General features: G+C 39.6%; 2 protein-coding genes across 2 annotated transcripts; both read right to left on the reverse strand.

Annotated features, from left to right (window-relative positions):
- Positions 1-19,139: 19,139 nt before the first annotated feature.
- Positions 19,140-22,993, reverse strand: LOC136773551 (uncharacterized). Its single transcript, XM_066727304.1, has 6 exons — positions 21,933-22,993; positions 21,457-21,848; positions 20,245-21,373; positions 20,044-20,136; positions 19,336-19,466; positions 19,140-19,258 (listed from the first exon to the last, which is right to left on the reverse strand). The coding sequence occupies exons 1-6, from the start codon at positions 22,991-22,993 to the stop codon at positions 19,140-19,142; spliced, it is 2,925 nt and encodes a 974-aa protein (XP_066583401.1).
- Positions 22,994-35,513: 12,520 nt separating this feature from the next.
- LOC136773553 (piggyBac transposable element-derived protein 4-like) lies at positions 35,514-37,208 on the reverse strand. Its single transcript, XM_066727311.1, has one exon. The coding sequence runs from the start codon at positions 37,206-37,208 to the stop codon at positions 35,514-35,516; it is 1,695 nt and encodes a 564-aa protein (XP_066583408.1).
- Between the last annotated feature and the right edge of the window lie 14,492 nt (positions 37,209-51,700).

Genomic DNA, 51,700 nt, shown 5'->3' on the forward strand with positions numbered 1-51,700 from the left:
GCAGGCTCTATGCTTGGCAAATGATACCGCATGTTCCCGCACTCCTCACCACCACCTGGGTGTGGGTGGTGAGGGATGAATGTATGCCCCTCAGCAGGTAGGTCTGCGAGGCTCGGACTTCCGTAAGGAACCCTCCCCTCTCTCCACGACCTAGCATACTGAGCAACCCTGGCTACCGCTACCGTCCATGTGCATGGCCGCAGGGCTGTATAAGATGCATAGAGAATGGGGTCGAAGGACCCAATTGATAACGTAGGGTTGTTGGCCACCCAACTGACCAACTGGCGCCCTGATACCGATAGAAAAGGACGGGCGAAGGTAATGGGAAAACCCGTAGTGTGAGTGGCCCCTCACACTGACGGGAATAACCTTACAGATTCTATTACAGGTGAAAATGATTTAGCTTCTCAAGAAGATATTTCTAAGAATACATTAAATATTAACCATAATGAAGAAACTAATATTCTTCACTCTGAAGGTATTTATGTGTTATTTGCCCTTATACTATATTCTAGTAAATTAATTATCTTGATTTTAGTTTCTTTGTATACAATGAGCTTCACATATATTATTAACTCTTATGTCCTCACATACAAATAAATGCTTTCCATTTTCTACTTTTTCAGAATTGTGCACCAAAGTGCAATGCAATATGCTTGAAGAAGATTTAGCTGCGAAAGAAAATTTATCCCCGGACAATGCAGATATTATATATACTGGTGAACCAGAAGTTGTGGAATGTACAGGTGCTTATAATTGACTTTTATTAATTGTATTTATATATAATCTTTCTTCCATATGGAACTATATTGTGTAAAGTGTGGTATAGATGTAATTAATAATTTAATACTGTAGTAAATGCATTCTACGAAAGATCAGATTGCAAGAGTTTACACATCTTTTCCTTTCAGAGCGGTGCATTCAGTATCATTCTAATACAATTGAAGAAGATTTGGCTGCTCAAAAATCTAAAACTAAGAATGATATTTGGAATAATTTTAATAATATTTGCATTGAAAATACAAATAGTTCACAAGGTAAGAATATAATATTATTATTTAAATGAAACCTGTATCCCTTGCTTAAATATGTTTGTACATATACGCATCAGTGTTTCTAAAACCGATGATTAAATTTTTTCAGTATTTATAAATATTTCGGATTTTAATAAGAATAGTGATAACTTTGATTATTTACTAAATGAACAAAATACTAGGTAATAATAACAGAAATTATTTTTATTTAATTATGACTTTTTGTTAAGATATAATATATTTTCTGTTTATCATGTTTCTTTCTCCTGAAATTTAATTCTCTAGCCTAAGCTCCATACTAGTCACAGATGTAAACTTAGAAAATTTGAAAAGCGCCAGTTTCGAGGTAGAATTATTGGCGCCACAAATTCCTCATTCGAGTCAAGACGAAGTAGGTATATTGTTATTGCTGTCATGTGTATAAAAAATATTGTATTTGTTAGGCAATTAGTTACGATGCTTTTATAATGGATTCTCATGATAATTTTTAATTATGTTAATTTTCATAGCATTTTTATTTAAAGAAAACTTTAATACTATAATTCATTATGTATTACCTAGAATCTAAAATTAATTAAAAATTTTATTATGGTATATAGTTTACAAGTAAATAATTTTTATTTTAGACATACATGAAGATAAATCGAATACAAGTGATGCCAGCTACATACCTGATACTTTCAATTCACATACTTCTAATGAGGATTCATTGGAGTATCCGGAAAATTCAATATGTTTAAATGAAAATAAAAGTAAGAGCTTATCAGTTAATACAACGCTAGATCTTTCTGATTCTTCAATAAATGCTGCTGGAAACAAAGTTCGGAACGATGAGCAGTTGGTTGTTAGTACCGTTGAATCTGGGCTGAAAAAAGATTATTGCATGTACTGTCAAACGCAGCAAACTAAATTAAGCCGGCATTTCACCAGGAAACATGCTGATGTTAAGGAGGTTAAAGAATTCCTTCTCATTCCAAAAGGACGACGAGAAAGAAAAAAATTAATCCAAAATATTCGAAAGAAGAGTCAATTCTATTATAATACGAATTCACAGGCGAATAAAGGGGAACTCTAAGTGATGCGACGGCCTAGCCAAAAATGTAATAAATTGGCGAAAGATTTTGCTGTTTGCCCAGAATGTAGGGGCTCATACGCAAAATCAGCACTTCGATATCATTATCGTGTTTGTAATAAAAAAAGTTCGAAAAATAATAGAAATATTTTGACCAAATCAAGGCAAATTACAAGCCGACTACATGAAGTGGCGTGTGATAATTTACGGAAACGTGTATTCCCTACTCTACGAGACGATGAGATTATAAGAACAATACGATACGATGAATTATGTGTACTTTTCGCAAACAAATTATGTGATAAATACAAAGATCCCCACTTCTTTGACATGATACGTCAAAAATTGAGACAAATTGGACGATTTTTGTATGAAATGAAGAGAAAAGATAGCAGTATTAACGATCTATTCGGAGTTTTACATCCGAAACATTACAAATTATGTATTGAAACAATACAAATTATGGCTGGAATAAATGATTCAGGCAACGGTTTCAAAACTCCGTATTTGGCCACTTCATTGGGTACTCTGTTAAAGCAAATCAGTAGAAGAGCTATAACAATTTATATATTGAGGGATGACAAAGATAAAATAGACCTAACAGAAAGATTTCTAAAATTAATAGTTGAAGACTATTCTTCTTCCATTGCACAAGTAGCGATTGAAACGCAGTTTCAAAATAAAAGACAAAATAAGAAGTTGCTACCACATCGGTCAGATATACAGAAGCTAATTAGGTTTCTATCTGATGGAATGAGTCATTCCTATAATGTATTAAAGAAAACTTCTCTTACGTTGCATGGAGGAATCTAGCAGAGTGTACAATGATATCAATTCAACTGTTTAATAGACGCAGGGCAGGTGAAATTGAACGGTATTTTGTTGATGATTTTAAGAATTATGAGGCAGTCAATGAAAAAACTATTGGCGATTCTTATAAAAAATTATCAGAAGATGAAAAAATAACAGCTATGAAATATGTACGTTTTAATATACGAGGAAAATTAGACCGAACAGTTTCAATATTACTAACTCAAGAAGCCCTGAAAAGTATACAAATCCTTCTAAAATATCGTGATACTGCCAAAGTCCATAAGAAAACCCGTATTTATTTGGCATACCTGGAGTTCTTAAAGGGGACTACAAATATTTGATAGCATATTTTATTATGACCAAATTTTCTGAGAAGTGTGGAGCGTTTAACCCAGACACATTACGTGGTACGAACCTTAGGAAGCATTTAGCTACTACATGTTCTTCGTTACATCTTAGAGATGACGAAATCACTGACTTAGCGACTTTCATGGGACACGCGGAAAATATACATAAACACAATTATAGGCAACCGATTCTCAGTAATGAAATTTTACAGATTTCTAAGATATTGTAAGTTGTTCATGGCGAAAATATAAGCGACGAAAGTGATGATGGAGACGATCCGAAAAATGGTACTTTTTTTAAATTTAATTATATCCTTTTCAAATATCGGCTTCATTATATTTTGTTCTTTTGGTAAATTTAGCAAGCGATGTAGATGATCTGCTTAATAAGAGAATGCGTAGAAACATAGATATATGTATATCAGAAGCTCAAGATTTGTCGGCGAATCATAGCAACCAAAATAATACATTTTCTGAAGACGATGACTTACATGTTGCAAATAATTTATCATCTTCTCTAACGCCAAAGAATTCGATAAACAAAAACGATCAAGTAAGATGATTATTATTAATTTATTCAGTATTTTACGTTTAACATGAAATATGGAACAATAATATACAAGTATTTGGTTTGCAAAATCTATGTTTAAGTAAAGAATATGATAGGCGTTATTCTGTTTAAAGATTCCTTAAAAATGATGAGTAGAAATGTTTAATAACTTACAAATAAATTGCAAAATTAAACAATTAAATTCAAGCAAAAATTGTGGAACAATAAATTTTTGTGATTTTACACTACATTAAAAAATTTATAATCCTTTTTTATACATATAGGATTTAATTTAGTATACTACGTAAAAACATACAATTCTATTGTGGCTCAAATTTTGACACAATTTAATTATGTAATTTTACATATTTTAATTACAGTGTAAGTTATTTTGTCATTTTGTCAGTTTTGAAGGATATTGTTTTGTAAATTTAGTTTTATATTGGCAGGACCTGCGGGAGTAACTGAATCGGAAGGAGCCTCTATTTTCATTTCTCACATATTTTTCCTCGCTCTTATTATTTGTTCTACTCGTGCATTCGCATTGCCTAAGTTAATAATAAATTAATGAAAAATTGTTAATGGGATAAAAGAAATTCATTAAACATATTTACTCACAATTTTTTAAGGAAACTATGATTCACATATTGCTTATTATATACATCATACTTGTATACAGGATTTTTACATTAAAATACCCCAGAGCATGAACATATTGACACAAAATAATTTTTATCCGTAACTATAATATATTTCTAAATCTAAATAGAAAAAATGATCAGATAAATAAATGAGTCTTTATGTCCACTGTCTGGAGCTTATTAAAGTAAACACTCTGTATATGTTATTTCCTTTTATTATTACATTTCTCTAATACTTACCGCATGCAAGTTTGTTTAGTCATATATTATTTCAATCTTTATATTTAGCTTCTCCATATGGAAAATGCTGCCGTAAACGCTGGGATGAAGAAGAAAAAGAAATTGCTTTGAAAGAATTTGGAAGCCACATAAAAACCAGAACTTTGCCATCTTTTAAAGAAATTCAAGATTTAAAAAAAAAATATCCAGATATTTTTACGCGAAATTCTGCAGCAATTAAAACATGGGTTAATAATCAGAAAAAAAAGCGAAAAGATTATTAACATTGAAGTTATTCTTATAAAACAGTTCTTTTAAAAATTAATATATATTATGGTATTTTATACATTTTGATAAAAGTACAATTCAAACAAAATGTTAGTTTTATTTTCATGCATAAATATATTAAGAGATGAGAAAGTTACAATAATATTGTAAGCACAGTGTAAAAAACAAAGCTTCTAATGAATATATTTTATTTTAGTTTAAAACACAAATTCCTTGGCGTTCAATCTACTAAAAGTCCTAATCTAAAGAGACTTAAAAGATTTGCAAGATAAAACACAGAGTTATTTAGAATTAACAGTTAATAATTGTGAGCTGCAGTCAAATGTTCATATTTGCAAATAAACATATACAGTCAAAATTTTAAGCTTTCACAATTTGAAAATATGTATTTCCAAATCAATGCTGATATTACAGGCAGTAAAAAACCAATCCTTTTGATATTATAACAATTATAGCAATTAACATGCTTATACATAAAATGGTCAAGATCAGAACATGTAAAATAGCTTCACTCTTAATAAAAATCGTTGTTTTATAAAGCTAATTATTTGCGAGACTCCAAGACCCATTACATGACTTTGTACCTTGCTTGTACCCAATGAAATCACCAGCAAATAATTTCACTTTATCAACGAATTTCGATTAAAATTGAAGCTTTTTAGACGATACCGACTTCAATCCTTGTATTAAATCCATTGGTTCCGTTAACTGCTTATATATAAAATGTATAACTTTGTAAGTCAATTAAAATGAGAACCATTTTTGAACAGCTTCAGATCATTATATTTTTCATTCTATTCTTCTCTGACGTTAACAATATATTTTCGACTTGCAAAACTATAAAAAAGACTAGATGGAATGATGATACGGTGCGCAAAAGATTATTTTAAATGAAACTATGTTATTCTTTGTGTATGGAAACAGTGTAGGGAGTGAGAGCTGTAGCATTAAAATAAACGTATCATGTGCAATACAAAAACGGGTTTCTCCACCAAATTAATCACCATTCATAAACTTTTTAATTCGTTGATTAACCAATATAAATTGTATGTCAATTAGATACTTCCGTACCACGATTAATTGTTGTGATGTAAGATTAGCATCCTGTAACCGATGAGGTATTTCAGAAAAGGTGTAAAGTCTTGATTTTTTGATACATGTAGGTGTTCGAGATCGGGAGGAGCAACAATGCTGAGAAGTAGATTCCACATTTTTGCTATATCTCCCTGTCTCTATTGCGTTCACAGGGGACGGCTAGACCAACAGCGTGTAGCCGCTCCACCTGTCTCTCTCTATCTCGCACCGCGGCGCGCTTGCGCGTCTACAGGCCCTGGCGCGTCGGGGCCGCGGCACAGCTTGCGCGCCTGACCACTAGGTGGCCAGCGCCACGAGCAGCTCTCTCGCTGGCAAGTTTCGTGCCGCGGAATTATATAGATGGGTCCTTGATAAGGACCCATCGCACCTCAGCCTTGCTCGACCGCTGCCTTAACCGCAGCAACAGCAGCATCTTTTGACGCCTAGACGGCAACTTTGACGCCTCCACGGCAGCGCCTCCACGGCCATTCAAGAGCGCCTCCACTGGCGAACTCATTGGGTACCATACTTTGGTAAGTATCACCCACCACCCACCGCCTACCAAGAGGGGACTACCCCTCTGCGGCAATATCCTCACTCCTAAAGGAGATTTCTCCGGGGACTTCCCGGGAGAAGTTAACCCTCTCCTTCCCCTCCACACTGCCTCCGAGGACTACCTCGGACCCAGTGTTTCGACCCTAAACTTCAGGGCTCTCGACAGAGTCGGGTATTGGGAGGGGTAGAATCACCCTAGGGGTTGGGGTGGCTCGGAGCCACCATAGCTCTTGGAGAAGGAGGCTGAAGGGTAAGGGGACTTCCCCTTCCCTAAAACCACTTCTCCAACTTCGCTCCCTCCCGTGGCTGGGTAATTTACTAGGGAATACCCTAGGGAAAATTGTCCAGTCCGGGAGTTTATAAGTTCGCGCTCCTTTCTGGGGAATTCTAGTCTCTGGGGTTCTTGGGAATCTTCGGTTACCGAAATTCCCTAGAATTTGACGACAACAAATTCCCCAGGAAGTCGATCATTTTAGTCTAGCGGTTCTTTTGTAAATATATTGTAAAATTTTTGTACATTTTATTTATTTAAATAAAAACGCCTTTTACCTCTTATCTTTGGCTTTGAATATTTTATTCTAGAATAAGACCTTCCCTTCTGACCACAGGTTCGGAGCCAACTTGGGACATTGTTTCGCACAGTAGGTATTCCTCAAAGGATTATACTAAAAAGTTCAGCCAATGAGCGTTTTTCTTCAAAATAAAGCTATCCGTCGCTTATTCGTTTCCTAGAGTGATATAGATTGATAAGTCACATAATGAGGCGAGAAAATTTCATGACTCTGGAAAATCGGTTCTGATTTTACGTATAGTACATATCTAAGCGTTTCTATGTACAGATAAATACAGGAACCAATAAATTTAATAATGATAGAAGTCGGAACCATGTAAATTAGCCTCAATCTTAATAAATATTCGTTACTTTATATGGCTACTTGTTAGTGAAAACTGCATGGAACTATCGCATGTCTTAGTACCTTCTTTTTTCGAACAAAATCTCTAGCAATTAATTTACGTTACCAACGAATATTGATTAAAATTGAAGCTTTTTTAGATGGTACTGACTTCAATCGTTGTATTAAATTCATTGGTTCCGTTAACTGCTTATATATAATAATGCTTAACTTCGTAAGTCAATTAAAATGGGAACCGTTTTGGAACAGTTTTAAATCATCACATTTTCCAACCTATTCCATTTTTAAACATTACAAATGTTCTTTAAATCTACCAAATTTTATAGGAGCTATGTTGAAGGAGGAAATTAAATATAGGACGTGAATGAGAAAAATGATCTTTCGCATCTCTGGAAACTCTGTAGCACAAAGCAAACGGCATATTGATGATCACTTTCCCACTAAACAGAAAGTACAGTGACATATCATACGAATGTTTCACGTAAGACACCTCAAAACATAGACACAAACTGACGCGTATATCTCTTCAACAATAAGAGATATTCAATTTTTGCACAGGAACTTTTCGTAACCTATGTTATTTGCTTTCAAAAAGATCATATGAAAAAATTGAACATTTCTTATAGTTGAAGAGATATACGTGTCACTTTGTATCTAAACTCTGGGGTGTTTTACGTGAAACACCCTAGGAGTTTCCATTTAATAGACTAAAAGTAGTCTCTACCTAGCATTTAAATGACGTTTCATGGTAAAACCAAGGGTGTTACATTATGTCCCTTTTGATGACAAACAACTTTTGTTTCAAATATTTTTCTGTATTATTATATGTATTTTTTGAGATAATTCGTTGCGGCATATAAAATGGAGCACCTTGTATATTAGCTTTATTAGTTTGACCTAGAGGTAGACATTGATGATGAAGTCTAAGTCAACTTGACATTTTTTTAAATAGAATAATATATTTTTTATTGCATATACTCACAACTTATTTCAAGAGTCTTCCAATATACTACGTTACTTTGTAATTTAATTCAGTCGCTCTCTAGATATCTTAATTTAATAATGTTATAAGTGTGTGTTTGGTTGATCTAATGGACGTGACACCTATACGTAAACACATATAGTCCTTCATCTTCTTATAATTTAAAAGTTTATATATTTAGAAAAAGACTGGAAGAAAGACATCATTGTTTAGTGTTTTGGATACATTTTGAATTAAGTTACAAGTATGTGCAATAAGAAATAGGGGATTCCGTTTAAAAATTAGAAGTTGCTGATCACTGGGTTAATCAAAGTTATAAAAAGGTCAAAAAGATAATATTATTTATTAGATTTTTAAAGAGCTATTATTATTATTTGAATAGTTTTCCAAAAAATTAATATTTCTCATGATTTTTAACGAGTCCAGAACTTATTAGTATCACGTCTATTGGGTCACTCATTTTTCATTGGAATTTTGAAAATTGATTACATGGCACTCAAATTTATCACTTTATAATAGATACAATAAATATATAAAATTACCTGTAATTTAGTATACATCATGCTAAGAAAATGCAAAAATAATAAAATTACCTCTTTTAATTAATGTATACCAAAAAAAATACAATGTATACGATTTATATTAATTAATTTATGACACAAGAATAGTCCTCATAAATATCTAAGTATAACAAATTTTCAATTTTTGGTATATCTTAATAAATAAGGTATACATTTAAAAAAATTCAAACGAAGTATGTTTACTGGAATTAATGTATACTCATGTATACTAATGTACATAGCACTTTAAGCTGGTCCTTGTATCTATCCTTTGATAAACATATATTGTAACCTATCGCGGATATTCACTAAGGGAAAGGCGAGTGAACGCCAGACAGGCACAATGCACACGGACTTTATGATTTAATACTTTTAAATTTTTTTGGGCGCCAGGCCTATTTTATTATAGACCAGTCCGCGGCCTTCCTGGCTTGAGTTCTCTTAGATTTGAGTCCTGCCCACGCATTTAACAAGTACAATTAAATTAGAGTGATTATTACTTTCAACCTTTACTATTTATTATTCTGCTCCTTTATATCCAAATATACCACTCTATACTAGTAAGAACACTAATGACAATTATGTACATTTTAACCTCTTGCAACTTCCTATTTAGTACAACATATTAGACATTAATATAATTACAATGCAGTTGCAAGGTACATGAGTCTACGCTACTCAAATTGTATAATATTCCTTTAGTTAACTAGCTGATTAAATTTTCAATACAATGTCCCGGATTAGTTGTAGGCTGGTGGAGTGGCCTCATTAGTGCCTCCTCTGGTCCTTCGCAGTATATTCTTCTCTTCGCATTGTCCTTCCTTTCATATGCGGGCACTACGTAACCCACCCAAGGCTGGTTTCTCCGATGAGTACCCACTTCGACTAATGTTCCTTTGGCATATTTCCTACTACTGACTGGCTTGTCAGTTAATACTATTTCTTATACTGGATTGTTTGCACATAACTCTCCAGGACCTGGTGGAAAGAATATTTGGGCTTCGCTTGCCCCAGGTACTTGCCTTGTACCTCTCTTTTCTCTTGCCCGACAGGCTACGTAGCCTACCGCTGATGGGAGAGGGTCCCACTAGGTGATTGTCTTTATATTATGCTAATTAATCTCCTATTAGCCTTCTCAATTACAATTCACCTTCACCGAACTGGATGTCAGCAGCATGAGTTCATATTCTACCACCTATGTGGTTCACATGCTACCCTGAACCCCCAATAAAATTCCTCCGCCATCAGCAACAGTCCTCACTACGCCCCGCCAAGAGAAGAGGCTTTCGCATAGATTACGAAAAGCAAATAAGCCAAAGGAGTAATCCTGGCGCCTATAGGTTAGGTTAATAGATTTTGTTCCCACTTACCTTGGCTTTTCTCCTTGCTGGCTATTTCCTTGTGTTTTATTAACTCGGCGCTTAGCCTTTATTCTACCCTGTTTCTTTCCTTATCCTTTCCACAATCCTTTCCTTTATCCTTCTCTATTTCCTGTCCTTTATTCTCCTTTCGGTCCTTACTGTATCCAGGGTTATCAAAAAGTGCCACGAGGCAACGGGGTTCACCTCGCTCGAGTCCTGAAAAGAAAAAGGGCGCAGGCGCGCCCAGGGCCGGCGCAACAAGTTTTTCGCATCGATCCATTGATCGATTCAGGTCCGGGCCCACGCTCACTTGGGCCACCGCACTACTGGCGGCGCGGAAATCAAAATCTATGTAACCGATCGAAACCGTAGTTTTGTCCGGTTACAATATATATATATATATATATATATCATTCTCATCGATCTTTGATTATTCCATCTATTTCCTGCATACTTCTAAAACAATATGCTATCTAGGAAACAATGATAATATTAATCCATTATATCTGATCTAAATAACCTGAGTAAGCTTAAAGTATATGCTGGTATATAACTGCGTATATAAATATATAAAAATATCTAGATTGAATTTTTAAACATACGTACAAACCAAGTTATGGCAAATTTAAATGATGAAAGAAGATATATTTATTAATACAACCTTCTAACCTCATTAAAATTAGTCACAAAAGATCAATGTATGTTTAATTCTTGTTTCTGCATAACTTTATATATGTAAGCTGTTCGATCTGCCATTCGTTCATCTGCTTTCTGCATTTTGCTAACACAATCTGTAATTTTGAAAACACATACTATAATAATAATATTGATAAACATATTTAATATTAAAACTGAGTAAATAAAAATCAGATATTGAAAAATGTTATTTAACTTTTAATTTGTCTTCAAGATGCATTGAAACTAACCTAAATAATCTGCGTATTAAGGGTTATAGACTATACCACAACTATTTTCCTTGTTTTGGCATCATTTTGTTACCAATTACTTTATTAATTGGAATGTGATGAGCGTTTATAAACGCATGGTTTTCTATTAGTCACTCTATTTCCTGTAACCTATAAAACAAAGAAACCACAAAGTACCATTGCTCAAATATTTAAATATTTGTTCTAACAAACAATACTTATCTAATTGATTTCTGGATCACTGCCATATAATTGATGCATCCAAATTTTAATTATGAATTCACGTGGAAAACTCACTTGCGAATCATACTATCAAAACAAACACTTCGATGGATACTACATATACGTCGCGCCTGTGTTGCGGCCATATTGGAATCAGTTTCACATCTATAGCACCAACACATTCGAAAGAGCAAAAGTAAAGGACAGAAGATAACGCTTAAACGTGTAAGATTGAGAGGTCCGATGGAGACACCAAAATTTTGGTCGGGAAGAGAAGAAACGCTAAATGAGAGAAATGTTTTGAGCTATTAGTGGAACGTAATCGTGAGATCTCAGCATTGCGTGAACCGATTTAAACGTTTGCGGTCTCATACTAAATCTTATTTAACATTATATGACAAAAGTTTCATTAAAATTTTCATTATATGAACCGATCGGAAAATATATTCATCGGAAAAATCGTGAGTCCAAACTTGGCGTAAAAGTAGGTAGTGTCGCGCGGCTCTTTAAATTACTTTCCGCGTAACACTACCGTGTTACTTGATATCAAAAGGCACGGTAGTGTCTCGACGGCAAGTACATAAATGTAGAAAAAGTCATGCCTATACCACCGTCCAGGCACTACTCTCTTATACACCTAGTTAGGGCGTCCCAATTTTCAAACCGATTTTATCCGCAAATAATCTATTGCCATTATTTAAGTAAAGCTTTTTTTAAAATGGTTTTGAAAAAGCTTTCATTTGCGCCTAAGAACATCAAAATCGGTTCACGCAATCCAGAGATCTCATACTCTGTTAGCTATATATATATCGAAAATAAAATTTTCCTTCATAATCTTCTTCTTCTCCAGCCAGAGTGTATGTCTCAGGCTGAAGTTAGTCGCTAAGAAAAATGACGTCATTTTCACAACGCTTCCAAAACATAATATACTCAACGACCAAACTATATATGGTTGTGAACTGTCAATTCGGCGACTATATTGAACTGTGTAAATTGTAATGTGATGTTTATTTTTAGTTAATGCAGTGAGGTTATTCATCGTGTTGCGATATTGCATCTATTAATGTCTACAATCACAAATAATTCAATTAACAGTGACTGAAGGATTCGCGAATTAGATAAGTATAACATTATATTTTATAATACAGGATGTAGTATACTTTGTGGTACTTTGTGGGGGGGGGGGAGGGGGTATTTCTTTTTTAGATTAAATTAAAACAGAACATTTTCATATTCATTGATGAGGATAGAGCTGACTGGATTAAATAAGATTAATATTTACGACTATGTGCCAATGAGAAGCATATTTTCAACATTAATGTGCATCGGTCATTATCAGGAGGATATTAATTGAAAGAAATTGTTAAGGTATTTAATAATCATATGCTAGACTTCCAGGTGTTGAAATCTTTAATAAAATTTATGTTTAACTTTTCCTCTTTTTAAACTGATATGGATAACAATTGTTCGATAGGTTATATCATTTATGCAAACAAATATTTCAGACTTAATTATACTAATGCTTGTTTGAAAAATATGAGGCATTCCGATGAACCTTCATCTACGTAAAGTACAAGTTGACTAGTGTTTGGATTTAAGCTAATTTTACGATAATAAATGTTTACAAAAATGCGAAGACAACCAAATATTACAGAAGTTAGGTCACCAAGCAATAAAGAAAATGGAGATGGGGCAACATAAAATACTGGTAAGTAACTGAGATGCTTCATATTCCTTCAAAAATTTATTTTCTTTGAAGATTAAGATCGTTAAATGATGAATTTAATTTTAGGTTTACTCAGATGTTATCGTTTAGTATTTTACAGTCACTGTGCAAGTGTATTATAGTAAATAGTAATACTTGTGCTTTGACTTAAATACATTTGATACAATTGAATTAAAAATCCAAGGAGGAAGGTTCGCACACATACTGACTATTGGAGTTGAATCAACAATAGGGCTTTTCACTCCTGTATTCTGATACTTGAAACAGGCATAGATGAAAGCATTGAAAAATTGGCAAAGTAAGATAAAGCCAATATCCAGAAAAACATCATCCATTGCTCAGCCATAATTTAAGGATGAGACTCATTGGATGAAATTCTGTAAAATTGAGTTAATAACTGTTGATTTTTTTCCTCTGTTACCTATGCCAGTTTTCTAGGCCAAAGGCAGTATACTGGTAATTGGTATGGATGAAAAAATACACGTTTATTCTCAATTGGGACTCAGTGCAAAAATTAATGGTTTCCACTCCATTTTGCAGCACCAGAAATCCGACCAATTTCAACAGTGTATAGAAATTAGCGAAACGAACATTTGAGGACTCTGGCACAGGAAATGTTATAAGGACGACTCGCCAATGTATCTCCTATGTCACCTTTGTCAAGAATTAGCAGCATAAATGTGACAGTAATTGGTGCTAAAAAGAAACGTGGTATGCAAAACGACAATGTCAACTTTGAATATATGCTTGATTGTAGCTTATTCAAAGCTTTGCGAATTGCTTGTCCAGTCTTGCCCCAGTATCAACTCAAGCAGCTGATGAAACTAGTGAAGTCTGGCAAGGTCAGATAGTGGTAAAAAGTCAAATGTTGATAAACAGAAAATGTAAATTAATTAAAACATACATTTTACTTAATTATTTTTATATGTGGAAACTATGTTTATTGATTATGAAAAATTTGATCAAACTTTTATTATAGTGAAACAGAAAACATTAAAGTAATAACCGGGGCATTAATTATGAAGTTCATTTATGCAGAATGCATTACAAATATCAATAAATTCAAGGTGTTGACTGTGATATTTTTTCAATATTAATATATATTATTTTATTAGATATGCGCTGCTGTTTCAAAAAATGAGAAATGTGGAAATTTTCTATAAATTCTGTAGAAAAATTAAAAGAATTATTTAATTTTTTTTATATTATATTTTTACTAAACGTTATGAAATCCCACAAAAAACAGACTTTGCCTGTAAAAAAAGGCGGCAAGTACATAAACCATCTAGCATAAATAATATAGTAAAATTATCCAATTAAAAAAAGTAGTGAAATTCAAATATTAGGCAAGTATATTTTTTCACCTTAGCAAAAGTTAAATTTTCGAAAAAAAAGGAACAAAAAAGTTACTTGCCGGGCCCGTAATATCTATGCACAGTGAGAAATAGAATCGTATGTGGTTCGGCTAACTTCACTCTGTATATTAAAATGAAATTTGCTATACAATGCTATAGCTGAATCTTACACACGATTCAATTTCCCACTGTCCATGGACATTACGGGCCTGGCAAGTAACTTTTTCGTTCCTTTTTTTTCGAGAATATAACTTTTGCTAAGGTGAAAATATATACTTGCCTAATATTTGGATTTCACTATTCTTTTAATTGGATAATATTACTATATTATTTATGCTGGATGGTTTATGTACTGGCCGCCTTGTTTTACAGGCGAAGTCTGTTTTTTATGGGATATACGTTTTCTACTTACGCGGCGCATAACATGGTACGTGTACAGTTATGAAAATAATGCTCGCATCGACCGCTAGCAATCGGCCGCTAGCTTCAGCTTCGTCGAAAAATTCATTTCCCCTGATAACTTTGTACAGTACGATATAGAAAATTAATTTTAAAATGAAAAGTAGAATTATATTTGTAATACAGGGTGTTTCTCTAACAGCGGATCATAGGAGATTTCGTGTTATTTGACTATAGTATTTTTTACTATAGTCAAATTACTGTTTTCCGTTTAATTTAAGTATTATTCGTAGTCACCAAGATTAATTAAGTAAAATGATATTTATAATGAATAATAGAAGCAATTAAACTAATGTAATCATTAAAACTTAACTATCTACGCTTTTATTAATTATGTTAATGTATAGTAAGTGCTTCAGTGCTATAGTCAAATAACACAATCCTATATTCCGCCGTTAGATAAACACCTTGTATATGAACATTACATATTATTGGTTTATGTAATCGCTCTTGCTCAAACATTCAACGGGTGTAATGCACATTAACGTTAAAGTTACCATTTGGCGGTCAAAAGATACTTTTTAGATGTAAACAAACGTGTATAAAAAATCCACGGTAAGTTTAGTGTTAATACACTACTACTCTAATAATGCCTTCATCACATGAGCGTTATATTTGCTTAAATTATGTTAACGCTCCTGCTCCAACGTAAAGCCTTCATCGCATGAGCGTTATATTTTTATAATTTATATTAACGATCCTGCTCCAACAACAAAATGTCTTCATCGCATGAGCGTTATATTTTTTTAATTTATATTAACGCTCATGCTCCAACATTGGATGAACATATTGCACATCTGTACAATAATGTACCTACAATGTCTTCATCGCATGAGCGCTGTTTATTTACTTATTATATTCTTATTTCTTATTTATATTACTTTTTTTTTTGTTATTTCATATTAAATGTACATTTACATATCTATGTCTGTTTATAATGTGTACCTTTCTGTAATAGATTTAACTAAATCTCTGAAATAATACATTGTCTTTAATTGACATTTAGGTATATTTGGTAATGGTATATAATCAGTTATTTGCATTTTATCAATTTCTGACTTTATAGCCATGTTATCTGGTGGCAAATCATAAATACTTTTCTTTTTAACTTCATTTCTTTGTAACCCATTTGCGTTAAATAATTTAAAATAAATCCATTTTCTTATGAGGTCCATGTAACTATTTGAAAACTCCAATTCTTGCCCATTTAATAATATATATGCCCATAACATCAAGCGTACACCACAATTTAATTTACTTCCTTGATGAAGAATATGTTTTGGAATGCACAAAGTCCATTTATTCCAATGAAATGGAATATCTTTTCTTTTAAACAATTTCTCGATGAAGCTGCTACAATTTTTTATTAAATTACTCGGTGGTTTCCCGTGCATGGAGTCTATATAAACATAATATTTATTGATAAAGTCAATAACTATTAATGTCTAATGACTATTTTGAAAAATTGATATAAGCCATATATTGAAGGTCCAGGCTTTAACTGAAGCAGCCCATTTAATAAATCCACAACTTATTGTGGTGGGATTTAAAATCCATTGTGAAAAATTGGAGTCAAAACAAAAAACATGTTTATTATTAGCTTCAATTATAATTGCATTGGTAAATGCATCTATAATATTGTCTTCTAAAGCACAATTTGGTTTTAGAGTTGCAATACTATTTTTATCAATCTTTATATTGCATACATTTAAATTGTTTTTATAGTCACAATCAGGATAATCCACAATGTCTAACCATGGTTTTGAGTTAGGCAAAAGTTTTTTATTTTCTAGACTTAGTTTTTCGTTTACTTCTACATTCTGGTTTTGCATTTGATCATCATTATTTATATTGCATTCAATGTTCAGTGTTGAATTATTGTTCACGCTTTCAGAAGTTTCTTCTGTTAATGAAATTTGCGCCATTTCGTATTCATCATCTGTTACATCCATTACTTCTTTATCTTCTATCATTGCAATATTTTTTTCATCGTCAAAATATACTGGTTTTGTCCGTTTATATTTACGTTTAAATTTTTTATCTACCCATTTATCTTTTATCAAATCAGGTGCATATTTTCTACTCTTTTATCTCTGTGGTTAATTAATATTTTCATTGTTTATATTTTCCATTTATAATCTTTGACATTTCCTCAATAAATTTAATAATCAGTAGTCTCAATTTTTTATTAAAAATATGTGTTTTAACAATTTTAAACCAGTTTTCAACAGACGCATTACTATTACTTCTTAAGTTAAATTCCTTCAGTATCACAGCTGACCATATAGGAAAATATGGCATTATATATCTTAATAAATATTTGATAAATGAAATGCAATAGAAAGGTTTAACAATTAAACATTGCTTTTCTTTCTTAAAAAATATTTTCGCTTAATTTGTTTATTAGATATATTATTACTGTGCGAAACAGTGTCAGAGTAGGCTCCAGTGCTGTGGTCGGGTGGGAAGGTTTTTCCAAAAATAAATCTCAAAACACCATTTAAAAAGGGAGGGAAGTCTTTATTCAAAATAATAATTATATACAAAGGTTTACAAATGTTCAGAAAAGCTACGAAGCTTAAACTATCGAATTCCTCGGGAATTTGTCCCCGTCAAATTCCAGGGAATTTCTTCCCAAGAATCGTAGGAACTAAAATCCCCCAGGAGGTACGCGGACTTAATTTCTCCGTTACTGGACAATTTCCCTAGGGTATTCCCCAACAAAATCCCCAGCCGCGGAGAGAAGCAAAGGTGGAGAAGAGGTGATAGGGAAGGGGAAGTCCCCTTACCACGAAACCGCCTTCTTCACGAGCTTTAGTGGCTCCGAGCCACTCCAACCTCTAGGGTGAGTCCACCCCTCCCACTACCCGACTTTTTAGAGAGCCCTGGATTTGAGGTTCGGAACACTGGGTCCAAGGTAGTCCTCGGTGACAGTGTGGAGGGGAAGGGGAGGGTTTAATTTCTCCCAGGAAGTCCCCGGAGAAATCTCCCTTAAGAGGGAGGAAATTGCCGCAGAGGGGTAGTCCCCTCTTGGTAGGCGGTGGGTGGTTGGGAGATACATACCAAGTATTCGACCCGATGAGTTCGTCTGGTGGAGGCGCTCCTTTGGCCTGGGAACGGCGCTGCCGAAGAGGCGTCAAAAAAAAAAAGCCGGATGAGAGCGTTGGTGCCGAAAGGCGCAAAAGATAAGGCGAGCGGTGCTGGCTGCGGCGGCTGTAGCTGCTGCTGCTAGCAATTAGGCTGCGATGGGTCCTTATCAAGGACCCATCTAAGTAATTACACGACACTAATCTTGCCAGCGAGAGAGCTGCTGCGGGCACTGGCCACCTAGTGGCCAAGCGCGCAAGTAGTGTCGCTGTCGCGGCCGCGACGCGCCAGGGCCAGAAGACGCGCAAGCGCGCCGCGGAGAGATAGAGACAGAGTGAACAGCTAGACGCTGGCGGTCTAGCCATCACTCTGAACGCAAGAGAGAAAGGGAGATATAGCGGAAAAATGCGGAATCTATTTCTCAACATTTTCCGCTCCCCCCGATCTCGAACAAACTCCCCCCGTTGACGCGATGGCGTCAAAACCAAATCCTACAGTTGTCGCATGACCTACTGAAAGAAGGTGGTTAACTAATTCGGAAGAGTCCCCGAAAAGTTCAACAGAGGATGGTGGTTTGAATAGGAAAGATTTGCGACCTGAACAGCCCCAGGAAGCAAGATTAGGATCTGAAGACCCATATAAACCCAATGGAAATGCCTTGGCAACGCAGCAGGTATAGATGCAACGTGCCACACTGCATTTCCTTCCTATTCGTAGCAACAGGGGCTACCCACTCAATCCTGTAATAATAACGCGCCCCCACATCTATGTGCAAGGCGAGTTATTCAGTCAGTTTTTTTTTTTTTAACAATGTCCCTAGATCTGGGGATCCATGGTGACCTTATGCTACGTGAACGAAATGCGAAGCGGAAGTTCATCAAAATCAGTGAGCATCGACTGCTGCGATGAAGACGTGATGAGTAAGGCAAATGAGCCTGAACCGAATTTGCTGCGTTAAGGTCGATGATTCCTGGTTAAAATAATTGAACCTGGATGATGAACCGAGTAGATGCGTAGGAACAGCAACTCCCAGACAAAACTTTCCATCGGTGCGACTTGCATCTTAGAGGTGCCTGAAGGAGTTGAAGACTAGCCGCTATGATGTCGCAGACGCCGATAAAGTCCCATCAGAGAAACGTGTGCGGTTGACCATTCCAACGTGGAATTCTTACAATAATTAAGATATAGTTGGTCATAACACGTAGGCTGAAATGTTGAGAGCCGCTCGCCGTAACAGGTACCGGAATGAAATTAATTACAGAAGTAGCTAACAGAAACGTCCTGCTGAATAGGAAAACCCGTTTCATCCTTTTGAATTAAAGCGAAGAATCAAGTGGCGTAAGGCTTATGCCGTACATCCCATGAAATGATTTTGCGTAAGACACGCGGAGTAGAAGAGATGACGCAGGCCCCATACCGTACGTCCCATGAAATAATTTTGCGTAAAGCACACGGAGTAGAAGAGATGACGCAGGCCCCATACCGTACGTCCCATGAAATGATTTTGCGTAGGACACGCGAAACCGATGTCCCAACAAACTATGCATCCGCATAGTTTGGGAGTAAATTTCCGCCGATGAGAGTCCTCTTCAGTCTACGGGGTATCTATGAGGAGATTTTCCCTGTTAAGCAAAAAAAATGACCTAATACCAAACATAATCCCCTCGGACCGAAAATAAAAGCCACTACTAAGTGACACGAGGAGTATAAGAACCACTATTTATAAAATTAATCACAGAGGAAGTCCTCCGAAAGAGTATCTAATTGTGTTTAACCAATTAAAAAGACGCGAGGTGACAATCAGGCAACACGATCGGATGTTTAGCTTGTTTCGAAAGATTCGCGTTTCGTAACCGACCTCCCACCCTCAAAATTCCACGGGATTGCAGTGTTGGATAGAGAGGAAGCAGCCATGATCGCATGGGGACCCTTTCCCTTTGCTTCAATGCGGCTAATTCATTAGCGAACTGTGCATGTTGCACCACTTTCACTATTGCTTCGATAGAAAGACGAATTTCCGAAACTGAGAATGCTATCTCCGAGTGCGTACTCCTCTTACAAGCATGATTTATAATTCGAAGAGTCAGTCGGGGGAGTCTCCGATTGATTAAATGCCCACTTGCTCAAGGAGAAGCCCCCTTTCGTTTGTAAGTTGATAGGTTGATCCCTGACCGAACTGAGTTGCTTTAAGTCATGGGCCCCGAAAAGTATATCATCTACATATGTAGAATATAACAAAATATTCTGCGCGAGTGCGAAGTTAGATCCGTCCTTGAAAGCTAATTCGCGCAAAACTCGCGAGGATAGAAAAGGTGCCGGTCCAGTACCGTAGGTCACCGTGTTGAGGTCGAAAGCCTGAAGTTCACCAGAATCAGTCTTCCAAAAAATATTCTGATATTTGCGGTCCTCAGGATGCACAAGAATCTGTCTAAATATTTTAACAATATCCGTCACGCCTACATATCGAAAGGAACGCCAATTAATTAGGATCCGCGTGATGTCCTGTTGGAGCTTGGGTCCAATGAATAAAGTATCATTAAGCGAAACACCAGTGGATGTTTTAGAAGATGCGTTAAACACAACGCGAATCTTTGTCTTCTGGTTCTCGGTCTTAAACACTGCATGATGAGGCAGGAAGACGCGAAAATCAGAGTTCATAGGCACAGGAGACATATGTCCTAACAATAGATGCTTCTGTAAAAATTGAGAATAACTTTCAGCTTGTTCTGGAGAGGTTTCCAATCGCCGAAGTATTCGTGATAAGGTTTTCTTTGCTACCCGAGAGGAAGAACCTAAGCTATGCTTCTCGATGTCGGATCGAAAAGGTAAAGCAACGACAAAACGACCTGAGGGGGTGCGTGATACCGTATCCACAAAATGTTGTTCACCGAGGGAGTTCTCTGTGGACATGGGTTTGACTTCAGAAACTTCTTCCAGTTCCCAGACGTCGCGAAGAGTGTTTTCTAGATCAAAGCAATGATGAACCGTGAGACTATGAGAGCGACCAACCTTGGGTAAGACCCCAGCTACGATCCACCCGAAAATAGTCCGCTGGGAAAGCAACGAATGATCAGTAGAATGCATGTACGGGCCTTTTATCAACGCAGCAAGATAAACTGCACCAAGGAGCACATCAATTGGAGCCTTGGTTGAAGCGAAGTTATCAGCAAGATCAATTTCGCTAAGTGCTGGAAAAGACGACGGAGAATAGTCGGAGGCATATATTGAGTAATCTTTGGTAAGATTAATGCAGTTACATCCAACGAAACACCGTGTCGTGAGAGAGAATGAAGAGTAATCTGTACCTCTTCTCGAACGATTTGAGCCGAATTCACAAAGACGCCATGAATGGTAGCGTTGATACGTTTTCGCGGCACTCGTAACTGCTGAGCTAAGTTTTCTGAGATAAAGGAAGTTTCTGAGCCCGGGTTAACTAAACCGCGGATTATAATACGAGAACCGTCAGGAGCATCAATACTGGCAGAGAACATGACCAATAGAACCGACCGTGTAGCGGTAACGCTGTGATGCGTTGTAGAATTCGAGCTAGAGGGTTCGGGCTCGGAAGCGGAGTTGACCGCGGGGTTAGTCCCCCGTGCCTTGCTTCCCCCGGTGCCAGATTTGTCAAAATGCAGTAACGTATGATGCATTTTACTACATTTCCTGCATCATGACGAAGAAGAACAATTGGAGCAACTATGCCTTAGCCTCAAACAGTTGATGCAGAGGTTCTATGAGAATGCAAACTTTGAACGAGCCTGAGGGGTCAATGCAAGGTAGTCCTTGCACTGATACAAGAGATGGTTACTACCACAGTGAATGCAACCTGTACTATTCACACTAGTGGCGTGTGACTTCAAGGATTTCCTAGATTCCTTTTTGGATGTCTTAGGTTTGTTACCTAAGGATTGCAAGGAGTTAATATGACGTGTTAAGAACTCCGAAAATTGAAGGAAGGTGGGATAATCTTTGCTGTTTCCCAAATACATCTCCCAGGCCAAGCGAAGGGTGTCATCCAATTTATTCTTCAGCGAATCAACAATTATGGGATCCCATTGGTCGACGCCGTAACCCATAGTTTTGAGGGCGCTGAAAGCAACCGTGACAGAGTCCCTAACCTCTTTCAGAACCTTAAAGTTGTCACTCCGTAACGTTTGTATTTGAGAAATCTGATCTAAGAACGTATCCGTGATCATCCGTTTGTCCGTATACCTAGCTACTAGAGTGTCCCATGCTGTTTTATAGTTTTCGAAGGTGATCGCTAAAGATTTAATGACTGTTGCCGCTTCTCCTTGCAAACAGGATTTTAGATAATGGAACTTGTCCCGCCCGGAGACATATGATTTGTCGTGAACAATGGACCTGAACGTCTCATAAAAGTTGTTCCATTCTAGATAATCTCCGGAAAACTTCGGTAAATCGATAATTCGAAGCCTAATGTGATTTATTTCCCCTGAAGGCGCCGTGGGACCTGAATCTGAAGTTGCACACCTAGACCGGAGTTCATCTAAATGTCCTAGAATTAATTCTTCCGCGTCACTATGGGCATCACTGGCGGCTTGATACCAGCTTTCGGTCACGTACTCCATTTTCGCCAATTCGGCCGGTTTAGTGTGAGTAGTGATCTTAACGGGAGTTTTATGCAACACCTTAAGCCACTTCTCCACGGCGGCAAGCCTATCCTCCAAAAAGTGAATGGTGAAGTTGTTGACACCACGCTTCTTGATGTTAACGACCAACCGAACGAATTCATCCCGAATCATGGGTACGTAATTGATCGCTTCCAATAATTCCCCTGGGCTAGTCATTTTGAAATCTAATCCCAGAACAAAACCACACACCAAACACAGTCCGGAACTCTGACTTAGGAACACTGATGCACTTCAAACGTTTTTTGCCGGATATCCGGCTCGAAGGACCAAAAATTTGTGCGAAACAGCGTCCAAGTAGGCTCCAGTCCTGTGGTCAGATGGGAAGGTTTTTTCTCAGAAATAAAAGTTTCAAAGACGATTTGAGAGGACAAAGGAGTATTTATTCAATAAATAATATGTACAAAAATTTACAAAAGAAGGGACCGCTAGACTTAAAATATCGACTTCTTAGGGAATTTGTTCCTGTCAAATTCTAGGGAATTTCTACGGAAGAAGATTGCCAAGAACTCTAGAAACTAAAATTCCCCAGAGGAACGCGGACTTACAAAATCCCAGACTGGACAATTTTCCCTGAGGTATTCCCCAGTAAAATCCCCAGACGCAGGAGGAATTGAAGGTGGAGAAGTGGTTTAGGGAAGGGGAAGTCCCCTTACCTCGCAGCCTCCTTCTCCACGAGGTCTAGTGGCTCCGAGCCACCCTAACCCCTTGGGTGAAGTTGCCCCTCCCTACTACCCGACTCTTTCGAGAGCCCTGGACTGTGGGTGTAGGAGCATTGGGTCCGAGTAAGCACTCGGAGGCAGTGCGGTAAGGGAAGGAGAGGGTGGATTTCTCCCGGGCAGTCCCTGGAGAAGTCTACCTTAGGAGGGTGGAAAGTGCCGCAGAGGGTTAGTCCCCTCTTGGTAGGCGGTGGGTGGTTGGGTGATAATTACCAAAGTAGTCGACCCGTAGAGTTCGCCTGGTGGAGGCGCTGCCGTTGAGGCGTCAAAAATGACGGGGAGGCGAGTTGCCGTGAAGGCCAAAAAATTAGGCAAGCTTTGCTGCTGTTGTTGCTATAGTCGAGCGTGTTTGAGCTGCGATGGGTCCTTATCAAGGACCCATCTAAGTAATTACGCGACACTAATCTTGCCAGCGAGAGAGCTGCTGCGGGCGCTGGCCATATAGTGGCCAAGATCGCAAGTAGTGTCGCTGTCGCGGCCGCGACGTGCCAGGGCCAGAAGACGCGCAAGCGCGCCGCGGAGAGATAGAGACAGTGTGAACAGCTAGACGCTGGCGGTCTAGCCGTCACTCTGAACGCAAGAGAGAAAGGGAGATATAGCGGAAAAATGCGGAATCTATTTCTCAACATTTTCCGCTCCCCCCGATCTCGAACAATTACACTTAAAGTTACTATCATATAACTGTTTGAAATATTGATAAAATGGAGAGCCATGAGTTAGGCTTTTCCAGTTGTTCAATTTATTGATTTTACCACATTCGAGCAATAATTTTTTATGATTTTTATCATCATTTTTCTTTGCGTTTTTTAAAGCAACTTTTTTGAAATCAATATTTCTAATGTCGCTTTGTGCTTTGTTTCACAAATTTTTGCGACCAAATATTTCAATAATATTATTAAATATTAATTTGGCTTCTTTCATGTTTTTCGTATACAAATAGTTTCGTTATAGCTCTTCCTGCTAAAATTCTACAGTGTTTACTTTTGCTTATTCTCTTCATTTTTCTTAAGACTGTATTTAACAGATGCACAGAGCATACATGTAGAATAGTGTACCTTTCTGTAAATTGTTTAGTTTTTCCCTTTATTACGTATCTCAACGCTAATTTTAAATAGCGTGGAAGATCTATTGCATTGAATGTCATTGTGCAAGACTGCATTAAAGCTAAACTGAAATCTGTTTCTTATTTTTTTTTAATTTGTAACGTTATTCCCGTCAGTGTGAGGGGCCACTCAAACTACGGGTTCTCCCATTACCTTCGCCCGTCCTTAACTATCGGTATCAGGGCGCCAGTTGGTCAGTTGGGTGGCCAACAACCCTACGTTATCATTTGAGGCTTTCGACTCCCTTTCTCCATGCATCTTATACGGCCCAGCGGCTATGCATTTGCACGGTAGCGGTAGCAAGGGTCGCTCAGTATGCTAGGTCGTAGAGAGAGGGGAGGGTTCTTTGCGGAAGTCCGAGCCTCGCAGACCTATCAGCTAAGGGGCAGACATCTATCCCTCACCACCCACACACAGGTGGTGGTGAGGAGTGCGAGGACATGCGGTATCATTGCCAAGCATAGAGTTTGCCAGGAGCAGACCACCACGGAGACAGTGTTCTCGCCCAGTCCAGCCATAGCGCAAGAATATGGAATTACGAAGGGCACCGGGACACATTCCAACGGGCTTAGTACGCCCCTGCACAACCCACTATGCATATTGGCCGGTATTCAGTAATGACGTACGTGCAGGCTGGCCTATAGCACACGCCTCACGTATGCGAACTGACCCATGGTTCTCTGAGTGCCGCTTCACGCGCTCACCAGCACGCACAGACACATCAGCACAGTCCCATGGTCGCGTTCCGACTGCCTGCTATGGCAGTCTGCGCACGAAACTTGCACAGCCTGCTTGAAGAGCGTAACCAGCGTTCAAGCCAGACTCGATGTTCTATCTCCCCTCCTCGTGGGGAATTATAGACACAGTCATTCTTTTTAGGACTCCCCAAGGCCGCTTCTTCTTATTTTACGTTGCCTGGGTTGTTTGGTATGGCCCTGCCTTACTTCTCAGGACAACCTGGATATCGTTTCTTGGAGCGCCGGTCTTTTCATCCGGGCCTCTGCCTGTCAACGGGGTCTATCCTTGACGTTAGCTATAATCCACTCGTGAGCCTATCTCACGAGTCGGTAACGTAGGGATTACTAATATCCACTGTTCTGTAGCTTTCATGTTCTTTATTCGGTATCTCGTATACGTAACGGAGAATTTCGTTACAAATGACTACCTTCCTTGCCGTCATCTCCTTAATGGCTTGCTGAAAGGTACCTAAAAAATAGGATATCGATGGTATGTTATGGCTGTCTGCAGTGAAGCTAGATTGCGGACGCTAGCACTCCCCACCAAGCGTCCATCTACCCACCAATACATGAAGCCGTTCAGAGCGTCCATGTGAAACCCTGCTACTCGCTGCACAGACACCATTACCTGGGTGCCTTTATGTTTCGGCCTTCGTCGCGTAACCTCGGTATGTCTCGACTGCGAGGGAGAGCGGTATAGTTTTCTCGGACATCTCTCTCCCTCTCTCGAGTTCGCTTGTACGGTATATCTAGCCTAGCTTGAGTCAAATGAAAGAAGGTAGCGAGAGAACAACAAATATTATTTTGTATATTGATTTGATTTCACGTGTTTGAGATTTGTTAGATTGTAACATATGTGTATGTATATTATTTAAAAGGTAGATTTACTTTAAAAATAATATAAATAATTGTAAGAATTGGAAGGTTTTAATAAATGCTAAAATAATTATATATATTTAAATTACTTAATTTATTATTTCTTATACATCCATTGAAAACCTGAAATTCTAATTAAAAAGTTGGAGAAGGAAGAGAGAAAGATAAAATAATATAAATATATAAGACACGAATATTTTTCATTATTTTTATTAAATATAATTAAAATTAATAATAGGTTGCGGATATCCACCAGTACCACCAGCACTATTATTCGGTGCGCGTGTTGCACCTCTTCCGCCCCTTCTACCTATTCCTCCTCTGCTATTAACTTGGTGCCGATCCAAACTTCTTTCAGCATTCGGAGCAACCCAAAATCTTCGTTCCCGTCCTCCACGTATGCCTCTTTCTGAAATGAAAAATAAGTGAGTTACAGAAATATGCATATTTATATTTGCTATGTATTTAAAATAGAGTCTACTTACGATTTACATTGGGTTGGTCCTGTAATCCCACTGGAAGTCTGGATCGGCCAAGAATAGCAACCTGTTGTTGCCGTTGCTGTTGTCGTTGCTGCTGTTGTTGCTGTTGCTGGGGTGGATGCCTGGCCATCCACTCCCTCACCTCCCGCGCAAACCCCTGCTGCTCCCTGAGGATGGGCCCAATGGTCTCCATGGCTTCCTCCAGCCTCCTTAGGCGAGCTTCGACGCTAAGGGGTTGCCTGTTGTAAGCTGTAAGAAATAAAAATTTATTGTAGATGCCTATTGCAAATGTTATTAATTAATTAATAAGGTTTCTATTTACGTACTTTCCATCGCTTGTCCTTCATTGGCCATTCTGTCAAATATTTTAAGAAATATTAATACAAAGTAGTTCGTTGGCTCTAAGTTATAGTTTTGACAGTTATTGTAGACGTAATCACAATTAAGTAAAGTTTGAAGTTATTTTAATGTAATGAAATATAAACAAATTTTTACACAAAATTGAACAATACATAATGTATGTTGTAGGTAAAATTACTTACATTGAACAAAAATTTGCAAACCCTGTGATGCGTACAAAAGTAAGGACACTGATCGACTGTGACTTTAAACTTGTGACAGGGAACAAGTCAAGTTAAATTTTTTTTCATTCTTCGGTTGCTGTAGCTTCCTTGGAGTTGCCAAGAAAGTGGTAGATAATGTTTGTTATTGTTAAGTAAATTTAATTGAAGAACCAATAATTAATTTACTTGCACATCAGTAAGGATGATTGGTGAAGTGGCAGAAAGCACAACGACAGAATTAGCGTTCGTTGGATCGAATTCTACTTTTCTTTTATTTTTTTTTATTGTTTAATTTCTGCTTTTAATTTGCAGCAATAATGAATAATATTAAGGAATTTATTCAAAATGTTCGTGCAAAAATTGTTTTAGATCGCTTTTCTCTTTCTCTCCATATCAAGAGTTATATTTCTCTCTCTCTCTCTCTCTCTCTCTTGTTTATATAGCTACACGGCTATGGCGTTCTACACAATGTCGTTTATGATGTATATTAGCCAGTATTGCTAATAGTGACAGGTACACTCTGGGAAATCGAATCGTTCCAAAATATAAACACAATTTAAAGGTGTTATAATTAGCTAGTGGACAAGACTTTTCCACATTGTGCAGCCTACCTGGCCTAGCAACGAGTCCCAAGCAATAAACAGAGGGCAATAAACCGACCGAAAATGACTAACCCTTATATACCTGTACTCGAATGATCAATCAAAAATTCTAATTTTAATATTATTAATTAAACATTTTTAAAACTGTTATCAATACATTGCTTTTATTTTTAAAATGAGAATGAGCCCAAACACGAGGCTAATCGGATGATTATTTCTGTATTAGGTGTATCCTGTAATTCATATTCTATTAAACTCTAATGAAACTATATTTTATTTTGTATATCTGTTATTTGGTAAATTCAAATATATATATAAAACAAAATAGCAGAAAGGATCGATTAACAATTATCAGAGTTTATACGATGTCTAAGAAAATAGGAATTTTTTCAACCTTTAAGAAAGGGCGAAAAATAAATTATGTATAAAAATATTATTAAATGATGAATAAATATTTATTTCATTTAAATATATATGTAATTAAAAGATATGTGTAAATACTTTAAATTCGTATCTAAATTATTCAAAAGAAAAGTTTTATAAAAATTAAATAATTTGAGAACTGCAAATAAATCTAATACAGCAATAACCGTCCGATTAGCCTCGTGTTCTCGTGTTTGAGCTCATTCTCATCTTAAAAATAAAAGCAATGTATTGATAACAATTTTAAAAATGTTTAATTAATGATATTAAAATTAGAATTTTTGATTGATCATTCAAGTACAGGTATATAAGGGTTAGTAATTTTCGGTTGGTTTATTGCCCTCTATTTATTGCTTGGGACTCAGTGCTAGGGCAGGTAGGCTGCGCAATGTGGAAAAGTCTTGTCCACCAGCTTACTAAAGCACCTTTAAATTGTGTTTACATTTTGGAACGATTCGATTTCCCAGAGTGTACAACGACCGCCACTAATGGCCTGCAAGATTTTTTTGATGCATTTAGGAACCAAACATCCCCATGGATTTTTCCCCGCCTGGGGAAGTTTCTACATTGAGTGACTGGAAAGAGTAGTGGGGGCATATGACGTATATTCATATATAACTGGTGTTGTGGAGCAATTTGTATATCTAATAAGAATACTAAGCTTTACGTTTCGTTTTCATAGTTTTTGGCCGATTCTTTTGATTGACGAAATATTATTATTGGAGGCAGAAGACGTTCTTCTTTCGTCTAACGATATTTTTTAGCTTTACGCTGCATATTGTTAAATGGTAATCATTTAAATAAAATTCGAGGAGAAGGCAGATATTTTCATACAAGTGGAAGCTAGAAATTTGGCGCAAGCATTAAACCTGGAAGGATATCAAGAACAGTATAAAATCATTCCTGCGTATGTTCAAATAAATATTAGCTTTTTAAAATAACTCCATATGCGAACCTTAATTATTTTATAAAAACTGTTACTTGTACAAATAAAAGGAATATATTATGTGTCTTCGCGTATAAATTATATATACCCATTACGATATATCTTTTATAATTCACAGTATAATATATAAACGTAATCTAAATAAAGAAAAGAAAAGTATTTTGAAAGATTAATTCATTATCCTGTACTCTACTTTCTATATACAAGATTTTCTTCCATCTTCATTTAAAATGCAGGACAGTTATTCAAACCAAATACTGACAGCCAAATCTATTAATATTTACTGGACCTAAAACAGCCAAGAAAATAATTTTAGATATAACCAGCTTGAAAAATTACTATCATTAATTGTCATATTGATACATTTAGATAATATTTAAATAATACCTGAATAACAAATCTTTTTTTAATATTTTCAATTTCGTTTCTGCATGGAGATTCCAAATTCGAAGCAGCAGAATTGACACATAGCCTGGCCTCATTTTTATTCATCAATTGGATGTAGCTCATGAGCTTTGTTAGAAATTTTGACCTACGAAACATAAGAGAAACCATAAAGGATCATGTTTGAATACATTTTATATATGGTTATCAATAATATTATTTATCTAAGAAAATAGGTTGGCTTATTATAGATGTGGAGAGCATGCTGCGTAATCTGAATATGTGTTCCGTTCCTTAGCGTTGCTTAGTTCCTCTGGTTGAAATCAGCATGGCGTATGCACTTTACTCTTGGTAGGACCTTCAGTAGAACCTTCACACCTGGGAAAAAGAGATATTATAATTGGCAGTAATTTTACCAATTAAATATATATGATTATAAATACGCAAGGATCCGCATTTTATTTAAAAAATTAGAATAATATTTTTTATTATGTATTTCTTATTTAAATTCATGAATGTATTTGTTTGATACATTTATATATTAAGTTAATAATGACAAGAATTATATTACATTTTTTCTTAATACGTAATGTAAGTTTTTATAAGTATACAAAATTTATTATACCTGTTTTCTTCGCTAATCCAGAAAAGTCATTAAAAATTGTCTAACTTCACTATAACTGATTAATATTTTCAAACAAATTAAAACTCTTTAACAATTTATACTAACACTCGTGTTTGATTAAAAATCCGCGCTGTCAGACTGACATTTCTACACTTTTCACTACTCTTACAAGTCTCACAGATAGGTCCAGTGGTATAGACTCAACAAAAAATCACCCAGTTGCGTAGAATTATTTTAGACAAAGACGCAGATAGAAATGTATGAGTTAGAGAGAGAGAAGAGCAATGGCGACGTTCGAGATTGGAAAATAAGAAACGAAGGACTGGAAAAACCACTTCGAACGCGGTATAAGGCTCTCTCTTTCTCTTTAAAGCATTTGAAAAAGGATAGCCTATCATACATATCCTCTACTCTTTCCAGTCACTCAATGTCGAAACTAGTCTAGGCGGGGAAAAATCCATGGAGAGGTATGGTTCCTAAACGCATCAAAAAAATCTTGCAGGCCATTAGTGGCGGTCATTGTACAAGGAATAAATACACAGTTCTTTTCCTTCAAAATAGAAGCAAGTGAATTCGTGTAATTAATTGGTGCATTTCTTTTATTGGTGATAGAGATAAGAATTTATCGTGACAAGGGTATATGTCATTGTTTGAGTGATTCATTTTCAAGTGAATTTACACACACAATTTGAAAATTATCTGTGTGATAGTTAAGCGCTTTTTGTGCTTTGGTGGCAGTGACAGGCGCGCTTTCTTTTTACAAAGGATATCCGCTTCTTATTTGGCATCTGAACTGCAAATTGTGAGTACTGCAATATTGTTCATATCGTATTTAAATTATGAGTTCAAAGGATAAGGTCTCAAAAAATAGACCTAAAAAATTTAAAAACGAATGATTTCATGACCATCCTGAGTGGAGAGTTTGGTTGGAGGAAGTACCTCAAATGATGCCGATAAGGTGTTTTGCGTTGCCTGCAATAAAACATTAGCGTCTGGCAAATGGCAAGTCGATAGACATAGTAAAGCCCAAAATCATGTTGAAAACATGAAAAAATTAAATATTTCAGAAGTTCGGGATTATACAATTCCTAGTACTTCTTCTGCAGAGGAAAAGCTTAGCTTTAACGATAGAGTTAAAGTGGCCGAAATTAAATTGGCAACATTTTTTGTAGAGCATAATATTCCTTTTTCTTATAGTGGAGAGTTATTAAATATCTTTCAGGAAATTGGTAAAGAGCCAGGCATTTTGCAATCCATGTTTCTAGGGAGATTAAAATTAACAAATATTATTAATAATGTTGTATGTCCCTATGAAACGAGACGAATAACTGATACTTTGAAGCACCAAAAGTTTTCAGTTTTGGTAGATGAAACGGCAGATATTAGCAATGAAAAAAAGATGACTCTGCTAACTAGATATGTCGACAATAAATCATTGTGTGTTCAAACTGATTTGCTTCAATTAATCAACTTGGACGCAAGTGATTGTTGAGCGGAAAAGATATTTAATGCATTTTCCAATGAACTTATTAAGAAAGAAATACCATTATCAAATATTATTGATCTTGGTTGTGATAACGCTTCGGTGATAATTGGAAGGAATGATTCGTTCAAGACGAAACTTTTAAAGAACTCTCCACTATTGGTTACAATACCATGCATTTGTCACTCATGTGCATTGATAGCCTCAAATGCATCTAAAGCTTTGCCCTCTGCATGCAGCAGCTTCATAAAAAATTTAGTACGCTTTATAAGAGGAAGCCCAAAAAGAACTGCGATTTTTAAAGACTTTCAAATGTCTTTTATGGGAGAAACAAGTAATATATTAAAATATGCTGAAACCCGATGGCTATCGCGTCATCAATGTATCCAACGTATCTTAGAAGAGTGGGATACATTATATAAAATTTTGTTGGAGCAAGTAGCAGAAAAAGTAATTCAAGCAGAGCAGCTACTGGTTGTAATGGACGATATAGAAACAAAAGCATATTTATTGTTTCTCGAACACGTGCTTAATAAAGTTAATTCTTTTAATGCTTTTTTCCAAGCACGCGAAGCCACAATTCATAGGTTATACGAAGCTTCTTTTAAGTTGTTAATGTTCTTTGTACAAAAATTTATTAAGCCTGCTCTTATAAAAAAAGAAATATTTTTACCTAATTTGCGTAATATAAACTTTTCCAGGATTGAAAATCAGCTTCCCATTGAAAAAATAGATTTGGGTTCTGATTGCGCAGAATACCTGGAAAATAAATTAATAGAAAATAAACTTTCTTCAGATCAAATGACATTAATTCGTCAAAACTGTTTAGCTTTCTTGATAAAAGCAAGTCAAGAAATCTGTGATCGTTTTCCTATTTCAGATAGTTTCTTTCACAATTTAAACATTTTAAATAAAGAACTAGCATTATTTGATAACGATCGAGAAAATACTTGTTTAAAATTATTGCAAATTTCCCGTCGTTTAGGTATTTTCAATGATGAATGTATTAAACAAGAATGGATATCATTATATACAGAGGAAAGCTAAAGTGTAAAAACTTATTGGTCTAAATTGTCTTTCGATGATATATGGAAGGCAATATGCTTTGTAAAAACCTGCAATAACAAAATAAAATATCCTCACTTACGATCATTGTTAAATATAGTCAGATCTCTTCCACACTCAAATGCAGAAGCAGAGAGGTGCTTTTCTATATTGCCAGACAACAAAACGAGAAAGAGTAATAAACTTGGGCACGAAACATTAAATTCCATTTGCGTTATAAAATATGCATTAATATCTAAAAAAGAAACATCTCTTACAATAAGTGTCACAAGAGATCATTTACAGACTATATGTAGTGACATCTTATATTCATCAAAACCTCCAGGAAAAAAGAGTCAATTAAATTTATGTGCTCTTGATGATAACAGTAATGACGAAGTAAATATTGATATTAATTATGATTTGTAATATGAAGGTCTCTCTATTTTAAATGTGTAATCTATAATCTTTGCATTATAATAAGGTGTGCTTTAACGGGATCCCTCACGCCTACTTTATCGACAGTTAAAGTCAATAAACAATTAGTTTCATAAAATTCAAATGCGAAGCAAATTGAACAATCGGGCGTTTGTTGGACAATGTGCCAGTCCTAACGAGTCAAACGAACTTAAAAAAATTCAAATTAGTTGAAAAATAACGCTGTACCATTGTGCCGCATAATTGAAGAAAGGTTACTTTTGGTTATTTCCACTTCAAGAACGCGGGACAGTGGTACAGCGTTATTCTTCATCCGATTTGAGTTTTTTTAAGCTCGATTGACTCGTTAGAATTGGCACTTTGTCATAAAGAAGCACGTTTTTGCAATTTGCTTCGCATTTTACTTTTATTAAACGAATTGTTTTTTGACTTGTACTGTCAGTAAAGCACGCGTAAGGGATCCCGTTAAGCGCCTACTTTGGAAAGATAATAATTAAAGGATAACTTGAAGCGCCTACTTTGCAAAGACATTTAAAATTCGAATTCTCTAAGTGTGTGATCAATTGTATAATATTTATTTTTCCAGGAATTGTTAAGGGGGTTTTAGTAGGTATACATTACAATAGTTATTTTAACTGATTTGCTATGGAGTCCTACATAACCTATCATGGGTATGCATAATGCATTTCCCCCTTAACATTAAAAAGAAAAATGAGTAATAATTAGTCTTTATCCTTTCTTTCATTCCATTTCTTCCTAAATTGCGTAAGTATATTCGGTATATTAATCTTTCCATAAATGATTAAGAAATAATAAACCGGATAATATATATATATATATATTTCACTAAACATTTATTAAAAAATTCCAAATCTTTATAATTATTTACATTAAGATTTTAATAAATCTATTAAATAATATACATATACATATGTGTTACAATAAAGCTAATGTCAAACGCGTAAATATTCAAATAAAATATGTAATAATATTTGTTATTCTTTCGCTTTCCTATGTTATTCGGCTCAAGCTAGGTGCAAACGAATGTGAGAGAGAGAGGGAGAGAGAGGTCCGAGAAAACTATACCGCTCTCCCTCGCAATCGAGACATACCGAGGTTACGCGACGAAGGCAGTGAAGCCAGACTGGGTCTAAAATGCTTCCCCACTCTGCCTCTATAGGCTCACTAACACGTAGAGCTACTGAAGCATCCGTGAGAGCACCCCACTTCTGCCTCCTCGAACGTTGCACGCATACCATACTGCAGTACGTGCATGTTTGGGTCTCCTTCGTATAGCTCCGGTATATTTCGAGTACGAGAGAGAGCGGTATACTTTTCTCGGACCTCTCTTTCTCGCGCTCCTTCTTCGCTCATTTAGCCAACGAGCTTAAATGAGAGAAGCCGAGCTAGCCGAAGGAAATTAAGAAATGTCTTTTTCGCGGCCAGCTATGATAAAAGCTGAATACGCTAAATGTGAATGTATTAAGATAAAATATTTATAAGTAGCCGTTAACTTATTAGATTTTATAATAAATAAGGAAATGCGATGATATTACGTAACATTGGTCAATTGTCTTAAGACTCATATGTTACGTATTATTGTTAAAAATATTTTATTTTCTTAATTTATTATTTAATCTAGTAGGTTAATGGTAATAAAGAAAAAATCATGACGAAAAAGAAATTAAGAAAGGTTTGCATGAGTTTGCGGGAATCGAACCGGAGCCCGCGTAAGTAACAAGCAAGCGCCTTACCATCTGCGTTACGGAACGTATTTTTTAATTCTGAAGCTTAGTGGCCTGATAGAGCAATGGAAGCTTTCTCTATGAAATTCAATTTACACAATAAAATATCAATTATAATCGTATATATATTTATTTCGTATGTCTTTTCCTAATGAAATAAAATATTTCTTTTGCATATTTCTAATCATTAATCACTTTAACACTTTACCGACCGGTAGCGGTTCGAACATACTATGCCCTTTCACCGCCCGCTCAGCCGCAGATCGTCCGAGACACCGGCTCGGTTTCGGTCTAGAATGACGCGCGGGAATATATGCGCTTTTCTTAAACTCTGGTAAAATTGACCGCTTCGTGTTATTGTAGGGTAACGAAATTTAATAAAATCTTTTACTTTAATTATATTAGTGTTAAACAATATTTATTTTATATATTACAATCGTTTTCAGTTTATTATTTACATAAAATATACCATAATCCATATAACAATATTTGTTGAAAAAAGAAGTTGTTTAATATTTTTTTAAACTATGATAGCGCTCGAAAGGGTCACCTTTGTGTAGTGGGACGTTGCAGTATTTACAAGCGAAACCTGTTCTGCTTAGCTTTTTTTTACTTGCACAAACTCTGCATTGTTGTAGGGGTTTTTTACATTTACCGCTGGTCACTATATTTATTAGTTTATGTTTTTCGAAATTTGCCAGTCTTCCGGGATAATCAAATCGGGATGTGGTTCTTGAGGTTGTGGATTCGGAATTAGGTAGATCCGTACCTTGTTCTTCAGTTTCGCAATCTTCTATCAATGAAAGTGCCGCTTTGTGCAGAAAATTTTTATATGTAATTTTCTTTCCGTTCAGAGTTGTATATACTCTAAAGGAGTTAAAAAGTGCACAATTAATGAAGAACATTACGACACGTTTCGTCCATTTTTTTGTTTTCCTAAAAATAGAGTAATAGGACAGATATTGATCTGCGCGATCCACGCCCTTCATATATTTATTATAATCTATTATTGAGATAGGTTTCTGTATGCGGCAATCTGATGTCCTGCTTCGGTTTCTAGATTCCGCCATTTGTGCAGAATGTATTGTCGATATAATGTTTACATTTCTTTTGCCATTATTCCATACTTGTAATAAAATATGGCCATTTCTAAGATATTTATGTTGGCCTCTTGAAAGCTTGACCGTTTGAAGAATTTCAGGAAGACCTCTGTTCTTTCGAATCGTCCCGCACACTCGCAATTTATTTTTTAAAAACATTTTCGCTATGGTGACACTATTATAATAATTATCCTGATATATATGGTGCCACATGTTCTTATACTGTCCAATGACCGATAATACTGTCTTTTCTAATTTTTTTCCATCAGCAGCATACACACAAAAGTTGGATACGTATCCCGTACGAGCTTCAGACAGTACTCTAACCAGTATTCCGTATTTTGTAATTTTTGCCGGATTATATGTTTTAATCGACAGTCTACCTCTCCACGGAATTATACATTCATCTAGAGACAATTGTTGATCTGGTTTATATACGTTGTTAAATTTTTCCTTGAAATAATCAATGACAGGCTGGACCTTCACCAGCCTATGCGAATTGGGAGAAATATCGTTGTTATTACAAAAATGCCAGCTTTGCATTATTTGTAAAAATCTGTTCCTGCTCATAACCTTCGAGAAGAACGGCGTTTCTATAGATGGGTCTGTAGACCAATAATCGTAGAGAACGTCCTTCTTTACTTGTCCCATAAGAATGATCAGGCCCAAAAATTTCTTCATTTCAGTCACCGTGACGTCTTTCCATTTTTTCGTTTTTGATGTAATTTTATATTTTTCCACAATTTGATAATGATATCTATTAGACTCCCTCACGAAGTGCTCAATCAGGTCACTTCCAATGAATAAATTTACAATATCCATTACGCTTTCGGAGGAACTTGGCATAATTTTTACGCCAGAGCTGCCTTCGAATGGTTCCAAAATTATACTCCTGTCGTTCGTTGACCATGTATCGTTATTGTCTTCAACATTATTGTTCATGTCCTGGTCTTCCGAATCAGTGTATATTAGCGGTACAGGACGTCGCTTTCGAATGACTATATCACTGCTATCACTTTCGTCATCACTAATTGCTGAACGGCAGTCAAGACAATCTGACAGGTTGTTGAGATAAAACTCACCGAGACTATCTTTTCGATTCATTTCTAAGGGCTAAAAAGCTTAGAAAAAAGCACCGATTATTTGAATAACGAATTCGAAATGCTTGCTGCTTGCTACTTGTCAATCTGACCTAACTGAATCTAACAGAAAGATGAAAATCGATTAATCGACGACCGGTCGGTAAGCGCTGGGAAGCACGCGTCGAATAATCGACGGCCGGTCGATAAGCGCTGAGAACAAAACGTCGATTAATCGACGGCCGGTCGATAAGCGCTGAGAACAAAACGTCGATTAATCGACGGCCGGTCGGTAAAGTGTTAACAGCTGTAGCTTCAAAAAGCCACTCCAACATTACGAAGAATATTTTTGATTGCTGTGGAATTAAAAATAAGTAACCCATGATTTGTATTTGGGATTTAATTTATTATTTCTATTGCAATCAATTTATTTTGAAATAGCTCATATATAGAAAAATGATTCATCGTTCTTGACAAGTAAACGCGCATGACTGACAGAAATGAAACGATGTAGCCAAACAAAGTATTTATATAGCATATATACTGCATTAAAAGGCTATCAGAATATATAACTTACATATTGAGTAAGTACAACAGAGATCCCAAATACAAATCTTGGGTTACTTATTTTTAATTCCACAGTCATCAAAAATATTCTTCGTAATGTTGGAGTCTTTTTTTAAAGCTACAGCTGTTAAAGTGATTAATGATTAGAAATACGCAAAGAAATATTTTATTTCATTAGGAAAAGACATACGAAATAAATATATATATATACGATTATAATTGATATTTTATTCTGTAAATTGAATTTCATAGAGAAAGCTTCCATTGCTCTATCAGGCCACTAAGCTTCAGAGTTAACAAATACGTTCCGTAGCGCAGATGGTAAGGCGCTTGCTTCCTACTTACGCGGGCTCGGGTTCGATTCCCGCAGACTCATGCAAACTTTTTTAATTTTTTTTTTCGTCATGATTTTTTTTTATTTTGCCTTTAACCTACTAGATTAGATAATAAATTAAGAAAATAAAATATTTTTAACAATAATACGTAACATATGAGTCTTAAGACAATTGACCAATGTTACGTAATATCATCGCATTTCCTTATTTATTATAAAATTTAATAAGTTAACGGCTGCTTATAAATATTTTATCTTAATACATTCACATTTAGTGTATTGAGCTTTTATCATAGCTGACCGCGAAAAAGACATTTCTTAATTTCCTTCGGCTAGCTCGGCTTCTCTCGTTTAAGCTCGTTGGCTAAACGAACGAAGAAGGAGCACGAGAAAGAGAGGTCCGAGAAAAGTATACTGCTCTCTCTCGTACTCGAAATATACCGGAGCTATACGAAGGAGACCCAAACATGCACGTACTGCAGTATGGTATGCGTGCAACGTTCGAGGAGGCAGAAGTGGGGTGCTCTCACGGATGCTTCAGTAGCTCTACGTGTTAGTGAGCCTATGGAGGCAGAGGGGGGAAGCATTTTAGACCCAGTCTGGCTTCACTGGACGAAGGCCGAAACATAGATGCACCCAAGTAATGGTGTTTGTGCAGCGAGTAGCAGGGTTTCACATGGACGCTCTGAACGGCTTCATGTATTGGTGGGTAGATGGACGCTTGGTGGAGAGTGCTAGCGTCCGCAATCTAGCATCACTGGCTGTCTGTAATGTATTCTGCAATCAGTAAGGGACCATAATCTTTAGAGCCTGGTAAGATAAAGGCATAATAATAAATAGGTTTGTAACCATCATCTGTAAACATATCGGTGTTTACTTTTCGTTTATATGGATGCATAATAATGGATCCAGTGGCATATAAACAACATTTAATGTTATTTTGTGGCAAAGAAAGCATATACCCTGTAACCGGGGTCACAAATAATCCAAAAAAAACTCAATTACTGTTTGTGGAAACCACTTTATTCCACGAACTCTCAAGGAGGGGGCCTCCCGCGATGCTCACGCACACTTATCATACGCGTATACAGTGTTTTTTCGGGTTCTCACTCGGGGTATGCGGGGAGGGAATTATTCGGGGGCGGATGAAAAAAAGAAAGGGGGAAAAAGGGGTGAGCAGGGGTATACGGGGAAAGACTTTGAGGGAACACGGCAGCGACCACTCCGACCACGATCTCCTAACTCCACAAATCCCACGTCGGGACCACTCAATAATCCGAAGAAGGGGCCCGTATTTAAAAGACGAAGCTCCTTTCAAAATACGGCGACGACCCTTCTGTTTCTCTTACACAGTAATTGCGAGAGAGCTCGGCGCGGCGAACGGTCCTAATTCTAGAACAGAAGTGGCCCGGTCCTTGGTTCTTCGTTCGTCCTGGGCCCCGGGTCCTTTTCCTAATTCCTAGGATTTCATTATTCTTCAGGGCAACAGCGCATGCTCTCGATCTATCCGTCAATTATCACCTATCAAATTGACTGGGATCCGCATTCGCACTGTTCCCTGGGTTTCGTAGCGTCTCGGCTATCCGTGTCGTCTGCTTCGTAACTTGGTGAGGTCCGGGCGGGGCTCTGCGGTGCGGGGGCGGCGAGTAGTGGTCGGGGAGGCGGTAGCCGTGGCGCGGGGATGGCGCGGGCACGGGAGATCGCAGCTCGGCGCGCTAGCGGCGCGGCGCGGTAGAGGAAAGGAATGGGTGGGGCGCTCAGCGGGGACTTGCGGTGAGGGGACGGTAGGAGCGTCGCGTAAACAGTCGCGCTCAGCGGGAAGGTTAGAGTGAGAGGGCATTATAAGCATTGGGGCATGGGAGAGTAAAGGATAGCAACAACAACAGTTTTCTAGCTCATGTTGGAGCAGAGGAGACTTCTTAATACTAAATTTAAGTAAAATAAAATATTCTTAATTTCTATCATCCTATTTACACCTAATCCTACAAACATTCGCCCAATTCCCAATCGTACCATTTCCTAAAAACATCTACTCTCCTTCCGTGGTCGACACTTACAATATTCCTACATCGGAAAACTACATCGTCGCTCCACGGAAGGTTCATCAGGCTACACACACACATACACGTTCATACCGGGGGGATCGCAGGAGGCGCTAAGGGGGACAGGAGAAACTACAAAACCTATGCATTTCTGTAACGTGTATTCTACCACGTTACAACTCCTCCCCACTTAGCTCGGACCTCGGGGGGGGGGGGGGGGGCAATCGGCTTGACACTTATCTAAGCTATACTTAACTATTCTTATTCTAGTGAGGCATCGACGAGAGGGATCCCCTTAGACAATTTTCTTAATTTTCTATAAAAACCCCTACTATAGGGTGCGAACGGGGGGGGGGGGACAATGTACAGGGGGCAATATACTTAGAACTACTATATACAAGGTGGTTTTCTGGAGGCCGTAGCCTCTGATTCTATACAATCTTATTTTTATGGCGTCTTACGCCTTTACTTGTTCTTGGACTCTAGCGCCGCTGCGCTAGGCCCAGGCTGCCGAGACCGAGTAGCCAATTACATAAATTTTTTAAGTGTCCTATTTGACAGAAGGGAGACTCAGGGGGGTCGTCCACCGATCCAATACTTAAAGATAGTATCCTGTGATACTAAAGAATAAAATGAATACCGGGGCCACGACCTAGGGGACGGGAGGGCGAATCCATGCGCGGCGCGGGAACCGACGAGTGCTAGTTCGCGAAAGAGACAAAACCGATTGCTGCAACCCAGACGCTGGTCGCGCAACTCCAACCACCGCACGCTCACTCACAACAAGAAAATGAAGAAAGAATTAAATGTTTGGATCTTACCTGGACAGCGTGGCCGGCGATGAGCTTCTGGATGGAGGAGTGGGAGGCATGCATGGAACCGGGGGGCGTTGCCCCAACCGGGATATCACTCCTATTAATTAATTGGCTGGTCCAAAGCCGCAACAGCTCGAATAGGGGAAAAAAGGGGGGGGTGGACATTCGCGAACTAGAGTCTATATATGGATGGGACAGGCGCTAATTTCCGGAATTTATTGCGACGGACGGTACGAGAATTCTAGCCTCCGGAGGAGATTACTAAGCCGCGGCTCGATGCTTCTTTTCCCGGGCGGCCTTCGAGGCCGATCGTACACGATACCTCCCGCTATAAGTGCCTTATTGTCCTCATCCTCATCTGGAATTTACTAAAGATCATGGTTCTAACGCCGGTGGCGTAATCTGGGCCGATTGGCGGGGTCGGCGGGGAGGGCCTGGGTTTGGGGCAGACGGGGTAGACGTGGCAGGGAGGGCGATCAGGGGTGCGTTCAGTACGGGTTCATCGGGATTTACCGGGCGGCGGGGCGGTTACGGTAATTCTAGTGGTACGAGCGACAATACTAGAAGAGAATAATTGCTGCTGCCAGTTGGATGATCATCGACGTTTCGGACCAGCCTGGGTGAGTCGGAGTCGGGGGTTTCTTAAGGATGGCTGGGAAGGGACTCGGGGTCGTAAATGAATCGGTGATCGGGGAGGAATAGGAGGTAGCGGGGGAGAAGATCGGGGCGGTATAGGCGGGGGACTTCGCGGCGGTATGGGGGGAGGACGTTGAGGCGGCTCGGGCACCGGCGAGGGCTCCCTACTGGAGCGCAGTCCTGCCGGTCTCGTTCTTTTCCTGCGCTGAATCTTCGGTCCGGTGGTTGGTACTGGGGGAGAGACGGAGGTGGGCGATTCGGTCGGGGGGGGGGGGGGGTGAGTCGGGGGAAGCTGCGTGGTAAGGCTTCAAATCCTTGACATGGACTCGCGGTACTAGAGTACCATCTTCACCCTTAAGTTGGTACACGGCGGGGGATAGGACTGTCTCCACGGTATAGGGACCGATAAATTTAGGGGCGAGTTTGGAGGTGAAACCCTGGGTGCCGGACGAGAGTACATAGTACTTCCGCAATACTTGGTCGCCCACCTGGAATGTGACGTCCCGTCGTCCTTCGTTGTATCGGGCAGCTTGGCGTAGAGTGGCCTCACCGAGGTTTTTCTTGACCAAGTCCCGCAAGTGTCCTAAATTACGCACTCTGTCGGCCCAGGTTACCGTGTCTCGGGGCTCGTACGTGGTCGGGGAGGGCTCTTTCATTAGGGTCTTAATCGGGAGGGGGTGGCGGCCGAAATTGAGGAAAGCGGGGGAGAATTGGGTGGAGCTCTGGGTGGACGTGTTTAACGCGAACAGGAGGGCTTCTAATTTTTTGTCCCATTCCCTGTGATCTCCGTCGACGTACATCGCGAGCATGGTTTTAAGGGTACGGTTAACGCGCTCGACGGGGTTGGATTGGGCATGGTAGGGGGGGTGGTTATCTGGGTTATTCCGTACGCTTCCGTTAGGGCCTTGATGTCCTTGTTCACGAATTCCGTGCCGTTATCGGTAAGGAAAAACGTCGGACAACCCCAGCGATGAACGATAAGAGAGGAGAGGGCCGAGGCAATGGATTTCCCGTCCGCCTTCCGCAGAGCTTTCAATTCGACGTACTTTGTGAAATTGTCCTGAAAGACCAACAGATATTTGTTTTGATTCTTACTCTGCGGAAGGGGCCCCATTATATCGGCAGCTACCAACGTCCATGGTTCCTCCACTACTCGTTCCCGCATCAATCCCGGAGGGCCTTGGGTGGAATGTTTGTGGGTTTGGCAAGGGCGGCAGGTCCGAATATACTTCACGACTGAGTGGTATATTCCGGGCCAGTAAAAACTTTGCGCAAGGCGGGCATAGGTCTTCTCTATTCCTAAGTGGCCTGACTGGGGAGGATCGTGTGCATCGCTGAGGGCTCGGGGGCGGCTTTCGGGGGGCAAAACTAATTTCCACGCATTCGTGTCTTCTAAGGCGGGTTCGATTAGGGGGTTAGGCCGATGATAATATAGTTTATCTTCATGGACTCGCCAATCGGGGTATTTCCAAGGGGCTTCGCGGACGTTTGTCAATCGGGTGAGGTACCAATTGTTTTGGGAGGATCCGATAGTGGCAAGGGCAGTGGTCAGGGAGGGGTACATACGGGACAGGGCATCGGGGACGACGTTAGCTGAGCCTTTGCGGTGTTCCATGGTCATGTCAAAGGATTGCAAAGCCAGCGCCCAGCGGGCGAGCCTTCCGGTGGGATCGCGCAGCCTCTGCAACCACCGCAGACTACTGTGATCAGTTATTACGCGGAAAGCCGTACCCTCGATGTATGGACGGAACTTTTTTACGGCCCATAAGACCGCCAAACACTCTTTTTCCGTGGTCGAATAGTTCCTTTCTGCGGGGGTTAGCACTCGGCTCGCGAACACCACCGGAAGCTCCGCTCCCTGGCTTACTTGGGTTAGAACCGCACCGATCGCAGAGTTGCTGGCATCGGTCTGGAGGATGAAGGGTTGGGAAAAGTCGGGGCGAAGGAGAACGGGGGTGGAGGACAGGGCGGACTTCAGGGACTCAAAGGCAGTCTGTTGGTCATTCTCCCACTGCCAAGGGGCATCCTTCTTCAATAATTGGGTCAGGGGGACCTTGAATTCGGAGAATTTGTCGATAAATCGGGCGTACCAGCCCACCATTCCTAGGAAGCGTTGTAATTCTTTGACCGTTCTCGGGGCAGGGTACTTAAGAATCGGGGCAGTCTTTTCCGGGTCCACTCTCAAGCCGTCTTTGTCGATTATATATCCCAGGTAGCGTACCTGCTGGCAGCACAATTCGCTCTTCTCTGGGTTTACTGTGAGATTCGCGGCCTTCAATGCCTTCAACACGGCTTCCACGTATTTTGCGTGGTCTTCAAAATTCTCATTTACGACGATGATGTCGTCTAAATACGCAAAAACGTGGGTAGACCATTCCGGGCGTATTAATCGGTCCATCAGGCGTTGAAAAGTGGCGGGGGCGTTGGTGAGACCGAAGGGCATGCGGGTGAATTGGAATAGGCCAGCTCCGGGGACGGTAAAAGCGGTAATTTCGCGGGAATCGGGGTCAACGGGGACTTGAAAGTAGGCCTGGCTCAGGTCGAATTTGGTGATATACCGGGCGGTGCGTAGTCCATCTAAAATGGCATCTATATTGGGGAGGGGGTAAGCGTCCTTTTTCGTCACTCGGTTTACGTCTCGGTAATCGATGCAGAAGCGGAATTTTCCATTGTTCTTCTTAATAATCACGGGACAGCTACTCCATGCGCTACTGGACGGTTCTATTATTCCAGCGGCCAGCATGTCCTGGATTTCCGAGTGAGCGACTTTGAGCATAGCGGGGGAGAGACGACGGGGACGTTGTTTGATGGGAGGATGGCCTTGGACGTCAATTCGGTGGGATGTAAGGGGAGTAGGGGGGAGGGCTTGGTCGGGGGTGGGCATGAAGGTTCGGCACAGGGATTGCAAGGTCTCTTTTTCGGACGGGGTAGGGTCTATCAGGGCTAGGCTGGCGAGGGTGAGGTTCACTAGGGGTTCGGTGGGACCAGAGGGACGGAGGGGTCGGAGAGGGGAATTCGGGGTTCTCCAAGTCAGCTCGGCGAAGTCCATGGTGATTTGCAAAGCTTCTAGGAAATCCACTCCCAGGATGCAGTCATATCCCAAGGCCTTGCACACTCGAATTACGAGAATCTCGTCCTGGTCGTCCAGCTGGAAGCGGACTCGGGCTTCTCCCTGGGCCGGTTCCACGGCTCCGTTAGCCACTTGGATGTAGGCTGTGATTGGTCGTAGATGGTTCTTCAAAATTTCGCCTAGTCGACGTCCAAAGTAAGAACGGGCCGCTCCACTGTCCAAGAGAGCCGGGAAAGTGTGTTGGCCAATCCGGAGCGTTAAAAAATATCGGGGATCCTGTTCTAAGGGGGTCGCGGGGGAGAGTTCGGGGAGGGAATCGACAGCGTTTCGGGGACTCTTGGAGGGGATGGTTACATCGCCGAGTCCTAGCGATTTCCCTTCTGTTCGTTTCCCTGAAGCTTGCACGTTTTGCAGTTGGGGCAGATCTTCGTGTACGTGCCCATCTGTCCACAGCTATAACAAAATTTCCCACGAGGGTGTGGGCACATCAGGAACCGATGTCCCGGCTGGTGGCAGTTCCAACATGTGTCTTGAGGGGGGCGGGCTTTCTCCATGTCCGGGTCTCCGGTGGCGGGACTTCCAGGGAGGGGTAGATTTGGGTCTAGCGGGGCGGTCGGGAGCGGGGGAGGGGTTATTTTACTCAGGGACTTTACGGTTCTTTCAGGTTTGGTTTTGGAGGGTTTAGCAGTAGGGGCAATCGGCAGGGAGGGGTGACGGGTAGGGGGAGGGCTGGGAGGAAAAGTGATTTTGGGTTCATGTCCTTGAACTATGGTTAGTTCGGCTTGGACTGGAGCAGCGGGATTGCGGGGGTTGGTGACATAGTTATATGCTTCGGAAGGGAAAAGGGAGACGGACGGGTGGGGAGGGGCAGGATGTTTGGAGCGGTCTGCCAGTCGTCGTGTATCCACTCGATGACACTCGATCAGTAGGTCTTGAAAACTCCTTAGTCCTTCCCGGGCGATCTTCTGGCGGTAAACGGGCAGCAGGTTGTGGTAGGTCATGTCTAATTGGTGTTCCAAATCCATCGGGGGGTCCATTCTTTCCAAGATCTTCCGTATCTTTATCACGAATTCCAGGGGTCGTTCCTGAGGGCCTTGCGTCCTGGCTTCTGCTTCTCGTCGAATAGCGTGGGCGGGGTGAGAAATGGCAAAGGTCCTGGAAAACGCGTCTAGAAAATCGCGGTATCGAGTCCATGAGGGGCTTTCGAGTCGGTACCAGCTCAGGGCGGTACCGGCAAGGGCAGCGGGAAGGGCACGAAGGACGGCATCTTCCGTCAATCTTCTTCCTCTAATCAACTCGTTCAGTTCGGCTAAGAATTCCCGTGAATCCTCGTCGAACTGTCCCGTAAAAATGGGCATGTACTTGGTTAGACTGTCCCACGCACGCATCTCCGGGGTGAGGGTTTCGGAAAATAGGGAGACTTCCGATTGGAAAGTGTCCAGGTTTCGAAGGGTAGTGTTTGATAGGGGTTGGTTGGGTCGGGCAGGGGTAGAAAGAGGTGGGGGGAGACGAGGAGCTCTAGACTCTGCGTTGAAACCTACTGGGTATGAAGCTTGGCGTGCCATTGGCGGCGCCGCTTCATGCTGTTTCGGTCCGGGCAATCTAGAGTGGTGAGGGGGGTGAGGGGTGGTCGGACGGGACGGGGCCATAGTGTAAGTACTATGCAAAATCGAGGCTGAATTCCAAAGAAACTGAGGATCGCGGGGGAGGGGGGTGGAAGGAGGGGGGGTTGAGGGGTAGAGCGGTAGGATGTAGAGGGTGGATGCGTTGACAGGGTTGTGGGCAGTCTGCGGGGGGCTGGCACACGATCCTGGTTGCGAGAAACCTGTAAACGGGGCGGCTTGGGCGGTAGGGGAGGAGGGTGGTCATCGGCGGAGGCTAAGAGTACATTTTCATATCGGGGCGCGGAAGTACCTGTAAACGAAAGGGGGTGGAAGGGGTTCGACCGATGTGGCGGCGCAATCCCTGCCGAATCCTGAAAACCCGAAGAATTTTCGGCAATGGTCGTCGCGACCGGAGAGGAGAAACTAACCACGGGCCGACGGGGTTGGCGGGTAGAGCGGTGAGGGGTGGGCGGAATTTCTTCCAAGGACAAATCTATTAATTGGGGTTCGCGGGGTTGGGTCGACTCGGGGGGTACCGTAGAAACGGGGGGGGTGGGGGTTGGTTCGGTTCGGGGGTGACGGGGGTAGCAGGGTTAGCAGGGGTAACAGGGGTAGCAGCAGGGTCCAGTATCCGGTCACTCGGGGGTAGGTCATAGTCAGCTGAAAACGTCAAAGTCGAAGGGGGTAAACTAAGGCGGTCCGGCGCGAGCATCGAATCCCAATAATAAGAATCCCCGCTAATTTCACTATCGAAGGACTCGGTTTGATTCCCCGCGGCCCTTACGTCCATGTCCATCTCCCAGGGGATGGACATGTCACCGAAAAAATACCGCCGACGAAACCTGAAAAGTCGATCGCGAAGAACAGGGGGGGAACCGGTTAGCTCGAGCCCGTAAGAACGTAAAATTAAAAGCACGACCTGTAAAGGGAGGACACGGACCACGTCGCGATAATTATTTAAGAGGGAATCGGAAGGAGAGGGAATACTGAAGCTCATCACCTACCTTATTTCGCCGACCAGGTACTCCCAGCTGTCCAAGTCCGGGGGGGGGGGGGGCGTCGGGTCTGGCGGTGGTGGCGGTGAGCGGCAGAGGCGAGAGATGGCGGCAGCGGCGGGTCGGTACGGCAGGGCAGGGGCACGGCGACAGTTTTCAAATTCCAAGTTTTCAAATTCACTAAGTCACTTCTCAAAACAAACAAATCCAAGAATAGAGCACTCGTCCGGTCACCCGCGGCACGACGGAGCGCGGGAGCTCGAGGTCGAAGCAACGGTCGCCCTGGGGGGGGGGGGGGGGGAGAGGAGAGAGGGAAAGGAAAACCACTAAAGAGCGAGAAACCGAAAAAACCCGTACACTCGCGGGCAATTGAACACTCCACTCGCGGCGGGGCTCCACGTTGGGCGCCAATTTGTAACCGGGGTCACAAATAATCCAAAAAAAACTCAATTACTGTCTGTGGAAACCACTTTATTCCACGAACTCTCAAGGAGGGGGCCTCCCGCGATGCTCACGCACACTTATCATACGCGTATACAGTGTTTTTTCGGGTTCTCACTCGGGGTATGCGGGGAGGGAATTATTCGGGGGCGGATGAAAAAAAGAAAGGGGGAAAAAGGGGTGAGCAGGGGTATACGGGGAAAGACTTTGAGGGAACACGGCAGCGACCACTCCGACCACGATCTCCTAACTCCACAAATCCCACGTCGGGACCACTCAATAATCCGAAGAAGGGGCCCGTATTTAAAAGACGAAGCTCCTTTCAAAATACGGCGACGACCCTTCTGTTTCTCTTACACAGTAATTGCGAGAGAGCTCGGCGCGGCGAACGGTCCTAATTCTAGAACAGAAGTGGCCCGGTCCTTGGTTCTTCGTTCGTCCTGGGCCCCGGGTCCTTTTCCTAATTCCTAGGATTTCATTATTCTTCAGGGCAACAGCGCATGCTCTCGATCTATCCGTCAATTATCACCTATCAAATTGACTGGGATCCGCATTCGCACTGTTCCCTGGGTTTCGTAGCGTCTCGGCTATCCGTGTCGTCTGCTTCGTAACTTGGTGAGGTCCGGGCGGGGCTCTGCGGTGCGGGGGCGGCGAGTAGTGGTCGGGGAGGCGGTAGCCGTGGCGCGGGGATGGCGCGGGCACGGGAGATCGCAGCTCGGCGCGCTAGCGGCGCGGCGCGGTAGAGGAAAGGAATGGGTGGGGCGCTCAGCGGGGACTTGCGGTGAGGGGACGGTAGGAGCGTCGCGTAAACAGTCGCGCTCAGCGGGAAGGTTAGAGTGAGAGGGCATTATAAGCATTGGGGCATGGGAGAGTAAAGGATAGCAACAACAACAGTTTTCTAGCTCATGTTGGAGCAGAGGAGACTTCTTAATACTAAATTTAAGTAAAATAAAATATTCTTAATTTCTATCATCCTATTTACACCTAATCCTACAAACATTCGCCCAATTCCCAATCGTACCATTTCCTAAAAACATCTACTCTCCTTCCGTGGTCGACACTTACAATATTCCTACATCGGAAAACTACATCGTCGCTCCACGGAAGGTTCATCAGGCTACACACACACATACACGTTCATACCGGGGGGATCGCAGGAGGCGCTAAGGGGGACAGGAGAAACTACAAAACCTATGCATTTCTGTAACGTGTATTCTACCACGTTACAACCCACAAAAAACAAGCTTCGCTTGTAAAACAAGGACGGTAAGTACATAAGTCATCTCCAGCAAGATTAATACAGTAATATAAAATAAATTAATTAAAAAAAATAGTGAAATCCTAATGTTAGGCAAGTATAAATTTTTACCATGGCGAAAATTGAAATTTGGAAAAAAGTAAATGGTATCACAAAAATTACTTGCCGGGCCCGTAATATTCAGGTGTAAGTCGCTATCTTACAATAAAAGCATTGCTTCTTGTAAGTTAAAAATGCTACTATTTAATACGATTGCATACAACGGGCCCGGCAAGTAATTTTTGGGTTAATATTTACTTTTTTCCAAATTTCAATTTTCGCTATAATAAAAATATATACTTGCCTAACATTAAGATTTCACTATTTTTTTTAATTAAATTATTTTATATTACTGTATTAATCATGCTGGAGACGGCTTATGTACTTGCCGTCCTTTTTTTACAAGCGAAGCTTGTTTTTTGTGGGATCTTATAACATTTTGTAAGGATATAGGAATTAAAACTAAACAGTTGTTTTAACTAATTCAATATAACAAATCATTTTCCAATGTCCTCATCATTCCATAATGTAAAGCTTTAGTTCATAATATTAATTTATTAATGTATTACATAAAATACAAAATATTACAATGATGGATTCTTATCATAATTACACTTTTAGAGGCTTTAAACATAGTATTCAATGACTGTTTGAATTATATTTCCAACATTTTATATCCAAAATCACCTTAAAGCTCTTCGCTTTCAAAAATTTGCTTCTAAATTTACCTCTAAATCCACCTTTTACTTAAGTGTTACTCTCACTATCAATTTTCTATTATGACTCTTTCTTTGGTAAACTAGTGCCGTTTATATATTCTTTTGATTAATCTAAACTGTAAAATATATATCAGTTAATGCAATGAAAGCCTATGTTTTTTAGGTATACTGCTTTCAGTTTTCTGAAATTACACACTGTATACTCTATTACATGTGAAATATTGAAATCATGAAATCTCTTCATATTTACACATCTACATGATTTTATTATAAATTTCATCAACTATATGATTTCTAAATCCATAATTGTATACCTAAAATCACCTGCAAGTTCTTCAATCTCAAGGATTTTCTAATGACTTGACACATTTTTCCACTTTTTTCTTAGTTGTCACTCTCAATATCAACTTTGCATTATGCCATTTTCTCCAGCACACTAGTGCCATTTATATTTCCCTTTCATTAATATAAACTAGGAAATACACCAATTAATGCAATGGAAGCGTCTCTTTTTAGATGTACAGCTTTCACCTTCCTAAATTTAATCACTGTATGACCCATCACATATAAAATATTGCAATAATGAAGTCTTCTCATATTTACAGATCTATAAGATATTTTTATAGATTTCATTAACTATTTGAATTATATTTCTAAAATTTTATGCCCAATGTTACGTAATGGGGAGTCGTGGCCGCCTATCGGTCGAGTTTCGGCTGACTAGACACTATAGTCTGGGTCAGTAGAAACGCCGATTGAGCTTTGCGACTCACAGTACAATGAACTAAAATATTACAATCCGAGCGGTAAGAATGTAATGAATTGCCAAGATTCGGGGTGAATGATAGTATATATAAACATACGTTGGAACAGCAGATTTGACACAAAACTATGTATTTTCAATTATTACAATTGTACTTACAGTAAACGCTAATTATGCTGCAACAGCATTCGCAGGCTTATTAACTATTCGTCACAACTAGTGGAGAGACTAGACTCTCTTATGATTGTGGGTTACTTGCACTAATTTTCTAAGATCAGTTCGTAGTAGTTGTTGTTATCTTTCAGAACGGTACGTGTCAGGCACGACTGAAAGATACACACTCGCGATGATTACTACACGACTTGTTTAGAATTGAATATTACTAGACTTAACTACCAGTACACGGCGACTGGGCAAGAGATTTATTAAAATAAAGTGGAGTACTCGGCTCCCGTGGAACGAACACTAGTGTTACGACCTTGGAACGCGGATGATGCGGCAGTGGCTAAGCTTGCACAGAATAAGACTCAACTTGAGGGTCGCGGAACTCGCATATATGTAGGAGGCTTAATAGGTCATGTGTCGTTAGTAGCGCCATGATCTATCGACACATGACAATCAAAAAGTCTCCACATCCACGGCCGACGCCCAAGGTTTGACGCATTTCCGGAAAAGAAGTTCGGGCGTCAGCAATGTGCAATACTACCGGTATTGCACACGGACGCGTGCAATCTACTTTGGTTCGGCGAGATAGCTGACCCCTACGTTACACCTCCCCCCTTAGATGAAACATTGTCCTGTAAAGGTCAATGTTTCTAGAACAAGAAGTATGGGGTAGGCCAACTGCCGAAAAGTTTTAGAGGAATTTGGTGCTTATTAACTAAAAGGTAGCGCGTCCCGTGGCATTGATATTGGTTCCAGGTACGATATACTCTGCGCATGGCGAATAGGTTGTTGAAATGGCATGCTAACGGTACGTACCGGAAGCATTGGCATCCTCTCGGCTGCTATCGTTGAAGTGCTTTGATCTCTCATAGAGGTGGTTGACGTCGGGCTGGCACGCGCAGGTGCCGGATTTCGTTTAAACCACAGGGCCGCAGCAATTAATATAATGAATATAAATAGAGATCCACAGATGAAGCATATGAGATGATAGATGCTCTAAGGGTAGTGGAATCTTGTCTCTGCAGATCCTTTGCTTCTCGGGCTATGTCCTTGAGGGCTACGCTGTTTT

Source organism: Prorops nasuta, unplaced genomic scaffold (genome assembly GCF_024137725.1).
Source record: "Prorops nasuta isolate Cenicafe-Biocafe unplaced genomic scaffold, Cenicafe_Pnas_1.2 PNAS00005, whole genome shotgun sequence".
Classification (NCBI taxonomy): domain Eukaryota; kingdom Metazoa; phylum Arthropoda; class Insecta; order Hymenoptera; family Bethylidae; genus Prorops; species Prorops nasuta.

Excerpts from the sequence above, each read along its gene's own strand:
- LOC136773553 (XM_066727311.1), bottom strand. The coding sequence starts at position 37,208 with ATGAATCGAAAAGATAGTCTCGGTGAGTTTTATCTCAACAACCTGTCA.
- LOC136773551 (XM_066727304.1), bottom strand. The coding sequence starts at position 22,993 with ATGACTAGCCCAGGGGAATTATTGGAAGCGATCAATTACGTACCCATG. Across the intron at positions 21,849-21,932 it reads ACCCCTCAGGCTCGTTCAAA|GAAATGTAGTAAAATGCATC; the intron begins GTTTGCATTCTC and ends GTCATGATGCAG. Across the intron at positions 19,467-20,043 it reads TGGAATTTTGAGGGTGGGAG|GACGTTTCTGTTAGCTACTT; the intron begins GTCGGTTACGAA and ends CCTATTCAGCAG.